At 41.9% G+C, this 55,952-nt stretch overlaps 1 protein-coding gene across 5 annotated transcripts; it reads left to right on the forward strand.

The window, feature by feature from the left end:
* The first annotated feature begins 678 nt into the window (after window positions 1-678).
* On the forward strand, window positions 679-55,299 carry LOC124117411 (fibroblast growth factor receptor 3-like). 5 transcript variants are annotated; one of them, XM_048394333.1, is made up of 9 exons: window positions 679-989; window positions 19,605-19,756; window positions 37,564-37,738; window positions 39,025-39,188; window positions 41,322-41,445; window positions 41,695-41,861; window positions 42,971-43,109; window positions 43,933-44,295; window positions 54,446-55,299. In XM_048394333.1, the coding sequence occupies exons 3-9, from the start codon at window positions 37,624-37,626 to the stop codon at window positions 54,487-54,489; spliced, it is 1,116 nt and encodes a 371-aa protein (XP_048250290.1). In that variant the 5' UTR covers window positions 679-989; window positions 19,605-19,756; window positions 37,564-37,623; the 3' UTR covers window positions 54,490-55,299. The 5 variants fall into 5 exon arrangements, with proteins under 5 accessions (XP_048250290.1, XP_048250291.1, XP_048250289.1 ...); XM_048394334.1 differs by lacking the exon at window positions 19,605-19,756 and having other exon boundaries at window positions 679-973; XM_048394332.1 differs by lacking the exon at window positions 19,605-19,756 and having other exon boundaries at window positions 683-989.
* The last annotated feature ends 653 nt before the right edge of the window (window positions 55,300-55,952 follow it).

Genomic DNA, 55,952 nt, shown 5'->3' on the forward strand with positions numbered 1-55,952 from the left:
GTTGTAGTACACCTGTGTGTGGCAGTGTTATGTTGTATATTGTAGTACACCTGTGTGACACAGTGTTATGTTATATATTGTAGTACACCGGTGTGAAGCAGTGTATTTTAGTATATTGCAGTACGCGTGTGTGATGCAGTGTTATGTTGTATATTGTAGTACACCTGTGTGACGCAGTGTTATGTTGTATATTGTAGTACACCTGTGTGACGCAGTGTTATGTTGTATATTGAAATACACCGGTGTGACACAGTGTTATGTTGTATATTGTAGTCAACCTGTGTGACGCAGTGGTATGTTGTATATTGTAGTACACCGGTGTGACGCAGTGTTAGGTTGTATGTTGTAGTGTGCCCGTGTGACGCAGTGTTGTATATTGTAGTACACCAGTGTGACGCAGTGTTGTGTTTTATATTGCAGTACACGTGTGTGACGCAGTGTTATATTGTATATTGTAGTGCGCCTGTGTGACGCAGGGTTGTATATTGTAGTACACCTGTGTGACGCAGTATAATGTTGTATATTGTAGTACGCCTGTGTGATGCAGTGTTTTGTTGTATATTGTAGTTCACCTGTGTGAAACTGTGTTGTATATATAATTCATCTTGTAATTCGCGTATGGAATAATCTTCATGTGTCTTCTAGAGCCTGTCCACCGAATATCGATACACAAACTTAAAAAGAGAACTGTTAGGCAAGAAAAGAAATGGGATGTGTAACAGCCAGTGTTGGTGAGCCAGGGGAAACTCTTCTAGTCACAACAGATGTTAAAACAGACTATAAGTAGGAAACTCCGACCGGTAGTGAATTTCGCCCGCTTTCACAGCCCCGACGAGTTCGTGCAATGGAACAGTGATTGTCGGAAGTCTCCAATACTTCAAGTACCGTCTTTCACACATTCAAGGCAAGAAATTCAGTTCTGTGATTTCTGGAATATTTTCTGCGCCACCTGAAAAGTCATCCAGTAGATAATGTGAGTCAACATACAGGTAAGTGTTTGTTATATGGATCTCTTCATGCTAAAACCACCTGTGATTGCTCTCTGCTGCCCTGCTATAGTAAACTAGTAGAGATCGTCTCACTGTGTGCCGCCACAGGGGTGTGTTCCAGGTTATCAGCACGGTTTCATACCCCGTCGATAGCTATTGTGGTGTCTGTATCCTTGTGTTAATGTAACAACTCAAAGTTTATAGAACTACATTCTGCGCGTTGAGCTATTGTACGATATAGCTGTCGTGAGTTTGTACACCGCAAACCGTTTATATCCAGTTCTAAAGTTTCTAGTTCTACAACGTAAAACAAATTTAATTGTTATAATTGTTTTTGATTCAGCATGGTGTAGATGGCGGAAACATGTGTTGTAGGGATTGTTCTGGTAGTTAGGTTATCAATTACTTGGTTATAGATTCTTGAAGTATTGAAAAGTGTTGGTTATTTGAAAAGTGCAAACCAAGTAAACGTGTAAAATGTCCTTAGCAGTCACCATCCTAAATTAGGCTGAAGAAAGCTGTGCTGTCACAAATGCATTGTTGTCTCTGAGCCGGCCTGGTAATTCTAGTACATTTGCAGTTAAAAGTGAAACCTCATAATCAAGCTTTCTGTAATATTTTAAACGTTGATTTCCTCTATGCATACAAAAAGATCCAGATTGACCTGGTAGACGTCATATTACACGTAACCTCCCGCAACTCGGTAACCCCCCCCCCCCCCCCCCCCCCCCCACCCACCCCATTCAGTGGGAGGGGGTTCAATCGGGGTTATTTGAGTGCGTAATAGCTGCAGTGATTTTCACTACTGACGATTGTGCTATATGGTATCGTAAAAATCTTTTGTGTATGGCATTCTTTTGAGAGCACTAGATTACCTTCGATAGGTGAGACTCAGGCTGCTGGTTACGGACGTAGTTTACACGCCGTGTTACACGCTTAACAAACATCATATGTCTGCTGGTCTGGTTAACGAGACGTGGCTTGATCAACAAGAGTTATGAGTGAGTAGAGAATAACGCCGCTTCCAACAATATCAAGGCAGGGGACAGCAGGGATCTCGGCTGTGCGTAGGAATATAGCGACAAGGATATTTGCTCGGACAATAGGAGGGGGTAACTACACTTCAGGTCTTGGTATTAATGGGAAGGATTGATTACTAAGATAGTGTAATTGATAACCAGTCATGGTATAGTTAGAAACCGTCACAGGTTAGCAGTATTGAATAAGGACGATAGACACGGTTTTAACACGAGAGACAACCAATAGAAACATTACAGGATGCACAAGGAAGATAGTCACACGTCACACCAAGAAATTCTCAGGAGGGACAGTGACACGTCAGATCATGGGATTCACAAAAAGGATAGCCACATGTCACATCGAGGGAATCTCATGAAGGAACTTCACACGTCAAATTAAGGGATTCACAAGAGAAAAGTCACGCGTCCCATCAAGGATTCACAAGAAGGATAGTCACACGTCACACCAAGGGATTCATAAGAAAAATAGTCACGCGTCACATCAAGGATTCACAGGAGGGATTATCACACATCAGAAGAAGGATAGTCACACAAAAGATTCACAAGAAGGATAGTCACGCGTCACATCAAGGATTCACAGGCGGGAGAGTCACATGTCACATTAAGGGGTTCTCCTGAAGGATAGTCACACGTCACTCCAGGGATTCACAGGATAGACAGTCACACGTCACACCAAGGATTCGCATACAGTCACACGTTTCATCAACGATTTAAATGAAGGATAATCACACGTTACATCAAGGGAATCACAAGATAAATTGTCACGTGTCACGTCAAGGATTCGCTTGAATGATTGTCACACGTCACATCTAGGATTCACAGGAGGGATAGTCACACGTCTAATCAAGAGATCCCAATGATGGATAATCACACGTCACATCTAGGATTCACAGGAGGGATAGTCACACGTCTAATCAAAAGATCCTCATGAAGGATAGTCACACGTCACATCTAGGATTCACAGGAGGGATAGTCACACGTCTAATCAAGAGATCCTCATGAAGGATAGTCACACGTCACATCTAGGATTCACAGGAGGGATAGTCACACATCTAATCAAGAGATCCTCATGAAGGATAGTCACACGTCTAATCAAGAGATCCTCATGAAGGATAGTCACACGTCACATCTAGGATTCACAGGAGGGATCGTCACAAGTCTAATCAAGAGATCCCCATGAAAGATAGTCACACGTCATATCTAGGATTCACAGTTGGGATAGTCACAATTCTAATCAAGAGATCCATATGAAGGATAGTCACACGTCACATCTAGAATTCACAGGAGGGATAGTCACACGTCTAATCAAGAGATCCCAAATGAAGGATAGTCACACTTCACATCTAGAATTCACAGGAGGGATATTCACAATCTAATCAAGAGATCCTCATGAAGGATATACACACGTCACATCAAGTATTCACAAGAAGGATTGTCACACGTCACATCAAGTATTCACAAGGAGAATTGTCACACGTCACATTAACTATTCGCAAGAAGGATTGTCACACGTCACATCAAGTATTCACAAGAAGGATTGTCACACGTCACATCAACTATTCACAAGAAGGATTGTCACACGTCACATCAAGTATTCACAAGAAGGATTGTCACACGTCACATCAAGTTTTCACAAGAAGGATTGTCACACGTCACATCAAGTATTCACAAGAAGAATTGTCACACATCACATCAAGTATTCGCAAGAAGGATTGTCACACGTCAGGTCAAGGATTCACAGGATGAACAGTCACACGTCAGGTCAAGGATTCACAGGATGGACAGTCGAACGTCAGGTCAAGGATTCACAGGATGGACAGTCACACGTCAGGTCAAGGGTTCTCAGGATGGACAATCGAACGTCAGGTCAAGGATTCACAGGATGGACAGTCACACGTCAGGTCAAGGGTTCTCAGGATGGACAATCGAAAGTCAGGTCAAGGATTCACAGGATGGACAGTCACACGTCAGGTCAAGGGTTCTCAGGATGGACAGTCATACGTCAGGTCAAGGATTCTCCGGATGGACAGTCACACGTCAGGTCAAGGGTTCTCAGGATGGACAGTCACACGTCAGGTCAAGGATTCACAGGATGGACAGTCACGCGTCAGGTCAAGGGTTCTCAGGATGGACAGTCACACGTCAGGTCAAGGATTCACAGGATGGACAGTCACACGTCAGATCAAGGGTTCACAGGATGGACAGTCACACGTCAGGTCAAGGATTCACAGGATGGACAGTCACACGTCAGGTCAAGGGTTCTCAGGATGGACAGTCACACGTCAGGTCAAGGATTCACAGGATGGACAGTCACACGACAGGTCAAGGGTTCTCAGGATGGACAGTCACACGTCAGGTCAAGGATTCACAGGATGGACAGTCACACATCAGGTCAAGGGTTCTCCGGATGGACAGTCACACGTCAGGTCAAGGATTCACAGGATGGACAGTCACACGTCAGGTCAAGGTTATACAGGATGGACAGTCACACGTCAGGTCAAGGATTCACAGGATGGACAGTCACGCGTCAGGTCAAGGGTTCTCAGGATGGACAGTCACACGTCAGGTCAAGGATTCACAGGATGGACAGTCGAACGTCAGGTCAAGGATTCACAGGATGGACAGTCACACGTCAGGTCAAGGGTTCTCAGGATGGACAGTCACACGTCAGGTCAAGGGTTCTCAGGATGGACAGTCAAACGTCAGGTCAAGGGTTCTCAGGATGGACACTCGAACGTCAGGTCAAGGATTCACAGGTTGGACAGTCACACGTCAGGTCAAGGGTTCTCAGGATGGACAGTCAAGCGTCGATTATACTAGTCGGCTACATATAAGTATGAAACTGGTGGGGAACATGTCTGGCGAAAATGGACGTTTTTGCTGACATATTTACATCTCAGTGAATTCCTAAGCCATTTCGATATTTCTTGACTGTCCAATATGAATTTGCCTATAAAGCGTCATGTCAGCATCGCTTGTTATTGTATTTACTAAGTTGAAACATGCAACTGTAAGCGGAACGAAGCACGTGTTTATTTCAAATTAATCAACGAACCCATCAGTCGGCAGAAGCACACCGTTACTACGCTTCGTTTCATTCAAACATTTTCTTATATTTTGATATTCATGAATTCAGTTTTTGGACCACACGCAAATAATCTGTAATTAATGCTTTACAAATGCAATATATTTCCGTGTCGTGAATTTCTGCATACTGATAATAGACGGTGAAACATGGTTCCAATAGCAAACACTGTTAGTCACAGATGTCTAGTCTTGCCTAATTCTGTTTGGTCTATTAAAACATGCTCTGTACCGGCTTGCTGGGTTGTGTCCTTTCTCGCCGCACGCGCAACTGTCTCCCTGCTACGTCAGTATGGCAGGGCCAAGGTGAAGGATTTTACTACGCTTCATGTTATTCTTTTCGGATAAAATGCAAAACAGGCTTGGCCAAGTCAATGAAAATCACGTACTGTTAAAAGTACTAGAATCTGTAATTTACAAAGAGAATGTAGTCACAAATATAACATTTGTTATGTAAAACTCACGTAGCTGCGTAGTCGTAGCTTTCTTGCCTTCTGTCTTCACTGTATTCTTTATCTGATAGTTGCATCGGACTATATGAGTCGTTGTTACGAACGGCCATCTGAACACGATCGCTGGTCAACACGCCTATCTATGTTTCAACTGATCTGTTAATGTAAGCATACCATGCTACCATAGTCACTGCAATGTTTATCTATGTCTTGTGTTGTTCAGCACATAACGACACGCACTTCAGCATGAAATTCAGCATGAGGTGAGGTGAAATGCGTGCGTGCGTGCGTGCTTGCTTGCGTGTGCGTGCGTGCGTGCGTGCGTGCGTGCGTGCGTGTCTGGTTGCGCGTATCTGCTTTGTACTAGTCCGGACTTATGCCGAATTTATAGTGCTAGCCCACCGAAATACCATTCCGCAATTTAACATGAATATCCCCCTCAGACATAGTATACTGTCTCCGTTAATGCCGACCGCCAAGCAGGGAAACAACAAGTACCATCTTTTAACTTCTTAAGGCATGATCGGGAACCGAACTCTCGACCTTCCGCTCTTCTGGCGGACGCTCTACCGCTTGATCTCGGAGGCGGGGAAATTCAGTCTAAATGTTGGCTAATTCAACGCTGAAGATATGTCCTGTCGTGCTCCGAAACTGCTAACGTCGTAATTATCTTGACGCACATTTTGCGGCTAGATGTGGCTGAGGCACTTTAATCGTTTAATGTTGATATTGCGGATTGCCATCAGTTGGATACAACCAATCTCCTTCAAGTGAAAGCTGTTCTACATCGGTACATATGTGGCGCCTGTGTTATGGTGTAATGTTAGAATTCCTCATGGTGTATGTCAATGGAAAATAACTGATGCCGTTGGATAATGTGACGTTCATTGAGATGATATATATACCCAATACAGCATATGTATAGTGTACAATGTACAGAGCTGCAAACGACCCACCCTTGTAGACGAGGGCCGGCATTCCTGCTGATGGATAGTTGACTCAATACACATTTTCATTGTTGTTTTAGATGCTCTTTCTAATCTTTAATGAAACATATTTCCCTATTTGTTCCTCAATATTTCACATTTCAAGAACCACCAACATTCTCCTATAGAAACGTCATCTCATCCATTTGCATACCGCGAGCTTCTCATAATGTACATTCCCCTACTTGTGAGGCCCAAACTCATCATACTGCCATTGACACGTTGGTCATATAATCACAGGTGATTCCTATATTGTTACAACAGCAACCTTCGTTACTTATTCAAATATGGCCTAAAACATCGTCAACAGCCTGCTACCAATTGGGATAACCACCTTTAAATATTAGCTATGGATGCTGTCGAAGCGTATGCCCGAGAATGGTCCAATAGAGAAGAAGAACCTGTTCGATGTCTCTCAGAGTGGGTGAAGTCAGTGCGTAATATTGTTATTGGCAAAATGCTCAAACTGAAAAAGGGGAAACAGAATCCTGTTCCACCCAGCTGTCTTCCAAAATATGGCTGCCGTACAGGACACGTGTAGTTTCCACCTACAAGGCCTCAAATAACACGACCATCATATGTAAGCATTACTAAATTCATTGTTTTATCAAAAAACATGGTATAAATGGCAAATCAAATAATGCCACATATAAGGCGAGTATGTTAACTGGGGAAAAAATCTGCCCAAACCACCAATCCATTTCTCTTTTGTACTGGATTCCACAGCTCCATAAACACCCGTACAAAGAGACATATATTGCTGGGTCCAGCAAATGTACCACCAAATCCCTGCCTCAAATATTATAAATCCTTAATATCATCAAGGAAAGACTTTCTTTATATTCACAGAAAGTATTTGTGACAAGAGAAATTTATACGATGTGGCACTGGATTGTGAAAACTTCAAAGGATTTGCTGGAATAATTTAATCTCGGAAAAGAACCAAATTCAGCTGTGTCAATGAATAATTATTTCAAATCTGTACACACGACAAGCTTCATTCCTTGTTCCATATAACTACATCATTTCCTTCAAAGGTTCAGGACAGTTTGTAAGCAAATGAAGGCAAATATCATCTGAAGGTGACTGAGAAAACAATGTGTGAAATGATGGACTTCCCCATAAATAACATCGATGTGGAATTTGGGGATCGGACATTTAGGCAAGAAGAAGGTACACCCATGGGCCCCTCTCATTGCTGGTCTGTTTCTTTATGCATACGAGTGAAATATTTCTGCTCAGATTGGCAAGATCAAAACAAGGGCATTTGGTCAGGAAGTTTCACTTCAGCTTCAGGTATATCTTTCATCTGATATGAACAATAAAGGCCAAATGACCACAAAATAGCCATAAACAAATGGCCAATATGCATAAATAGAGAGACAAAATCTATCCACAAATCTGTATGACAAGAGGGATGACTTCAACTTCCCAGTATGCAATTTTCCCTTCACGTGGATCAATATTCCAAATGTCCCAGCCCTTGGTGTCGACATTTCACACCTTTTGCAGTACAATCGAGTAAGGTCTTAGGGATTTATCTATGCCTGCCCAGAAGCTGATATTCGGCCCCAAGTCTGCAGTAAATGACAGTAAAATATTCTTAATTCGAATTTTAGAAATTCCCAATACCTCAGAATTTACAAAAATCGGAACATTAATATAATCAAATTTTGAACAATATTACAATTTGTTTCCCATTTTGCCTACCCAAAGCGCTTAGTTTGGAATCCTAGATAAATCCCTGCGTCATATGACTCTTGCCCAAAAGTTGTTTGATCAGGGTATTAATATTAATGGCCCTAATAAGGCTTTCAAAATGTTTTATGGTCCATAAGTGACATATCAGTGACAAAAAAAATGTTTTACGCACTTCCCTTTTTTGACTTGTTACTATGTATTCCCGTCTTTTTTCAGATGAACAATTGACATGCCTTTTTGCATTTTGTTGTGACGAGTGCCACCGGTGGGGCAGGATATGCTCACGTTTTCGCGAACACCTTGTATCCTCACTATTTGATAGTGATTCATAAACACCTGCTTATGATGCAGTTGGAATCGTTAACTTGGCTACTTTTAGGAAAGGGTTTTGTCCCTTATATCACTGTACAAAATTCATATACAATATTTAACCATTTTGTAAGTTGCATAAAGATTTAACATAAGACATCCCATCAGGATGTGATTGAGGTTTATGTTCTCACATCATGATATCATGACAGTATGTCTGTTGTTGGTGTTCACGACCTTATAACAATAACGTGTCTGTTGGTGGTGTTCACGACCTTATAACAATAACGTGTATGTCTGTTCGTAGTGTTCACGGCCTTATAACAATAAGGTGTATGTCTGTTGGTGGTGTTCACGACCTTATAACAATAACGTGTATGTCTGTTGGTGGCGTTCACGGCCTTATAACAATAACGTGTATGTCTGTTGGTGGTGTTCACGACCTTATAACAATAACGTGTATGTCTGTTCGTGGTGTTCACGGCCTTATAACAATAACGTGTATGTCTGTTCGTGGTGTTCACGGCCTTATAACAATAACGCGTATGTTTGTTGGTGGTGTTCACGGCCTTATAACAATAACGTGTATGTCTGTTGGTGGTGTTCACGGCCTTATAACAATAACGTGTATGTCTGTTGGTGGTGTTCATGGCCTTATAGCAGCTAGGTGGATATCTGAAGGTGGTGTTCACGGCCTTATAACAATAACGTGTATGTCTGTAGGTGGTGTTCACGGCCTTATAACAAGACCGTGTATGTCTGTTGGTGGTGTTCACGGCCTTATAACAATAACGTGTATGTCTGATGGTGGTGGCCACGGCCTTAAAACAATAACGTGTATGTCTGTTGGTGGTGTTCACGGCCTTATAACAATAACGTGTATGTCTGTTGGTGGTGTTTCCGGCCTTATAACAATAACGTGTATGTCTGATGGTGGTGCTCACGGCCTTAAAACAATAACGTGTATGTCTGTTGGTGGTGTTCACGACCTTATAACAATAACGTGTATGTCTGTTGGTGGTGTTTACGGCCTTATAACAATAACGTGTATGTCTGCTGGTGGTGTTCACGACCTAATAACAATAACGTGTATGTCTGTTGGTGGTGTTTACGGCCTTATAACAAGACCGTGTATGTCTGTTCGTAGTGTTCACGGCCTTATAACAATAACGTGTATGTCTGTTGGTGGTGTTCACGGCCTTATAACAATAACGTGTATGTCTGATGGTGGTGCTCACGGCCTTAAAACAATAACGTGTATGTCTGTTGGTGGTGTTCACGACCTTATAACAAGACCGTGTATGTCTGTTGGTGGTGTTTCCGGCCTTATAACAATAACGTGTATGTCTGATGGTGGTGCTCACGGCCTTAAAACAATAACGTGTATGTCTGTTGGTGGTGTTCACGACCTTATAACAATAACGTGTATGTCTGTTGGTGGTGTTTACGGCCTTATAACAATAACGTGTATGTCTGCTGGTGGTGTTCACGACCTAATAACAATAACGTGTATGTCTGTTGGTGGTGTTTACGGCCTTATAACAAGACCGTGTATGTCTGTTGGTGGTGTTCACGGCCTTATAACAATAACGTGTATGTCTGTTGGTGGTGCTCACGACCTTATAACAATAACGTGTATGTCTGTTGGTGGTGTTCACGGCCTTATAACAATAACGTGTATGTCTGATGGTGGTGCTCACGGCCTTAAAACAATAACGTGTATGTCTGTTGATGGTGTTCACGACCTTATAACAATAACGTGTATGTCTGTTGGTGGTGTTTACGGCCTTATAACAATAACGTGTATGTCTGTTGGTGGTGTTCACGGCCTTATAACAATAACGTGTATGTTTGTTGGTGGTGTTCACGACCTTATAACAATAACGTGTATGTCTGTTGGTGGTGTTCACGACCTTATAACAATAAGGTGTATGTCTGTTGGTGGTGTTTACGGCCTTATAACAATAACGTGTATGTCTGTTGGTGGTGTTCACGACCTTATAACAATAACGTGTATGTCTGTTGGTGGTGTTCACGACCTTATAACAATAACGTGTATGTCTGTTGGTGGTGTTCACGACCTTATAACAATAACGTGTATGTCTGTTGGTGGTGTTTACGGCCTTATAACAATAACGTGTATGTCTGCTGGTGGTGTTCACGGCCTTATAACAATAACGTGTATGTCTGTTGGTGGTGTTCACGACCTTATAACAATAACGTGTATGTCTGTTCGTGGTGTTTACGACCTTATAACAATAACGTGTGTGTCTGTTGGTGGTGTTTACGACCTTATAACAATAACGTGTGTGTCTGTTGGTGGTGTTTACGACCTTATAACAATAACCCCATTGTAAACCCCATGCTACATGACCGGCTCCTCACCCAAAAGATCGAACACTAATGTTGCAGCCCCATGCTACATGACCAGCTCCTCACCCAAAAGATCGACCACTAATGTTGCAACCCCATGCTACATTACCAGCTCCTCAACCAAAAGATCGAACACTAATGTTGCAACCCCATGCTACATGACCAGCTGACCCAAAAGATCAAACTCTACTGTTAAAACCCCATGCTACATGACCGGCTCCTCACCCAAAAGATCGAACTCTATTGTTAAAACCCCATGCTACATGACCAGCTGACCCAAAAGTTCTAAATCTATTATCTATTGTTAAAACCCCATGCTACATGACCGGCTCCTCACCCAAAGGTCGAATTCTACTGTTAAAACCCCATGCTACATGACCGGCTCCTCACCCAAAAAATCGAACTCTATTCTTAGAACCCCATGCTACATGACCGGCTCCTCACCCAAAAGATCGAACTCTATTGTTAAAACCCCATGCTACATGACCGGCTCCTCACCCAAAAGATCGAACACTATTGTTAAAACCCCATGCTACATGATCGGCTCCTCACCCAAAAAATCGAACTCTATTGTTAGAACCCCATGCTACATGATCGGCTCCTCACCCAAAAAATCGAACTCTATTGTTAGAACCCCATGCTACATGACCGGCTCCTCACCCAAAAGATCGAACACTAATGTTGCAACCCTATGCTACATGACCGGCTCCTCACCCAAAAGATCGACCACTAATGTTGCAACCCCATGCTACATGACCAGCTGACCCAAAAGTTCTAAATCTAATGTTAGAACCCCATGCTACATGACCGGCTCCTCACCCAACAAATCGAACTCTATTGTTAGAAACCCATGCTACATGACCGGCTCCTCACCCAAAAGATCGAACTCTATTGTTAAAACCCCATGCTACATGACCAGCTCCTCACCCAAAAGATCGACCACTAATGTTGCAACCCCATGCTACATGACCAGCTGACCCAAAAGTCCTAAATTTAATGTTAAAACCCCATGCTACATGACCGGCTCCTCACCCAAAAGATCGAACTCTATTGTAAGAACCCCATGCTACATGACCGGCTCCTCACCCAAAAAATCGAACTCTATTGTTAGAACCCCATGCTACATGACCGGCTCCTCTCCCAAAAGATCGAACTCTATTGTTAAAACCCCATGCTACATGACTAGTTGACCCCAAAGATTAAAATCTATTGTTAAAACCCCATGCTACATGACCGGCTCCTCACCCAAAAGATCGAACACTATTGTTAAAACCCCATGCTACATGATCGGCATCTCACCCAAAAAATCGAACTCTATTGTTAGAACCCCATGCTACATGACCGGCTCCTCACCGAAAAGATCGAACTCTATTGTTAAAACCCCATGCTACATGACCGGCTCCTCATCCAACAAATCGAACTCTATTGTTAGAACCCCATGCTACATGACCGGCTCCTCACCCAAAAGATCGAACTCTATTGTTAAAACCCCATGCTACATGACCGGCTCCTCACCCAAAAGATCGAACTCTATTGTTGCAACCCCATGCTACATGACCGGCTCCTCACCCAAAAAATCGAACTCTATTGTTAGAACCCTATGCTACATGACCGGCTCCTCACCCAACAAATCGAACTCTATTGTTAAAACCCCATGCTACATGACCGGCTCCTCACTCAAAAGATCGACCACTAATGTTGCAACCCCATGCTACATGACTAGTTGACCCCAAAGATTAAACTCTATTGTTAAAACCCCATGCTACATGACCGGCTCCTCACCCAAAAGATCGAACTCTATTGTTACAATCAGATGCTACATGACCGGCTCCTCACCCAAAAGATCGAACTCTATTGTTAAAACCACATGCTACATGACCGGCTCCTCACCCAAAAGATCGAACTCTATTGTTAAAACCCCATGCTACATAACCGGCTCATCACCAAAAAGATCGAACTCTATTGTTATAACACCTTGCTACATGACCAGCTCCTCACCCAAAAGATCGAACACTAATGTTGCAACCCCATGCTACATGACAAGCTGACCCAAAAGTTCTAAATCTAATGTTAAAACCCCATGCTACATGACCAGCTCCTCACCAAAAAGATCGAACTCTGTTGTTAAAAACCCATGCTACATGACCGGCTCCTCACCCAAAAGATCGAACTCTATTGTTAAAACCCCATGCTACATGACCAGCTCCTCACCCAAAAGATTGAACACTAATGTTGCAACCCCATGCTACATGACCAGCTGACCCAAAAGTTCTAAATCTAATGTTAAAACCCCATGCTACATGACCGGCTCCTCACCAAAAAGATCGAACTCTGTTGTTAAAAACCCATGCTACATGACCGGCTCCTCACCCAAAAGATCGAACTCTATTGTTAAAACCCCATGCTACATGACCAGCTCCTCACCCAAAAGATTGAACACTAATGTTGCAACCCCATGCTACATGACAAGCTGACCCAAAAGTTCTAAATCTAATGTTAAAACCCCATGCTACATGACCGGCTCCTCACCAAAAAGATCGAACTCTGTTGTTAAAAACCCATGCTACATGACCGGCTCCTCACCCAAAAGATCGAACTCTATTGTTAAAACCCCATGCTACATGACCAGCTCCTCACCCAAAAGATTGAACACTAATGTTGCAACCCCATGCTACATGACCAGCTGACCCAAAAGTTCTAAATCTATTGTTATAATCCCATCCGCCCCCAAGAATGATAACTGAGTGATAAGAAATAAAAATATTTATTTTGAAGTCCTTATTATTAATCTGTATACTTATGTTGATGTATTAGTTCGTCTTCAGATATTACCAACTTGTTGTGGGTTTCACGAACTTTGGATACACACCAGGCAAGTGCCTTGTGCTATTCGGGAATTTGTTCTTGTGTTTCCAGGGCAACCTGCCCGATTTAGGTTCAAATAAGGATAGGTTTCGCTTCCGGATCATATCTCCTAAACTTTGTGAACCGATCAATATTAGTAACTTCATGAAACTTGTAAACACGTCAGGCCTGTGCTGAAGATGTGATATTTCGCGTTACCAAGGAAACGAGTTTAAATGGTGATAGAATGGTTGAGTCAAACTCATGAATCTTTCATTATTTCTCCATGAAACTATGCAAATGTATGAAACTAGTTTTGACTGGTGCCTATCTTTTCCGAACAGTTTAAGGACCTGCTTTTCCATCAATGCATTTGGTTCCCACTAGTCATAAACACAAGTGTATCGCTATGATAAGAGAGATGTAATGTATCAAGTTAACAGTATATTTAGTCATGGATCATGGAAACACTGCGTGTAGCATCATTTTGGTAACCATCTTGAAATCTGATTTAGCGCACTTCCTCAAAACGTTTCTTTTATGCAGCTAATATACGTATGTTGTGACAAACCATCGACATGAGGCGCTGGCAGTCTTCTTAACTGGTGAAAGGCACCATATAGTTAAACAGCATTAATGACAACCGCTTGATTGGATTATTAGAGCAAATGTAGGTTTATTGAGTTTGCTAAATGTTTTTATTAGACTTTCTTCTTTGCTGTATTTTCACTTGTACGTCCGTCAAAATATGAGGATTTTCAGGGTGGCTGTAAGATTGTCTTGCCTGTACCGAGAATCGTGTGACCCTGTCTCGTTCAGATAAGGGACGGACCATTTGATATTCTGAGAGGGGGGCAAGGCACATAAAATTCTTTGTTGCAGGGTATTTATATTTTTAAACACTCATGCTCGTTGTTTTAAATACATACTCATCTGGTTTTATAGCTGCAGTTTTCTCTAAACTCTCGCCGTTCTCTCTGTACACACTGGCCGTTCTCTCTATACACACTGGCCGTTCTCTATATACTTCCTGGCCGTTCTCTCTACACTTACTGGCCGTTCTCTCTATACTCACTGGTAGTGTTTCTGTACTCACTGGCCGTTCTCTCTTTGCTTTCTGGCCTTTCTCTCTATGCTCACTAGCGGTGTTTTCTGTATATACTGGCCGTTCTCTCTATACACACTGGTCGTTCTCTCTATACACACTGGCCGTTCTCTCTTTGCTTTCTGGCCGTTCTCTCTATACTCACTGGTGGTTTTTCTGTACTCACTGGCCGTTCTCTCTATACACACTGGCCGTTCTCTCTATACACACTGGCCGTTCTCTCTATACACACTGGCCGTTCTCTCTGTACACACTGGCCGTTCTCTATATACTTCCTGGCCGTTCTCTCTACACTTACTGGCCGTTCTCTCTGTACTCACTGGCCGTTCTCTCTATACGCTTCCTGGCCGTTCTCTCTACACTTACTGGCCGTTCTCTCTATACTCACTTGTGGTGTTTCTGTACTCACTGGCCGTTCTCTCTTTACTTTCTGGCCTTTCTCTCTATGCTCACTAGCGGTGTTTTCTGTATATACTGGCCGCTCTCTCTATACACACTGGTCGTTCTCTCTATACACACTGGCCGTTCTCTCTGTACACACTGGCCGTTCTCTCTATACTCACTGGTGGTGTTTCTGTACTCACTGGCCGTTCTCTCTTTGCTTTCTGGCCTTTCTCTCTATGCTCACTAGCGGTGTTTTCTGTTTATACTGGCCGCTCTCTCTATACACACTGGTCGTTCTCTCTATACACACTGGCCGTTCTCTCTTTGCTTTCTGGCCGTTCTATCTACACTTACTGGTGGTTTTTCTGTACTCACTGGCCGTTCTCTCTATACACACTGGCCTTTCTCTCTATACACACTGGTCTTTCTCTCTATACGCACTGGCCGTTCTCTCTTTGCTTTCTGGCCGTTCTCTCTACACTTACTGGTGGTTTTTCTTTACACACTGGCCGCTCTCTCTATACACACTGGCCGTTCTCTCTATACACACTGGCCGTTCTCTCTATACACACTGGTCTTCCTCTCTATACACACTGGCCGTTCTCTCTATACACACTGGCCGTTCTCTCTGTACACACTGGCCGTTCTCTCTGTACACACTGGCCGTTCTCTATATACTTCCTGGCCGTTCTCTCTACACTTACTGGCCGTTCTCTCTATACTCACTTGTGGTGTTTCTGTACTCACTGGCCGTTCTCTCTTTGCTTTCTGGCCTTTCTCTCTATGCTCACTGGCGGTGTTTTCTGTATATACTGGCCGCTCTCTCTATACACACTGGTCGTTCTCTCTATACACACTGGCCGTTCTCTCTATACACACTGGTCTTCCTCTCTATACACACTGGCCGTTCTCTCTATACACACTGGCCGTTCTCTCTGTACACACTGGCCGTTCTCTCTGTACACACTGGCCGTTCTCTATATACTTCCTGGCCGTTCTCTCTACACTTACTGGCCGTTCTCTCTATACTCACTTGTGGTGTTTCTGTACTCACTGGCCGTTCTCTCTTTGCTTTCTGGCCTTTCTCTCTATGCTCACTGGCGGTGTTTTCTGTATATACTGGCCGCTCTCTCTATACACACTGGTCGTTCTCTCTATACACACTGGCCGTTCTCTCTTTGCTTTCTGGCCGTTCTCTCTATACACACTGGTGTTTTTTCTGTACTCACTGGCCGTTCTCTATACACACTGGCCGTTCTCTCTGTACACACTGGTCGTTCTCTCTGTACACACTGGCCCTTCTCTCTATACACACTGGCCGTTCTCTCTGTACACACTGGCCGTTCTCTATATACTTCCTGGCCGTTCTCTCTACACTTACTGGCCGTTCTCTCTGTACACACTGGCCGTTCTCTCTGTACTTACTGGCCTTTCTCTCTATACACACTGGCCGTTCTCTCTGTACACACTGGCCGCTCTCTCTATACACACTGGCTTTTCTCTCTATACACACTGGCCGCTCTCTCTATACACACTGGCCGTTCTCTCTGTACACACTGGCCGTTCTCTATATACTTCCTGGCCGTTCTCTCTACACTTACTGGCCGTTCTCTCTGTACACACTGGCCGTTCTCTCTGTACACACTGGCCGTTCTCTCTATACACACCGGTCGTTCTCTCTTTACACACGGGCCGCTCTCTCTATACTCTCTCGCCGTTTGCTCTATACTCACTGGTGGCGTTTCTGTATTCACTGGCCGTTCTCTCCATTCTCAATCGCCGTTCTCTCTATTCTCTCTCGCCGTTCTCTACATATTCATTGGCCGTGCTTTCTTTACTCACTGGCCGTTCTTTTTAATCTCTCTCGCCGTTCTCTCTATACTCACTGGCCGTTCTCTCTGTACTCACTGGCCGTTCTGTTTAATCTCTCTCACCGTTCTCTCTATACTCACTGACAAAAGTCTCTCCACTCACTGGCCGTGTTTTCATGTACTGACAATATAGCCCCCTAGGCATTAGCACACGTGCCTGATTACTTAAACGAATCAGGTGTGACACTATAGCCTCCTTGGCAGTGAAACCTGTTCCTGAATTACTCAAACCAATCACGTATTGATACTAAACCAAAGTGGCATTGAAATCAGTGCCTGAAATAGATTAATTAAATACAGGTATACACCTACATAACCGTGAGTGCTGCACAGATACAGGTATATACCTACATAACCATGAGTGTTGCTAGGATACAGGTATATACCTACATAACCGTGAGTGTTGCACAATTACTAGTATAAAACGTATACAACATTAAGTGTTGCACAGATACAGGTATAAACATACATAACATTAAGTGTTGCACAGATACAGGGATATACCTACATAACCGTGGGTGTTGCACAGAAACAGGTGAACGTAACATTGAGTGTTGCACAGATACAGGCATATACCTACATAACCGTGAATGTTGCACAGATACAGGCATATACCTACATAACCGTGAATGTTGCACAGATACAGGTATATAACTACATAACCGTGAATGTTGCACAGATGCATGTATATACCTACATAACCGTGAATGTTGCACAGATACATGTACATACCTACATAACCGTGAGTGTTGCACGGATACATGTATATACCTATACAACATTATGTGTTGCACAGATACATGTATATACCTACATAACCGTGAGTGTTGCACAGATACAGGTATATACCTACATAACCGTGAATGTTGCACAGATACAGGTATATAGCTACATAACCGTGAGTGTTCCACAGATACAGGTGTACATAACATTGAGTGTTGCACAGATACAGGTATATACCTACATAACCGTGAATGTTGCACAGATACATGTATATACCTCCATAACCGTGAGTGTTGCACAGATACAGGTGTATACATGTATCTGTGCAACACTCACGGTTATGTAGGTATATACATGTATCTGTGCAAAACTCACGGTTATGTAAGAAGATACCTGTATCTGTGCAACATTCACGGTTATGTAGATATATACCTGTATCCGTGCAACACTCACGGTTATGTAGGTATATACCTGTATCTTTGCAACATTCACGGTTAAGTAGTTATATACCTGTATCTGTACAACACTCACGGTTATGTGTGTATATACCTGTATCCGTGCAACACTCACGGTTTTGTAGGTATATACCTGTATCCGTGCAACACTCACGGTTATGTAGTATATACCTGTATGTAGGTATAACCGTGAGTGTTGCACAGATACAGGTATTTACTTACATAACCGTGAGTGTTGCACAGATACAGGTATTTACCTACATAACCGTGAGTGTTGCACAGATACAGGTATATACCTACATAACCGTGGGTGTTGCACAGAAACAGGTATATACCTACATAACCGTGAATGTTGCACAGATACAGGTATATACCTACATTACCGTGAGTGTTGCACAGATACAGGTATATACCTACATTAGCATGAGTGTTGCACGGATACAGGTATATACCTACATAACCGTGAATGTTGCAGAGAAACAGGTATATACCTACATAACCGTGAATGCTGCACAGATACAGGTTTATACCTACATAACCATGAGTGTTGCACAGATACAGGTATATACCTACATAACCGTGAATGTTGCACAGATACAGGCATATAACTATACAACATTAAGTGTTGCACAGATACAGGTATTTACCTACATAACCGTGAGTGTTGCACCAATAGCAGTACTTGCTTGTACCCCCTCATATGAATGAATGAATGGAGGTTTTTATATCAGGAAGTACTCCAAGATCGTATTTTAAATTTCTACAACACGCTTAAAACTGAATTCAATGTTTATGCTTTCCATATTACATACCGTAAATCATGAATTCAATGCGTCACCAGGGGCGGTCGGGTAGCCTAGTGGTTAAAACGTTCGATCGTCACGCCGAAGACCCGGGTTCGATTCCCGACATGGGTACAATGTGTGAAGCCCATTTCTGGTGTCCCCCGCCGTGATATTGCTGGAATATTGCTAAACGCGGCGTAAAACCATACTCACTCACTCAATGCGTCACCAAATCAATACGAGTGTCGCCCCCTGGCCTAAAACTGCGCAATAATAGCACTGGGAGTAGCCTTGGCTTGGATCTATTACAACTAATCAGGAAACGATGACACCAAGACTATCGACTTAGATTTACATGATATAGTATGGGATGATAGGGGTTGAATTGAATAATATCGTTTGCTATGTTCACAAACTTAACGTATACTAAATGATATGTAATATAGTTGATGTATGGTCGGACACTAAGCGCGATCCTTTACACGACATTAATCTATTTTCAGAAATACCTTTCTAACTGCGCCACGAAACTGTGGGCAGCAAGCACAGTGACATTTTACTGACGAGCCCCTTACAAGCATTCCAGACGTTAGGAACATAACAGTGTTTGAGAAACGCATATCGTCCAAGATGATTAATCTGAAGAAATCCACCAGTTAAGTTTGATAAGCGATTATTTATTTTCGGAATGCCGGTAGACATAACCAAACGCGACTAGCATTGGCTTAATTATACGAATCGTGGCTCTCTGATGGCAGTAGAGATAAATATTTACTACGTGAATAGATGGACTGTAAGCCGTGCCAGTGAGGGGTAGTGAATGGTGTAACCACGCACCTCTGAGCGAGGCAGACATTTGTACTCCTCACCACCAACAAAAGTTACTTTTTCCCGGCAATGCACTAAGTTCCCTCTCGACGCGTGGGATGGCAAAATACAAACATACGCGAATTGAATAACCGTGACCTTACTAAGGTCACCCATGAAAGGTCATGCTGGGACGTTATAATGTGCATGTCATATCGGCTTCAGCTTTATACACATCTATTACAGATATTATATAATCGAGGTACATCCATTTGCCATGTACCACCGCGATCTCTGGGTCGAAACCGATGAGCGTGGTGCATCCAACCAATTGCGACTTTCAGTTTAATTTAATGTGAAAATGTCTAGCGAAATGAAGCCATTTGAGAATATTTGGAACGACCAATAGATTTACTCAGTGTGTCAATCAAATCATATTTGTGGGCATGGTTTCCGACGTATTTGTGAATTAATTCATGAACTGAACATTCAAGATACACATCGTACGATATCTCACTGAAAGTGTGTCCAATAACATCGACATGTGAAAAATATCATTCTTATTGATTTTAAGTATAAAAGCCGCGTTACAAAAAAGTCTATTTATGGCCATTACTCAGCCATTAATGTTCAAAATGTAATTAATTTTGGGCTATGTGTAGTTAGTAATAGGCTTAACATATGTTTCCGAGTTGTTTTTGGCGATATTTTAAATTCGGACAAGTACTTGACCATGCTCCTAAATTCTACCAAAATGAACTTCGTTATAACACCCGTTCCTGAGGAGTTACTTGCCCAATAAAGCTGAAACTTGAAGCTCTACATGGAGATTTTGTACAAAGCTTCAAACCTTATAGTTGCTAAGTTCGTTTTTGTGTAGAACATATCTCCAGTGTCTCTACGCGCCAATGTGCATTTTACACTTATATATACACTGTAGAGAAATGATGAACTGGTCCCAGATGCAATGTCGTATGCAGCATGATCACCGGCCATGCTGCATGGAACACGACGAGGTTGGCAGCAGCAGACCTTTAGAACTATGCTGTATAGAACAGACGAAAATGGGATGGTTTTCAGTGTAACATCCAATGAATTGTTCTTTGAAAAATATTCGCACAGCATTCTGTGTACATTTGAGTGAGTCTGAAACGCTGATGTTCACCAGTAGTGACCGTGTTCACATTCAGTAGGTGCACTTGAACACATCGAGCTGTCACTGGAATGTGCAAGGTCTTGGCTGACTGCTGCATTTGTACAGATATACTCATTGTGGGTCGTTTAATTCTGTTGAACAGGTAGCGCCATTTTGGTTTCTTACAATAAAGTAGTACGTCATAAGAAGCACAAACCTGAAATATAGTAAACGAACTGAACCGATAACATACTGTCTGTATCCATGTAACCGCTAGTACTTCTATACTGTCTTTGTTAATGTAACCACTTACACTTCCATACTGTCTATATCCATGTAACCGCTAGCACTTCTATACTGTCTTTATCAAGGAACCACTAGCATTTCTATACTGTCTTTATCATGGAACCGCTAGCAGGTATATACTATCTATATTCATGCAACCACTAGCACTTCTATACTGTCTATATCCATGTAACCGGTAGTACTTCTAAATTGTCTTTATCATGGAACCACTAGCACTTCTATACTGTCTTTATCATGTAACCACTAGCACTTCTATACTGTCTTTATCAAGGAACCACTAGCATTTCTACACTGTCTTTATCATGGAACCGCTAGCAGGTATATACTATCTATATTCATGCAACCACTAGCACTTCTATACTGTCTATATCCATGTAACCGGTAGTACTTCTAAATTGTCTTTATCATGGAACCACTAGCACTTCTATACTGTCTTTATCATGTAACCACTAGCACTTCTATACTGCCTTTATCAAGGAACCACTAGCATTTCTACACTGTCTTTATTATGGAACCGCTAGCACTTCTATACTATCTATATTCATGCAACCACTAGCACTTCTATACTGTCTATATCCATGTAACCGGTAGTACTTCTAAATTGTCTTTATCATAGAACCACTAGCACTTCTATACTGTCTTTATCATGTAACCACTAGCACTTCTATACTGTCTATATTCATGTAATCGCTAACACTTCTATACTGCCTTCATCAAGGGATCACTAGCACTTCTATACTGTCTTTATCATGGAACCACTAGCACTTCCATACTGTCTTTATCATGTAACCACTAGCACTTCTATACTGTCTTTATCAAGGAACCGCTGGCAGGTCTATACTGTCTATATTCATGTTATCGCTAGCACTTCTATACTGTCTTCATCAAGTGACCACTAGTACTTCTATACTGTCTATATCCATGTAAACGCTAGCACTTCCATACTGTCTATATCCATGTAACCACTAGCACTTCTATACTGTCTTTATCAAGGAACCGCTGGCAGGTCTATACTGTCTATATTCATGTTATCGCTAGCACTTCTATACTGTCTTCATCAAGTGACCACTAGTACTTCTATACTGTCTTTTTCATGGAACCGCTAGCACTTCTATACTGTCTTTATCAAGGGACCACTAGCACTTCTATACTGTCTATATCCATGTAAACGCTAGCACTTCCATACTGTCTATATCCATGTAACCGCTAGCACTTCTATACTGTCTTTACCAAGGAACCACTAGCACTTCTATACTGTCATTTTCATGGAACCGCTAGCACTTCTATACTGTCTTTATCAAGGGACCACTAGCACTTCTATACTGTCTATATCCATGTAAACGCTAGCACTTCCATACTGTCTATATCCATGTAACCGCTAGCACTTCTATACTGTCTTTACCAAGGAACCACTAGCACTTCTATACTGTCATTTTCATGGAACCGCTAGCACTTCTATACTGTCTTTATCAAGGGACCACTAGCACTTCTATACTGTCTATATCCATGTAAACGCTAGCACTTCCATACTGTCTTTATCCATGTAACCGCTAGCAGGTCTATACTGTCTTTACCAAGGAACCACTAGCACTTCTATACTGTCATTTTCATGGAACCGCTAGCACTTCTATACTGTCTTTATCAAGGGACCACTAGCACTTCTATACTGTCTATATCCATGTAAACGCTAGCACTTCAATACTGTCTTTATCAAGGTAACCGCTAGCAGGTCTATACTGTCTTTACCAAGGAACCACTAGCACTTCTATACTGTCATTTTCATTGAGCCGCTAGCACTTCTATACTGTCTTTATCAAGGGACCACTAGCACTTCTATACTGTCTATATCCATGTTACCGCTAGCACTTCCATACTGTCTATATCCATGTAACCACTAGCACTTCCATACTGTCTATATCCATGTAACCGGTTGTACTTTCATACTGTCTTTATCAAGGGACCACTAGCACTTCTATACTGTCTTTATCAAGGGACCACTAGCACTTCTATACTGTCTATATCCATGTAAACGCTAGCACTTCCATACTGTCTATATCCATGTAACCGCTAGCAGGTCTATACTGTCTTTACCAAGGAACCACTAGCACTTCTATACTGTCATTTTCATTGAGCCGCTAGCACTTCTATACTGTCTTTATCAAGGGACCACTAGCACTTCTATACTGTCTATATCCATGTAACCGCTAGCACTTCCATACTGTCTATATCCATGTAACCACTAGCACTTCCATACTGTCTATATCCATGTAACCGGTTGTACTTTCATACTGTCTTTATCAAGGGACCACTAGCACTTCTATACTGTCTTTATCAAGGGACCACTAGCACTTCTAAACTGTCTATATCCATGTAACCACTAGCACTTCTATACTGTCTTTATCATGTAACCTCTAGCACTTCTATACTGTCTTTATAAAGGACCACTAGCACGTCTATACTGTTTTTTTCATGGAACCACTAGCACGTCCCCATTCTGTCGTTATCATGTAACCACTAGCACTTCTATACTGTTTTCATCAATGGACCACTAGCACTTCTATACTGTCTTTATCAAGGGACAACTAGCATTTCTATACTGTCTTTATCATGTAACCGCTAGCACTTCTATATTGTTTTCATCAAGGGACCACTTGCACTTCTATACTGTCTTTTTCATGGGACCACTAGCACTTTTTTACTGTCTTTTTCATTGAACCGCTAGCACTTCTATACTGCCTTCATCAAGGGACCACTAGCACTTCTATACTGTCTTTATCAAGGGACAACTAGCATTTCTATACTGTCTTTATCATGTAACCGCTAGCACTTCTATATTGTTTTCATCAAGGGACCACTAGCACTTCTATACTGTCTTTTTCATGGGACCACTAGCACTTTTTTACTGTCTTTTTCATGGAACCGCTAGCACTTCTTTACTGCCTTCATCAAGGGACCACTAGCACTTCTATACTGTCTTTTTCATGGAACCACTAGCACTTCTATACTGTCTTCAACAAGGGACCACTAGCACTTCTATATTGTTTTCATCAAGGGACCACTAGCACTTCTATACTGTCATTTTCATGGAACCGCTAGCACTTCTTTACTGTCTTTTTCATGGATCCGCTAGCACTTCTTTACTGCCTTCATCAAGGGACCACTAGCACTTCTATACTGTCTTTTTCATGGAACCGCTAGCACTTCTATACTGCCTTCATCAAGGGACCACTAGCACTTCTATACTGTCTTTATCAAGGGACCACTAGCACTTCTATACTGTCTTTTTCATTGAACCGCTAGCACTTCTATACTGCCTTCATCAAGGGACCACTAGCACTTCTATACTGTCTTTATCAAGGGATAACTAGCATTTCTATACTGTCTTTATCATGTAACCGCTAGCACTTCTATATTATTTCATCAAGGGACCACTAGCACTTCCATACTGTCTTTTTCATGGGACCGCTAGCACTTTTTTACTATCTTTTTCATGGAACCGCTAGCACTTCTTTACTGCCTTCATCAAGGGACCACTAGCACTTCTATACTGTCTTTTTCATGGAACCACTAGCACTTCTATACTGTCATTTTCATGGAACCGCTAGCACTTCTATGCTGTCTTTATCAAGGGACCACTAGCACTTCTATACTGTCTATATCCATGTAAACGCTAGCACTTCCATACTGTCTATATCCATGTAACCGCTAGCAGGTCTATACTGTCTTTACCAAGGAACCACTAGCACTTCTATACTGTCATTTTCATGGAACCGCTAGCACTTCTATACTGTCTTTATCAAGGGACCACTAGCACTTCTATACTGCCTATATCCATGTAAACGCTAGCACTTCCATACTGTCTATATCCATGTAACCGCTAGCAGGTCTATACTGTCTTTACCAAGGAACCACTAGCACTTCTATACTGTCATTTTCATTGAGCCGCTAGCAGGTCTATACTGTCTTTATCAAGGGACCACTAGCACTTCTATACTGTCTATATCCATGTAACCGCTAGCACTTCCATACTGTCTATATCCATGTAACCACTAGCACTTCCATACTGTCTATATCCATGTAACCGGTTGTACTTTCATACTGTCTTTATCAAGGGACCACTAGCACTTCTATACTGTCTTTATCAAGGGACCACTAGCACTTCTAAACTGTCTATATCCATGTAACCACTAGCACTTCTATACTGTCTTTATCATGTAACCTCTAGCACTTCTATACTGTCTTTATAAAGGACCACTAGCACGTCTATACTGTTTTTTTCATGGAACCACTAGCACGTCCCCATTCTGTCGTTATCATGTAACCACTAGCACTTCTATACTGTTTTCATCAATGGACCACTAGCACTTCTATACTGTCTTTTTCATTGAACCGCTAGCACTTCTATACTGCCTTCATCAAGGGACCACTAGCACTTCTATACTGTCTTTATCAAGGGACAACTAGCATTTCTATACTGTCTTTATCATGTAACCGCTAGCACTTCTATATTGTTTTCATCAAGGGACCACTAGCACTTCTATACTGTCTTTTTCATGGGACCGCTAGCACTTTTTTACTATCTTTTTCATGGAACCGCTAGCACTTCTTTACTGCCTTCATCAAGGGACCACTAGCACTTCTATACTGTCTTTTTCATGGAACCACTAGCACTTCTATACTGTCTTCAACAAGGGACCACTAGCACTTCTATATTGTTTTCATCAAGGGACCACTAGCACTTCTATACTGTCTTCATCATGGAACAGCTAGCACTTCTTTACTGTCTTTTTCATGGATCCGCTAAGCACTTCTCTACTGCCTTCATCAAGGGACCACTAGCACTTCTATACTGTCTTTTTCATGGAACCGCTAGCACTTCTATACTGCCTTCATCAAGGGACCACTAGCACTTCTATACTGTCTTTATCAAGGGACAACTAGCATTTCTATACTGTCTTTATCATGTAACCGCTAGCACTTCTATATTGTTTTCATCAAGGGACCACTAGCACTTCTATACTGTCTTTTTCATGGGACCGCTAGCACTTTTTTACTGTCTTTTTCATGGAACCGCTAGCACTTCTTTACTGCCTTCATCAAGGGACCACTAGCACTTCTATACTGTCTTTTTCATGGAACCACTAGCACTTCTATACTGTCTTCAACAAGGGACCACTAGCACTTCTATATTGTTTTCATCAAGGGACCACTAGCACTTCTATACTGTCTTCATCATGGAACAGCTAGCACTTCTTTACTGTCTTTTTCATGGATCCGCTAGCACTTCTTTACTGCCTTCATCAAGGGACCACTAGCACTTCTATACTGTCTTTTTCATGGAACCGCTAGCACTTCTATACTGCCTTCATCAAGGGACCACTAGCACTTCTATACTGTCTTTATCAAGGGACCGCTAGCAGGTCTATACTGTCTATATTCATGTAACCACTAGCACTTCTACACTGTTTTCATCAAGGGACCACTAGCACTTCTATACAGTCTTTTTCATGGGACCGCTAGCACTTCTATACTGTCTTTTTCATGAACCACTAGCACTTCTTTACTGCCTTCATCAAGGGACCACTAGCACTTCTATACTGTCTTTTTCATGGAACCACTAGCACTTCTATACTGTCTTCAACAAGGGACCACTAGCACTTCTATACTGTTTTCATCAAGGGACCACTATCACTTCTATACTGTTTTCATCAAGGGACCACATGCACTTCTATACTGTCTTTTTTATGGAACCGCTAGCACTTCTATACTGTCTTTATCATGTAACCACTAGCACTTCTATATTGTTTTCATCAAGGGACCACTAGCACTTCTATACTGTCTTTTTCATGGGACCGCTAGCACTTTTTTACTGTCTTTTTCATGGAACCGCTAGCACTTCTTTACTGCCTTCATCAAGGGACCACTAGCACTTCTATACTGTCGTTTTCGTGGAACCACTAGCACTTCTATACTGTCTTCAACAAGGGACCACTAGCACTTCTATACTGTCTTCATCAAGGGACCACTAGCACTTCTATACTGTCTTCATCATGGAACAGCTAGCACTTCTTTACTGTCTTTTTCATGGATCCGCTAGCACTTCTTTACTGCCTTCATCAAGGGACCACTAGCACTTCTATACTGTCTTTTTCATGGAACCGCTAGCGCTTCTATACTGCCTTCATCAAGGGACCACAAGCACTTCTATACTGTCTTTTTTATGGAACCGCTAGCACTTCTATACTGTCTATATCCATGTAACCGGTAGCACTTCTATACTGTCTTTTTCATGGAACCGGTAGCACTTCTATACTGTCTTTATCATGTAACCGTTAGCACTTATATACTGTCTTCATCATGTAACCTCTAGCACTTCTATCCTGTCTTTATCATGTACCCTCTAGCACTTCTGTACTGTCTTTATCATGTAACCTCTAGCACTTCTATACTGTCTTTATGAAGGGACCACTAGCACTTCTATACTGTTTTTTTCATGGAACCACTAGCACGTCCCCATTCTGTCGTTATCATGTAACCACTAGCACTTCTATACTGCCTTCATCAAGGGACCACTAGCACTTCTATACTGTCTTTATCATGTAACCACTAGCACTTGTATACTGTCTTTATCAAAGAATCGCTAGCACTTCTATACTGTCTATATCCATGTAACCACTAGCACTTCTATACTGTCTTTATCATGTAACCACTAGCACTTCTATACTGTCTTTATCATGTAACCACTAGCACTTCTATACTGTCTTTATCATGTAACCTCTAGCACTTGTATACTGTCTTTATCAAAGAATCGCTAGCAGGTCTATACTGTCTATATCCATGTAACCGCTAGCACTTCTATACTGTCTTTATCATGTAACCACTAGCACTTCTATACTGTCTTTTTCATGGAACCCCTAGCACTTCTATATTGTCTTTATCATGTAACCACTAGCACTTGTATACTGTCTTTATCAAAGAATCGCTAGCAGGTCTATACTGTCTATATCCATGTAACCGCTAGCACTTCTATACTGTCTTTATCATGTAACCACTAGCACTTCTATACTGTCTTTATGAAGGGACCACTAGCACTTTTATACTGTCTTTTTCATGGAACCACTAGCACGTCCATCCTGTCTTTATCATGTAACCACTAGCACTTCTATACTGTCTCTATCAAGGAACCGCTAGCAGGTCTATACTGTTTATATTCATGTAATCGCTAGCACTTTTATACTGTTTTCATCAAGGGACCACTAGCACTTCTATACTGTCCTTATCAAGGGACCACTAGCACTTTTATACTGTCTATATCCACGTAACCGGTAGCAATTATATACTGCCTATATCCACGTAACCACTAGCACTTCTGTACGAAAAGAAACGGACGTTCATGCCCCTTTCGCAGATTCGATATTGGCGTATGAACACGAGTGTAGCGACCAGAAGTTTGTCAGCGGATATTTGTAAGCGGGACCTATCTGATGTATTAATATCGTTTTGTTAACATGTACACCTAACAGCATTTCAACTCATTTCTTCTCTGCGTCCCGGTGTTTGTGTAGTGAGTGTGGAATATGGCGGAATGTTGGTATGTTTGATACCGAAACATAGCAGTAACATGTTACCAGGCCCGATACCCTCATGATGGTACTGTACATGTGATTCCCCGACATTCCGTTGTCATGAAAGTCGTCCGCTTAGGTGGGTGTGGCTTAATTGTTTTACAATTATTGGGAAATGAATGCAATAACACGTGACCAATTTAGCCAGTCACAATGCTAGAATTACAATGAACGTAACGGATATTGGCTTATGTGGCGTTGTACAGATTGACCCGAAAGTTAGTAATACTGTTTATCCGTGTTACTCTCCTTTTCAATTAAATTCCGGTCAATGAAGTCTCTTGAAGAGAACCGGGCTTGGAGTTTTAACAAGATTATTCATTGTATGTTCCCCATTCTTATTACTAGCAAACGTAATGTTGACACTACCAGAAACATGGATACATTGAGATCACTGACTGTGTTGTCTGCTGGCCATCAGCACGTATGTGATAGAAGTAATATCAAAGGAGGAATCTTAATAGAAGGCTGAAGCACCTTTCCTTTGAGCTAACAAAACATTATCTCCCGAGAGATGAGCACACATATAGATCATGCATGTAGGCGTCCCGAGAGATGAACATACTGACAGATCATGCATGTAGGCGTCCCGAGAGATGAACATACTGACAGATCATGCATATAGGCGTCCCGAGAGATGAACACACATATAGATCATGCATATAGGCGTCCCGAGAGATGAACACACTGACAGATCATGCATGTAGGCGTCCCGAGAGATGAACACACTGACAGATCATGCATGTAGGCGTCCCGAGAGATGAACACACTGACAGATCATGCATGTAGGCGTCCCGAGAGATGAACACACTGACAGATCATGCATGTAGGCGTCCCGAGAGATGAACACACTGACAGATCATGCATGTAGGCGTCCCGAGAGATGAACACACATAAAGATCATGCATATAGGCGTCCCGAGAGATGAACACACTGACAGATCATGCATGTAGGCGTCCCGAGAGATGAACACACAGATAGATCATGCATGTATACGTCCCGAGAGATGAACACACGGACAGATCATGCATATAGGCGTCCCGAGAGATGAACACACAGAAAGATCATGCATGTAGGCGTCCCGAGAGATGAACACACTGACAGATCATGCACGTAGGCGTCCAGAGAGATGAACACACGGGCAGATCATGCATGTAGGCGTCCCGAGAGATGAACACACTGACAGATCATGCATATAGGCGTCCCGAGAGATGAACACACAGATAGATCATGCATGTATACGTCCCGAGAGATGAACACACTGACAGATCATGCATATAGGCGTCCCGAGAGATGAACACACAGGTAGATCATGCATGTATACGTCCCGAGAGATGAACACACTGACAAATCATGCATATAGGCGTCCCGAGAGATGAACACACATGTAGATCATGCATGTAGACGTCCCGAGAGATGAACACACGGACAGATCATGCATGTAGGCGTCCCGAGAGATAAACACATATAGATCATGCATATAGGCGTCCCGAGAGATGAACATACTGACAGATCATGCATATAGGCGTCCCGAGAGATGAACACACATATAGATCATGCATATAGGCGTCCCGAGAGATGAACACACAGACAGATCACGCATGTAGACGTCCCGAGAGATGAACACACTGACAGATCATGCATGTAGGCGTCCCGAGAGATGAACACACTGACAGATCATGCATGTAGGCGTCCCGAGAGATGAACACACTGACAGATCATGCATGTAGGCGTCCCGAGAGATGAACACACTGACAGATCATGCACGTAGGCGTCCCGAGAGATGAACACACTGACAGATCATGCATGTAGGCGTCCCGAGAGATGAACACACTGACAGATCATGCATTTAGGCGTCCCGAGAGATGAACACACTGACAGATCATGCATGTAGGCGTCCCGAGAGATGAACACACTGACAGATCATGCATGTAGGCGTCCCGAGAGATGAACACACTGACAGATCATGCATGTAGGCGTCCCGAGAGATGAACACACTGACAGATCATGCATGTAGGCGTCCCGAGAGATGAACACACTGACAGATCATGCATGTAGGCGTCCCGAGAGATGAACACACATATAGATCATGCATATAGGCGTCCCGAGAGATGAACACACTGACAGATCATGCATATAGGCGTCCCGAGAGATGAACACACAGATAGATCATGCATGTATACGTCCCGAGAGATGAACACACGGACAGATCATGCATGTAGGCGTCCCGAGAGATGAACACACATATAGATCATGCATGTAGACGTCCCGAGAGATGAACACACATATAGATCATGCATGTAGGCGTCCCGAGAGATGAACACACGGACAGATCATGCACGTAGGCGTCCCGAGAGATGAACACACGGGCAGATCATGCATGTAGGCGTCCCGAGAGATGAACACACTGACAGATCATGCATATAGGCGTCCCGAGAGATGAACACACAGATAGATCATGCATGTATACGTCCCGAGAGATGAACACACTGACAGATCATGCATATAGGCGTCCCGAGAGATGAACACACAGATAGATCATGCATGTATACGGCCCGAGAGATGAACACACTGACAAATCATGCATATAGGCGTCCCGAGAGATGAACACACAGACAGATCATGCATGTAGGCGTCCCGAGAGATAAACACATATAGATCATGCATATAGGCGTCCCGAGAGATGTACACACAGATAGATCATGCATGTAGGCGTCCCGAGAGATTAACAGACAGACAGATCATGCATGTAGGCGTCCCGAGAGATGAACACTCGGACAGATCATGCATGTAGGCGTCCCGAGAGATGAACACACAGACAGATTATGCACGTAGGCGTCCCGAGAGATGAAGACACTGACAGATCATGCATGTAGGCGTCCCGAGAGATGAACACACTGACAGATCATGCATGTAGGCGTCCCGAGAAGAACACTCGGACAGATCATGCATGTAGGCGTCCCGAGAGATGAACACACTGACAGGTCATGCATGTAGGCGTCCCGAGAGATGAACACACTGACAGATCATGCATGTAGGCGTCCCGAGAGATGAACACACTGACAGATCATGCATATAGGCGTCCCGAGAGATGAACACACCGACAGATCATGCATGTAGACGTCCCGAGAAATGAACACAACGACAGATCATGCACGTAGGCGTCCCGAGAGATGAACACACAGACAGATCATGCATGTAGGCGTCCCGAGAGATGAACACACTGACAGATCATGCATATAGACGTCCCGAGAAATGAACACACCGACAAATCATGCATGTAGGCGTCCCGAGAGATGAACACACTGACAGATCATGCATATAGGCGTCCCGAGAGATGAACACACAGATAGATCATGCATGTAGACGTCCCGAGAGATGAACACACAGATATATCATGCATGTAGGCGTCCCGAGAGATGAACACACTGACAGATCATGCACGTAGGCGTCCAGAGAGATGAACACACTGACAGATCATGCACGTAGGCGTCCCGAGAGATGAACACACTGACAGATCATGCATGTAGGCGTCCCGAGAGATGAACACACTGACAGATCATGCATGTAGGCGTCCCGAGAGATGAACACACATATAGATCATGCATATAGGCGTCCCGAGAGATGAACACACTGACAGATCATGCATATAGGCGTCCCGAGAGATGAACACAGAGATAGATCATGCATGTATACGTCCCGAGAGATGAACACACTGACAGATCATGCATATACATGTAGGCGTCCCGAGAGATGAACACACAGATAGATCATGCATGTAGACGTCCCGAGAGATGAACACACAGAAAGATCATGCATGTAGGCGTCCCGAGAGATGAACACACTGACAGATCATGCACGTAGGCGTCCAGAGAGATGAACACACCGGCAGATCATGCATGTAGGCGTCCCGAGAGATGAACACACTGACAGATCATGCATATAGGCGTCCCGAGAGATGAACACACAGATAGATCATGCATGTATACGTCCCGAGAGATGAACACACTGACAGATCATGCATATAGGCGTCCCGAGAGATGAACACACAGATAGATCATGCATGTATACGTCCCGAGAGATGAACACACTGACAAATCATGCATATAGGCGTCCCGAGAGATGAACACACAGGTAGATCATGCATGTAGACGTCCCGAGAGATGAACACACGGACAGATCATGCATGTAGGCGTCCCGAGAGATAAACATATATAGATCATGCATATAGGCGTCCCGAGAGATGTACACACAGATAGATCATGCATGTAGGCGTCCCGAGAGATTAACACACAGACAGATCATGCATGTAGGCGTCCCGAGAGATGAACACTCGGACAGATCATGCATGTAGGCGTCCCGAGAGATGAACACACTGACAGATCATGCATGTAGGCGTCCCGAGAGATGAACACACTGACAGATCATGCATGTAGGCGTCCCGAGAGATGAACACACTGACAGATCATGCATATAGGCGTCCCGAGAGATGAACACACAGACAGATCATGCATGTAGACGTCCCGAGAAATGAACACAACGACAGATCATGCATGTAGGCGTCCCGAGAGATGAACACACAGACAGATCATGCATGTAGGCGTCCCGAGAGATGAACACACTGACAGATCATGCATATAGACGTCCCGAGAAATGAACACACCGACATATCATGCATGTAGGCGTCCCGAGAGATGAACACACTGACGGATCATGCATATAGGCGTCCCGAGAGATGAACACACAGATAGATCATGCATGTAGACGTCCCGAGAGATGAACACACAGATATATCATGCATGTAGGCGTCCCGAGAGATGAACACACGGACAGATCATGCATATAGGCGTCCCGAGAGATGAACACATTGACAGATCATGCATATAGGCGTCCCGAGAGATGAACACACAGATAGATCATGCATGTAGACGTCCCGAGAGATGAACACACGGACAGATCATGCATGTAGGCGTCCCGAGAGATGAACACACATATAGATCATGCATATAGGCGTCCCGAGAGATGAACACATTGACAGATCATGCATGTAGGCGTCCCGAGAGATGAACACACGGACAGATCATGCATGTAGGCGTCCCGAGAGATGAACACACTGACAGATCATGCATGTAGGCGTCCCGAGAAATGAACACACCGACAGATCATGCACGTAGGCGTCCCGAGAGATTAGCACACTGACAGATCATGCACGTAGGCGTCCCGAGGGATGAACACACCGACATATCATGCATGTAGGCGTCCCGAGAGATGAACACACTGACAGATCATGCATGTAGGCGTCCCGAGAGATGAACACACTGACAGATCATGCATATATGCGTCCCGAGAGATGAACACACAGATAGATCATGCATGTAGGCGTCCCGAGAGATGAACATACTGACAGATCATGCATATAGGCGTCCCGAGAGATGTACACACTGACAGATCATGCATGTAGGCGTCCCGAGAGATGAACACACAGATAGATCATGTATGTATACGTCCCGAGAGATGAACACACTGACAGATCATGTATGTATACGTCCCGAGAGATGAACACACTGACAGATCATGCATGTAGGCGTCCCGAGAGATGAACACACGGGCAGATCATGCATGTAGGCGTCCCGAGAGATGAACACATTGACAGATCATGCATATAGGCGTCCCGAGAGATGAACACACAGATAGATCATGTATGTATACGTCCCGAGAGATGAACACACTGACAGATCATGCATATAGGCGTCCCGAGAGATGAACACACAGATAGATCATGCATGTAGACGTCCCGAGAGATGAACAGACGAACAGATCATGCATGTAGGCGCCTCGAGAGATGAACACACAGATAGATCATGCATATAGGCGTCCCGAGAGATGAACACACAGATAGATCATGCATGTATACGTCCCGAGAGATGAACACACTGACAGATCATGCATATAGGCGTCCCGAGAGATGAACCTACAGATAGATTATGCATGTAGAGGTCCCGAGAGATGAACACACAGATAGATCATGCATGTAGGCGTCCCGAGAGATGAACACACTGACAGATCATGCACGTAGGCGTCCCGAGAGATGAACACACTGACAGATCATGCACGTAGGCGTCCCGAGAGATGAAGACACTGACAGATCATGCATGTAGGCGTCCCGAGAGATGAACACACTGACAGATCATGCATGTAGAGGTCCCGAGAGATGAACACACTGACAGATCATGCATGTAGGCGTTACTAGATATGTGCAACCGACAGATCATGCATGTAGGCGTCCCGACAGATGAACTCGCCAACAGATCATGCACGTGGGCGTCCCGGGAACACACCGACAGATCATGCACGTTGGCGTTCCGAGAGATGAACACACCGACAGATCATGCACGTGGGTGTCCCGAGAGATAAACACACCGACGTATCATGCACGTTTGCGTTCCGACAGATTTGAGTAGGTATCACGAGAGATGTACATCTGGTAGATCATTTATTCATGTAGGCTCAGATAGATCAATATTTAAATAGCCTCTACATATAAGGTGGGTTGCTTAATGTCACGAATGTGGTTGCCGCCCCCGCTATTGTTTTTCTTAACTTAATACCTGATATACCGCCCACTTTGTACCCAAGGTAATGTTATAACATTTGATCCGGTGATCTTGAAGGTCATGGTCATTTAATATGAACTGGGCGTCAAAAAACTTAAGCATGAGAAAACTTGAGTAATTCTATATGGGATTAGTAGAAACTTAGAATAACATGGCGTCTCACTCCTGAGGCGGGGTCTCGATCGTATCATCGTTTGAGTGACCTCGGTGTAACCCCAAGTTCGCTAGTGGTAAAATTATTAAACAGGGTTAAGACTTAAGATTAATTCGTGATAAATCTAAGCATTTTCCAATTACTTTTGATTGACTCTCAATAATTAACTCAATGCCTATCATACCTCACGATTACTTCAAAGTCCGCTTCATTCACTCATAAAATGACTTGTAAATAGTTTCATTCAGGATGTATTGTTAGTATGGTGTGTGATTTCTTAATTGACCTTGAAGATCATAACTTTGTTACTGAAGTAGCTAGAAGCATGGGACGTTTTATTTCAAAGTTGTACTGCACGTGTTACTGATGGGAAAGTTTTGTAACATCTAGGAAATGGTGGGGTTGTGGCTGTTCTGTTACAACATACAATGCAAACCATGTTTGTAGTTGATATACATGACAACCATAAAAAAAAATGTGATAGCAGCAAAAGCCTAAAACTGGAAAATCTAGCATTGACAGGAAAGTCATTGACGTCTACAGCATCTGATCGACATGCATTCGTGATAGATACACACTTTGAGGGGAAGATCCACTATGTATCACACGAAGAGCGAATGTGTCGCATATCATCGTGTAGGGTAAAAGTAATATCACCAACTAAAAAACAATAGTGTTTGGCGAGTATATGTTTGTGTTTGTGAGTTTCTGTGTTTGGCACAGTGAACATAAAATCACCTCGATGGATGAGAAATAAGACTTGAATGTGCAATCGCGTTTGAAGTTAGGTTATTTGTGTCTTTTCTAAATTGCTATACGTCGGAATACGGCCGTTTACGATTAATAGGATGGCTGAATCCTTTCACCCCTTTCCAAACAGCAACCCTCTTCTCGTGCTTTACCTCTTTTGCTTTCCGCTTAAACATTAATGATGCTCTTGAATAGGAGACCATATTTACATGAAGGTTTTTATGGGAATTCCAGTTGCAAAGTAATAGAGTACTTATTTATATCAAATTGAAAGGAACGTTCCTTTCGAAATAGGTTGCGATTTCTTATGTTTTTTAAGTGTTGCGAATGAGATTCCTGCGAAGATATTATGACCCGCACGCTGGCCGGAAATACACATTCAGATCGATCATTGTTAGAAACACTTTCCCAGTATTTACTCGTCTTTGGTCGGGGTGGTGGTTGGGGTGGTGGTTGGGGTGGTGGTCGAGGTGGTGGTTGGGGATGGATGGGGGTGGTATGTCCATGTCGGTCTGTCCGTTTTCTGTTTCTTGAGCTCCTCATCCGCTGAATATTTCTTGTTGAATCATGTTATACACATCGGTCAAATGGTGAACTCGTGCCTGTATTGATGATTTGGGTGTTGTTTTTTTAAATTCATTCTTTGTGTTTTCATGACAAGTTGGAATTTACTGAAGATGAGGATGGTGCTCGTTTCCGGAGCAGAACTCAAAAGCCGTTGAATAATTTTAAATGAAACGTGCCATACAGATCAGTCTAGTTGTGAACTGGTGCCTTTTGATGATTTAAAAAAACCGCTGAACTGAACTGAAGGCATTCAATTGGAATGAGTCAAACATTGGGGATAAGCAGCCCAACTCCATTTCCGAATTTTACCCGATCGGGGGATATGTCATCTCCTGATCACACGTATATAATTTTGTACTGATTGTTTCGACTGCACTAATAATGTTACTTGGGAGTAATAGATACAAATTCGCATTTATTGGTGAGTTTAATTCTGTACACTGCTACATCGAATGCCAGTGTTCATGTCACAGATATAACATGTGTGTGCTATTGTGTTCTCAGTTGCGCGTTCATCGTGGCGAGCCTAATGTCAAAGGTTAAAGGACGACCCGAAGTGTGAGCATGCGCCTTAGGGTCGCACTGCTGGTGTGCTGCCTGCTGGTGATGCTTGTTGCAAGGGCCGACGGGAAATGTAGGAAAAAAAAGGGAGGGAAGAAATGTGAAAAGGCATCAGTTGGTAAGACAACAGAAATATTTTAATAATATACTAAATCTGTTTGTATGTCCAACGAATTGTTATCAATGTTAGTCAGTACTAACGAAATCACCCAAAGTGGATACCGGTATATTCTTGATAATGTGTTCATAACATACCATGTTACATACTCCCAAAGAAGGATTTTATCATTTTTTTAAATCAATTGTAGCATGTATGTACAGTGTGTTATTTCCAATCAAGGTGTTTGAAGGAAACACCACACAAAACACAGCAGTTTGAGGATAAATGTCTGGTACTGAGGGGAGACATGCGTCAGCCGCATACACACCCGGAACACGAGGCAGAAAACGCTCTTACTGCTTTATCACCAGAAGCCACGCGAAAGAAGAGACTAGGTTTACTTGTCGCCAGTAGACTAATAGGTGACCCTGGCGGTATCGTTGATCGAGATGTCATTGCTAACGAATCGTACTTGTCTAATACAACTCCCACATAGTACGATACTGACGCACATTTGAATGTCATGGGAGCTATCGTATTCAGGAGAACCTCAAAGCCTGAAACAGACGGTTAGATTAGAACCTTTAAAAAGCATAACAACGGTGAATTCACTTCACCTGAATTAAAGATTTCATGTTTTTATATTTTTTTATCAACGTCTTGTCATACTAACGTAATGAAAAGATCCCCGAAATGATTCGTTTGTTTATTTGTTTGTTGTTTAACTCCGCACATAGCAGACATTCCAGTATTATTAGCAACGATGCATTCCGTCGGGGTACGTTGACACGCAATCCACAAAGTCATCGGGTCTGAACACCCGATCCATTAAGTCCCTGCTTACAACCAGCATAGGTTGCTGGGACCTATTCTAACCCGAAATCCCCACGGGGTTATCAATAACAGCTATCAGCTGAGTATGGCCATTTTTTATGTAGAAAATCGTTACACAATCTAGTCAGCTTTAAAAAAAAATCCATAAGTGTACCTGTGACTGTCAATGTCACAACTGTTATTAACAACGTATGGTAAACTCGACAGAAATAATGTTTTTTATTATCAAAATTTTTTATTTTATGCTAAAAATATGTGCATCAAGGAAAACATGAGTGAGCTTTGAACATGATTTCTGTTGCACCATGACACGTTAGCCGGGAGGAAATGGCCTTGACATCCATATTTGTAATTCGTGAGAAAGAATGACCATTAGTGTAAAAACACAGTTTAAACTGTTCGCAGTTTACATTACAATCAAACCAAACGTACATAGGCTATAATGTTCCCTGTTTATTTGCTACATCTTGGCGACCCAGGGCCCCCCCGCTGGCGACGACGCATGAAGGAGACAGTACTTGTGGAGCGGGAGCAGTCCACGGTGGTGTTAAAGTGTCAGGCCCGAGCTAATCCCAGACCTCGCTACAGGTGGTACAGAAGCGGCAATCTTCTTAATACCAAAAAATCCAAAAAGGTAGGTCACTATATGTATATGTTGTCGCTTGCAGGCTCCACTGACTTCATCACAGATGGCTCGCAAGACTAATAAGGGCCGTGTGGATATTACATCCACATCATTTACGATTTACGCGTTGGTAATCGCCCTTTTGTACATGTGGGTTATGGCCCTTCTGCCAAGTAGAGACGGTGTACATCTTGGTCATCTCCCTTCTGCCAAGTAGAGACGGTGTACATGTGGGATATCTCCCTTCTGCCAAGTAGAGACGGAGAACATGTGGGTTATGGCCCTTCTGCCAAGTAGAGACGGTGTACATGTGGGTTATGGCCCTTCTGCCAAGTAGAGACGGTGTACATGTGGGTTATGGCCCTTCTGCCAAATAGAGACGGTGTACATGTGGGTTATGGCCCTTCTGCCAATTAGAGACGGTGAACATGTGGGATATCTCCCTTTTGCCAAGTAGAGACTGTGTACATCTGCGTCATCTCCCTTCTGCCAAGTAGAGACGGTGTACATGTGGGTCATCTCCCTTCTGCCAAGTAGAGACGGTGTACATGTGGGTCATCTTCCTCCTGCCAAATAGAGACGGTGTACATGTGGGTTATCTCCCTTCTGCTGAGCACATATGGTGTACATGGGGGTTATATCCCTTCTGCCAAGTAGAGACGGTGTACATGTGGGTCATCTCCCATCTGCCAAAATCGATACGATGTACATGTTGGTCATCTCCCTTCTGCCAAGTAGAGACGGTGATAATGTGGGTTGTCTCCCTTCTGCCAAATAGAGGCGGTGTACATGTGGGTTGTCTCCCTTCAGCCAAATAGAGACGGTGTACATCTGGGTCATCTCCCTTCTGCCAAGTAGAGACGGTGTACATGTGGGTTATGGCCCTTCTGCTAAGTAGAGACGGTGTATATGTGGGTCATCTCCCTTCTGCCAAGTGAAGACGGTGTACATGTGGGTTGTCTCCCTTCTGCCAAGTATAGACGGTGAACATATGGGTTGTCTCCCTTCTGTCAAGTAGAGACGGTGTACATGTGGGTTATGGCCTTTCTGCCAAGTAGAGACGGTGTACATATTGGTTATCTCCCTTCTGCCAAGTAGAGACGGTGTACATCTGGGTCATCTCCCTTCTGCGAAGTAGAGACGGTGTACATGTGGGTTGTCTCCCTTCTGCCAAGAAGAGACGGTGTACTTTCTGGGTCATCTCCCTTCTGTCAAGTAGAGACGGTGTACATAAGGGTTTTCTCCCTTCTGTCAAATAGAGACGGTGCACATGTGGGTTATGGCCCTTATGCCAAGAAGATACGATGTACATGTGGGTCGTCTCCCTTCTGCCAAATAGAGACGGTGTACATGTGGGTTGTCTCCCTTCTGCCAAATAGAGACGGTGTACTTGTGGGTTATGGCCTTTCTGCCAAGTAGAGACGGTGTATATGTGGGTCATCTCCCTTCTGCCCAGTAGAGACGGTGAACATGTGGGATATCTCCCTCCTGCCAAGTAGAGACTGTGTACATGTGGGTTATGGCCCTTCTGCCAAATAGAGACGGTGTACCTGTGGGTTACCTCCCTTCTGCTGAGAACAGATGGTGTACATGTGGGTTATTCCCCTTCTGCCAAGTACAGGCGTAGTACATGTGGGTTATCTCCCTTCTGCTACGTACAGACGGTGTACATGTGGGTCATCCCCCTTCGCTCAAGTACAAACGGTGTACATGTGGGTTTTCGCTCTGCTGCTGCGTACAGATAGTGTTCATTAGGTTTATCTCCCTTCTTCTGCATACAGACGGTGTACATGTACATGTTGGTTATCGCCCTTTTGCTGCGTACAGTTTGTGTGGGTTTTCGCCCTTTTGCTGCGTACAGATTGTGTGGGTTTTCGCCCTTCTGCTGCGTACAGATTGTGTGGGTTTTCGCGCTTCTGCTGCGTACAGATGGGTTATCGTCCTTCTGTATCTCGCTATAAAACTCCTCAAAAACATACCTACTAATCAACACATACATACATACATACATACATACATACATACATACATACATACATACATACATACATACATACATACATACATACATACATACATACGTCACTACATTCGTAAACTGTATTTGTCATTAATTAAGCCCTTACACTGCGTATGTTACAGTACCGGCGCAGGTCGTACCGTCTGACCATCAACTCGCTTCAGATGGCGGACTCCGGACAATACACATGCACCGTCTACAACACACTCGGATCTCTCAACAGGACGTTCACGCTGAGGGTATTAGGTGAACACTTATTGTTAATCATTACCAAGAGATCCATCACAAGGTATCTCTTCCAATCTAGTTATGTAAGACTGTTGGTGGGTACTCGGCAAACCCTTTAACTCTTTCTCATCTATTACAACTTTATCGGATTAAGAACATCATCTCTGCAATAGTTCTGCATTTGGATTCCTTGTGCCATATCGCTCCCTTACCTGTTTAACATATATACAATGTAACCTGAATACGTGGCACGGGTGTGTGTTGCAGGATCTACTCACGATATGTCCGAGATCACAGTCAAGGAAAGACCGAGAAACCAGACCGCTAAGATAGGAGACACCGTAGTGTTCGGCTGCAGCACCGACAGCTTCCCCAGGCCAACTATTGAGTGGTCGCGGAAGAAGGGGAACAGTCCACGTGTGGACATCCTGCAGGTACCCTTCACTATGCAGACAATACGCTACAGTGTCGATATAGAAACAAACAACAGTACCGATTTATTAACAAGCAACAGTGGCGATATATAAACAAACAACAGTACCGATTTTTTAATAAGCAACAGTGGCGATATATAAACAAACAACTGTACCGATTTATTAACAAGCAACAGTGGCGATATATAAACAAACAACTGTACCGATTTATTAATAAGCAACAGTGGCGATATATAAACAAACAACAGTACCGATTTATTAATAAGCAACAGTGGCGATATATAAACAAACAACTGTACCGATTTATTAACAAGCAACAGTGGCGATATATAAACAAACAACGGTACCGATTTATTAACAAGCAACAGTGGCGATATATAAACAAACAACGGTACCGATTTATTAACAAGCAACAGTGGCGATATATAAACAAACAACTGTACCGATTTATTAATAAGCAACAGTGGCGATATATAAACAAACAACAGTACCGATTTATTAACAAGCAACAGTGGCGATATATAAACAAACAACTGTACCGATTTATTAATGAGCCACCGTGGCGATATATAAACAAACAGCTGTACCGATTTATTAATAAGCAACAGTGGCGATATATAAACAAACAACTGTTCCGATTTATTATTTAGCAGCAGCAACAGTGGCGATATATAAACAAACAACTGTACCGACTTATTAACAAGCAACAGTGGCGATATATAAACAAACAACAGTACCGATTTATTAATAAGCAACAGTGGCGATATATAAACAAACAACAGTACCGATTTATTAACAAGCAACAGTGGCGATATATAAACAAACAACTGTACCGATTTATTAATAAGTAACAGTGGCGATATATAAACAAACAGCTGTACCGATTTATTAATAAGCAACAGTGGCGATTTATAAACGTGCCAGTGTTCTTGGCTTTTGACTACAAATGGTGAATAGAAGACTGTTTTCCGAAGTCTTGAGTGTACTTGAGGATATCTCAATATTAATGTTAGTAATTATACCTAAATAATTTTCTAAAATGAACGTTAGAATAATGTGTTATTGGTGTGACGTTGTTGTAATCAGGGCTTTAATGTGTTCTGTTTCAGAAACCCAGTACCAGTAGACGGGCCGAGATGTTTGTGCTGGACAGAGTTACTAAGGATGACGTTGGTTTATACACGTGCACTATCAAAAACAAGATGTCTAGTCGCCAGCTCACAGCTAAGCTAGCTGTTATACGGGAAGGTGCGTTACACAGACATACACACGCTTGAATACACATATACACTGAAGCAGGTTTGATCATAATTGCGTTGTGTTATTGATGCTGCATTGTTAAATGAAACCTTTAGTATATGTTCATATCCTGAGGGCAAACATAGCGCCTGCTGCTCAAAAGGCCGTCTCTTTTCCTGATGTTACAAGGTGGTTGTTGCTACAAGGCTATTCCAGGATCCCCTAGGGAGACGCTGTGTATATTGGTGTCTTATATAGGCTCTTTGAATAGACATTTATTCGAAGATTGATATGCATTCATTGATTCCAGAGATTAAGTTGTATTTTACACTGATTTAAACTGTATTTCAGTAATTACAAGTCAGCCTAATGTTTCAACTTGACACCGACGAGCACAAGTCTGGTGCTGACAAACCAAGGATCATAACTCTGGCAAATCTGGGATTCGAACCCATGATCAATGCATCCTAGATCGCCTAAGGGACGCAACTATGTATAACGAATTACGACGCATTACAGTGCTTGGCCGACCACGTTCCTTATACATTCAAGTGAGAAAGTGTGGTTTGACGCCGCTTTTAACAGTATTTCAGTTACACCGCGACGCGTCATCTTGAAAAAGAAGAAGTTTATATTGGTGATCGAAGAAAACACTGATCACCAAAACCATAAACCCGGTGTAACCCGGATGATGATGATGATGATGATGATGATGATGATAATGATTGTCTTCTTAACCAGCACTGTCTTAAATCCAGGCAGAATTCTTTATCCAGAAAGTCAATGGTGTAAATACGTCTGTGTTACGCAACGTTTCCACTTACTCTTCTAGGCGAGGAGTTACCGTTTGAACCCAAGTGCGCGTTGCACATTCGCAAGGAGTACCTGTATGACAGTGTGTACGGTTGCAAGACGTCACAGCCGGTCAAGATTACTTACTGCATGGGATCATGTGGGCGCAGCGAGTTTACCCCCCTCCTCGTCCTGGCGGCTACCAACATGTCATCATCCACAGCCTCTACCCCCACACCCCACATCAACCAGACGTGCAATTGTTGTGTAGGACAGGTGCAAAGCCTACGCGTGGTGTCACTGGACTGTCCCTCGGGGGGCACAATGAACGGTTTCTTCACCACGCTCGGAGGGTGTGTGTGCCGCAGCTGTAAAGTTGAAGGTGGGTGGGGATGGGCTCCATGTAAGTATGTAACACCTCGGATGTAGTAGCGGTATTCACGGCACTGCTTTATAGCATATAACGGTTCTGCTACAACTTGATATGGTCACAGACTGACAGTGCTACAGACTGATAGTACACAAGCTGTTTGGGTTACAAGCTGAATGTGTTTCAGAGAGAGCTACAAGCTGAACGTTTTACAGACTGATAGTGTTACAAGCTGAATGTTTAACAGACTGATAGTGCTACAAGACTCATAGTGCTACACGTTTTACAGATTGATAGTGGTACAAGCTGAATGTTTTACAGATGGATAGTGTAACAAGCTGAATGTTTTACAGACTGATAGTGTAACAAGCTGAATGTTTTACAGACTGATAGTGTAACAAGCTGAATGTTTTACAGACTGATAGTGTAACAAGCTGAATGTTTTACAGACTGATAGTGTAACAAGCTGAATGTTTAACTGACTGATAGTGTTACAAGCTGAATGTTTTACAGACTGATAGTGTAACAAGCTGAATGTTTAACAGACTGATAGTGTAACAAGTTGAATGTTTAACGAACTGATAGTGTAACAAGCTGAATGTTTTACAGACTGATAGTGTAACAAGCTGAATGTTTTACAGACTGATAGTGTAACAAGCTGAATGTTTAACTGACTGATAGTGTTACAAGCTGAATGTTTTACAGACTGATAGTGTAACAAGCTGAATGTTTAACAGACTGATAGTGTAACAAGTTGAATGTTTAACGGACTGATAGTGTAACTAGCTGAATGTTTAACAGACTGCTAGTGGTAAAAGCTGAATGTTTTACAGACTGATAGTGTAACAAGCTGAATGTTGAACAGACTGATAGTGTAACAAGCTGAATGTTTAACAGACCGATAGTGTAACAAGCTGAATGTTTTACAGACTGATAGTGTAACAAGCTGAATGTTTAACTGACTGATAGTGTAACAAGCTGAATGTTTTACAGACTGATAGTGTAACAAGCTGAATGTTTTACAGATTCATAGTGTAACAATCTGAATGTTTTACAGACTGATAGTGTAACAAGCTGAATGTTTAACTGACTGATAGTGTAACAACCTGAATGTTTTACTGACTGATAGTGTAACAAGTTGAATGTTTTACAGACTGATAGTGTAACAAGCTGAATGTTTTACAGACTGATAGTGGTACAAGCTGAATGTTTCACTGACTGATAGTGTTACTAGCTGAATGTTTTACAGACTGATAGTGTAACAAGCTGAATGTTTTACAGACTGAAAGTGTAACAAGCTGAATGTTGTACAGACTGATAGTGTAACAAGCTGAATGTTTAACAGACTGATAGTGTAACAAGTTGAATGTTTAACGGACTGATAGTGTAACAAGCTGAATGTTTTACAGACTGATAGTGAAACAAGCTGAATGTTTTACAGACTGATAGTGTTACTAGCTGAATGTTTTACAGACTGATAGTGTTACAAGCTGAACGTTTTACAGACTGATAGTGTTTCAAGCTGAATGTTTTGCAGATTGATAGTGTAACAAGCTGAACGTTTTACAGACTGATAGTGGTACAAGTGTGAATGTTTTACAGACCGACAGTGCTACGGACTGATAGTACACAAGCTGTTGGGGTTACAAGCTGAATGTGTTTCAGACAGAGCTACAAGCTGAACGTTTTACAGACTGATAGTGTTACAAGCTGAATCTTTTGAAGATTGATAGTGTAACAAGCTGAACGTTTTACAGACTGATGGTGGCACAAGTGTAAATGTTTTACAGCCCGACAGTGCTACGGACTGATAGTACACAAGCTGTTAGGGTTACAAGCTGAATGTGTTTCAGACAGAGCTACAAGCTGAACGTTTTACAGACTGATAGTGGTACAAGTGTGAATGTTTTACAGACCGACAGTGCTACGGACTGATAGTACACAAGCTGTTGGGGTTACAAGCTGAATGTGTTTCAGACAGAGCTACAAGCTGAACGTTTTACAGACTGATAGTGTTACAAGCTGAATCTTTTGAAGATTGATAGTGTAACAAGCTGAACGTTTTACAGACTGATGGTGGCACAAGTGTGAATGTTTTACAGCCCGACAGTGCTACGGACTGATAGTTCACAAGCTGTTGGGGTTACAAGCTGAATGTGTTTCAGACAGAGCTACAAGCTGAACGTTTTACAGACTGATAGTGGTACAAGTGTGAATGTTTTACAGACCGACAGTGCTACAGACTGATAGTAAACAAGCTGTTGAGGTTACAAGCTGAATGTTTAACAGACTGATAGTGTAACAAGCTGAATGTTTTACAGACTGATAGTGGTACAAGTGTGAATGTTTTACAGATTTGATAGTGCTACAATGTGAATATTTGGAGACTGATAGTGCTATAAGCTGAATGTTTTTCAGACTGAAAGTGTTACAAGCTGAATGTTTTATAGACTAATGCTGCTACAAGCTGAATGTTTTACAGACTGAACGTGCTATAAGCTGAATCTTTCACAGACTGATAGTGTTACAAGCTGAATGTTTTACAGAGTGATGGTGTTACAAGCTGAATGTTTTACAGACTGATAGTGTAACAAGCTGAACGTTTTACAGACTGCTAGTGTTACAAGCTGAATGTTTAACAGACTGATAGTGTAACAAGCTGAATGTTTTACAGACTGATAGTGTAACAAGCTGAATGTTTTACAGACTGATAGTGTAACAAGCGGAATGTTTTACAGACTGATAGTGTAACAAGCTGAATGTTTTACAGGCTGATAGTGTAACAAGCTGAATGTTTAACTGACTGATAGTGTTAGAAGCTGAATGTTTTACAGACTGATAGTGTAACAAGCTGAATGTTTTACAGACTGATAGTGTAACAAGCTGAATGTTTTACAGACTGATAGTGTAACAAGCTGAATGTTTTACAGACTGATAGTGTAACAAGCGGAATGTTTTACAGACTGATAGTGTAACAACCTGAATGTTTTACAGGCTGATAGTGTAACAAGCTGAATGTTTAACTGACTGATAGTGTTAGAAGCTGAATGTTTTACAGACTGATAGTGTAACAAGCTGAATGTTTTACAGACTGATAGTGTAACAAGCTGAATGTTTAACTGACTGATAGTGTTACAAGCTGAATGTTTTACAGACTGATAGTGTAACAAGCTGAATGTTTAACAGACTGATAGTGGTACAAGTGTGAATGTTTTACAGACTGAAAGTGCTACAAGCGTGAATGTTTTACAGACTGATAGTGTAACAAGCTGAATGTTTTACAGCCTGATAGTGTAACATGTTGAATGTTTTACAGACTGATAGTGTAACAAGCTGAATGTTTAACAGACTTATAGTGGTACAAGTGTGAATGTTTTACAGACTGAAAGTGGTACAAGCGTGAATGTTTTACAGACTGATAGTGTAACAAGCTGAATGTTTTACAGCCTGATAGTGTAACAAGTTGAATGTTTTACAGACTGATAGTGTAACAAGCTGAATGTTTAACAGACTGATAGTGGTAAAAGTGTGAATGTTTTACAGACTGAAAGTGGTACAAGCGTGAATGTTTTACAGACTGATAGTGTAACAAGCTGAATGTTTTACAGACTTAAAGTGTAACAAGCTGAATGTTTAACTGACTGCTAGTGGTACAAGCTGAATGTTTTACAGACTGATAGTGTAACAAGCTGAATGTTTTACAGACTGATAGTGTAACAACCTGAATGTTTAACAGACTGATAGTGTAACAAGCTGAATGTTTAACAGACTGATAGTTTAACAAGCTGATTGTTAAACAGACTTATAGTGTAACAAGCTAAATGTTTTACAGACTGATAGTGTAACAAGCTGAATGTTTTACAGACTGATAGTGTAACAAGCTGAATGTTTTACAGACTGAAAGTGTTAGAAGCTGAATGTTTTACAGACTGATAGTGGTACAAGTGTGGATGTTTTACAGACTGATAGTGGTACAAGTGTGAATGTTTTACAGACTGATAGTGTAACAAGCTGAATGTTTTACAGACTTATAGTGTAAGAAGCTGAATGTTTTACAGACTGATAGTGTAACAAGCTGAATGTTTTACAGACTGATAGTGTAACAAGCTGTATGTTTTACAGACTCATAGTGTAACAGGCTGAATGTTTAACTGACTGCTAGTCGTACAAGCTGAATGTTTTACAGACTGATAGTGTAACAAGCTGAATGTTTAACAGACTGATAGTGTAACAATCTGAATGTTTTACAGACTGATAGTGTAACAAGCTAAATGTTTTACAGACTCATAGTGTAACAAGCTGAATGTTTTACAGACTGAGAGTGTAACAAGCTGAATGTTTTACAGAGTGATAGTGTTAGAAGCTGAATGTTTTACAGACTGATAGTGTAACAAGCTGAATGTTTAACTGACTGCTAGTGTTACAAGCTGAATGTTTTACAGAATGATAGTGTAACAAGCTGAATGTTTTACAGACTGAAAGTGGTACAAGTGTGAATGTTTAACAGACTGATAGTGTAACAAGCTGAATGTTTTACAGACTGATAGTGTAACAAGCTGACTGTTTTACAGACTAAAAGTGTAACAAGCTGAATGTTTTACAGACTGATAGTGTAACAAGCTGAACGTTTTACAGACTCATAGTGTAACAAGCTGAATGTTTTATAGACTCATAGTGTAACAAGCTGAATGTTTTACAGACTCATAGTGTAACAAGCTGAATGTTTAACTGACTGCTAGTGTTACAAGCTGAATGTTTTACAGAATGATAGTGTAACAAGCTGAATGTTTTACAGACTGATAGTGGTACAAGTGTGAATGTTTTACAGACTGATAGTGTAACAAGCTGAATGTTTTACAGACTGATAGTGTAACAAGCTGACTGTTTTACAGACTAATAGTGTAAGAAGCTGAATGTTTTACAGACTGATAGTGGTAAAAGTGTGAATGTTTTACAGACTGATAGTGGTACAAGTGTGAATGTTTTACAAAGTGAAAGTGTAACAAGCTGAATGTTTTACAGACTGATAGTGTAACAAGCTGAATGTTTAACAGATTGATAGTGCTACAAGCTGAATGTTCTTCAGACTGATAGTGCTATAAGCTGAATGTTTTTCAGGCTGAAAGTGTTACAAGCTGAATGTTTTATAGACTGATGCTGCTACAAGATGAATGTTTTACAGACTGATAGTGCTATAAGCTGAATGTTTCACAGACTGATAGTGTTACAAGCTAAATGTTTTACATAGTGATGGTGTTAGAAGCTGAATGTTTTACAGACTGAAAGTGTAACAACCTGAACGTTTCACAGACTGCTTGTGTTACAAGCTGAATGTTTAACAGACTGATAGTGTAACAAGCTGAATGTTTTACAGACTGATAGTGTAACAAGCTGAATGTTTTACAGACTGATAGTGTAACAAGCTGAATATTTTACAGACTGATAGTGTAACAAGCTGAATGTTTAACAGACTGATAGTGTAACAAGCTGAATGTTTTACAGACTGATAGTGTAACAAGCTGAACGTTTTACAGACTCATAGTGTAACAAGCTGAATGTTTTATAGACTCATAGTGTAACAAGCTGAATGTTTTACAGACTCATAGTGTAACAAGCTGAATGTTTTACAGACTGATAGTGTAACAAGCTGAATGTTTTACAGACTCTTAGTGTAACAAACTGAACGTTTTACAGACCCATAATGTAACAAGCTGAATGTTTTACAGACTGATAGTGTAACAAGCTGAATATTTTACAGACTGATAGTGTAACAAGGTGAATGTTTAACAGACTGATAGTGTAACAAGCTGAACGTTTTACAGACTCATAGTGTAACAAGCTGAATGTTTAACTGACTGATAGTGTAACAAGCTGAATGTTTTACAGACTGATAGTGTAACAAGCTGAATGTTTAACAGACTGATAGTGTAACAAGCTGAATATTTTACAGACTGATAGTGTAACAAGCTGAATGTTTAACAGACTGATAGTGTAACAAGCTGAACGTTTTACAGACTCATAGTGTAACAAGCTGAATGTTTTACAGACCCATAGTGTAACAAGCTGAATGTTTTACAGACATAGTGTTACAAGCTGAACGTTTAACAGACTGATAGTGTAACAAGCTGAATATTTTACAGACTGCTAGTGTTACAACCTGAATGTTTTACAGACTGATAGTGTAACAAGCTGAATGTTTTTACAGACTGATAGTGTCACAAGCTGATTGTTTTACAGACTGAAAGGGTAAGAAGTTGAATGTTTTACAGACTGCTAGTGTTACAAGCTGAATGTTTTACAGACTGATAGTGCAACAAGGTGAATGTTTTACAGACTGATAGTTGCACAAGCTTAATGTTTAACTGACTGGTAGTGTAAACAACCTGAATGTTTTACAGACTGATAGTGTAACAAGCTGAATGTTTTACAGACTGATAGTGTAACAAGCTGAACGTTTTACAGACTGATAGTGTAACAAGCTGAATGTTTTATAGACTCATAGTGTAACAAGCTGAATGTTTTACAGACTCATAGTGTAACAAGCTGAATGTTTTACAGACTGATAGTGTAACAAGCTGAATGTTTTACAGACTCTTAGTGTAACAAACTGAACGTTTTACAGACCCATAATGTAACAAGCTGAATGTTTTACAGACTGATAGTGTAACAAGCTGAATATTTTACAGACTGATAGTGTAACAAGGTGAATGTTTAACAGACTGATAGTGTAACAAGCTGAACGTTTTACAGACTCATAGTGTAACAAGCTGAATGTTTAACTGACTGATAGTGTAACAAGCTGAATGTTTTACAGACTGATAGTGTAACAAGCTGAATATTTTACAGACTGATAGTGTAACAAGCTGAATGTTTAACAGACTGATAGTGTAACAAGCTGAATGTTTTACAGACTGATAGTGTAACAAGCTGAATGTTTAACAGACTGATAGTGTAACAAGCTGAACGTTTTACAGACTCATAGTGTAACAAGCTGAATGTTTTACAGACCCATAGTGTAACAAGCTGAATGTTTTACAGACATAGTGTTACAAGCTGAACGTTTAACAGACTGATAGTGTAACAAGCTGAATATTTTACAGACTGCTAGTGTTACAACCTGAATGTTTTACAGACTGATAGTGTAACAAGCTGAATGTTTTTACAGACTGATAGTGTCACAAGCTGATTGTTTTACAGACTGAAAGGGTAAGAAGCTGAATGTTTTACAGACTGCTAGTGTTACAAGCTGAATGTTTTACAGACTGATAGTGCAACAAGGTGAATGTTTTACAGACTGATAGTTGCACAAGCTTAATGTTTAACTGACTGGTAGTGTAAACAACCTGAATGTTTTACAGACTGATAGTATAACAAGTTGAATGTTTTACAGACTGCTAGTGTTACAAGCTGAATGTTTTACAGACTGATAGTGCAACAAGGTGAATGTTTTACAGACTGATAGTTGCACAAGCTTAATGTTTAACTGACTGATAGTGTTACAAGCTGAATGTTTACAGACTGATAGTGTAACAAGCTGAATGTTTTACAGACTGGTAGTGTAACAAGCTGAATGTTTTACAGATTCATAGTGTAACAATCTGAATGTTTTACAGACTGATAGTGTAACAAGCTGAATGTTTAACTGACTGATAGTGTTACAAGCTGAATGTTTTACAGACTGATAGTGTAACAAGCTAAATGTTTTACAGACTGATAGTGTAACAAGCTGAATATTTTACAGACTGATAGTGTAACAAGCTGAATGTTTAACAGACTGATAGTGTAACAAGCCGAATGTTTTACAGACTGATAGTGTTACAAACTGAATGGTTTACATACGGATGGTGCAACAAGCTGAATGTTTGACATACTGAATGTTTTATTACAGACTGATAGTGCTAGCAGCTGAATGTTTTACATACTGATAGTGTTGCAAGCTGAATGTTTTGCAGACTTACAGTTCTACAATCTGATAGTGTTAGACTGAGGGTGTTACAAGGTGATAGTGTTACACGCTGATTGTGTTACCGACTGCTAATATTACAGACTGAGGGTGTTACAAGGTGATAGTGTCACAGGCTTATTGTGTTACCGACTGCTAATATTACAGACTGGGGATGTTACAAGGTGGTAGTGTTACACGCTGATTGTGTTACCGACTGCTTATATTATAGACTGAGGGTGTTACAAGGTGATAGTGTCACAGGCTTATTGTGGTACGGACTGCTAATATTACAGACTGAGGGTGTTACAAGGTGAAAGTGTCACACGCTGATTGTGTTACCGACTGCTAATATTACAGACTGAGGGTGTTACAAGGTGATGGTGTCATACGCTGATTGTGTTACCGACTGCTAATATTACAGACTGAGGGTGTTACAAGGTGATAGTGTCATACGCTGATTGTGTTACCGACTGCTAATATTACAGACTGAGGGTGTTACAAGGTGGTAGTGTTATACGCTGATTGTGTTACCGACTGCTAATATTACAGACTGAGGGTGTTACAAGGTGATAATGTCATACGCTGATTGTGTTACCGACTGCTAATATTACAGACTGAGGGTGTTACAAGGTGGTAGTGTTACACGCTGAATGTGTTACCGACTGCTAATATTACAGACTGAGGGTGTTACAAGGTGATAGTGTCATACGCTTATTGTGTTACCGACTGCTAATATTACAGACTGAGGGTGTTACAAGGTGATAGTGTCACACGCTGATTGTGATACCGACTGCTAATATTACAGACTGAGCGTGTTACAAGGTGATAGTGTCATACGCTGATTGTGTTACCGACTGCTAATATTACAGACTGAGGGTGTTACAAGGTGATAGTGTCATACGCTGATTGTGTTACCGACTGCTAATATTACAGACTGAGGGTGTTACAAGGTGATAGTGTTACACGCTGATTGTGTTACCGACTGCTAATATTACAGACTGAGGGTGTTACAAGGTGATAGTGTCACAGGCTTATTGTGTTACCGACTGCTAATATTACAGACTGGGGATGTTACAAGGTGGTAGTGTTACACGCTGATTGTGTTTTTGACTGCTAATATTATAGACTGAGGGTGTTACAAGGTGATAGTGTCACAGGCTTATTGTGGTACGGACTGCTAATATTACAGACTGAGGGTGTTACAAGGTGATAGTGTCACACGCTGATTGTGTTACCGACTGCTAATATTACAGACTGAGGGTGTTACAAGGTGGTAGTGTTATACGTTGATTGTGTTACCGACTGCTAATATTACAGACTGAGGGTGTTACAAGGTGATAGTGTCATACGCTGATTGTGTTACCGACTGCTAATATTACAGACTGAGGGTGTTACAAGGTGATAGTGTCACACGCTGATTGTGATACCGACTGCTAATATTACAGACTGAGCGTGTTACAAGGTGATAGTGTCATACGCTGATTGTGTTACCGACTGCTAATATTACAGACTGAGGGTGTTACAAGGTGATAGTGTCATACGCTGATTGTGTTACCGACTGCTAATATTACAGACTGAGGGTGTTACAAGGTGATAGTGTGATACGCTGATTGTGTTACCGACTGCTAATATTACAGACTGAGGGTGTTACAAGGTGATAGTGTCATGCGCTGATTGTGTTACCGACTGCTAATATTACAGACTGAGGGTGTTACAAGGTGATAGTGTCATACGCTGATTGTGTTACCGACTGCTAATATTACAGACTGAGGATGTTACAAGGTGATAGTGTCACACGCTGATTGTGTTACCGACTGCTAATATTACAGACTGAGGGTGTTACAAGGTGATAGTGTCACACGCTGATTGTGTTACCGACTGCTAATATTACAGACTGAGGATGTTACAAGGTGATATTGTCATACGCTGATTGTGTTACCGACTGCTAATATTACAGACTGAGGCTGTTACAAGGTGATAGTGTCACACGCTGATTGTGTTACCGACTGCTAATATTACAGACTGAGGATGTTACAAGGTGATAGTTTCACAGGCTAATTGTGCTGCAACACGTTTTTTAATCTAATCCAGTCTGATATTTTACGTGACATATCTGATGTATACATACATCTTCATAATGAGATGTACTGTGTAGAAGTAGGACATGTCAGTCATTTTTCGACAACTCATTACATGTACAAGTTTCCCGAAACTATTGTGCTATTTCTCTCGTTGTAGCCGAAATGGGCATAACAAATGAACCAACTCCCAGAACACCCTGACGCAGTGGCGACGTTGGGCAAATGGTGCAGTGTCATAGCTGCTGCTGACAGTGCCTAGAACCTCACGTCTTTGTAGACGTGCTCCCGTTGCCTATGCTCCAGTCAACGCAAAGAATGGCAGAGTAACTCCAACTTGACCCGACTGATCACTTGTTCTGCACTACATGCCCGGTCTGTGAAGCAAGTACTTGATCATGTGGTTCTGCTTGTGGATCGCGGCATGACGGCACGTGATTTACCTGGGGATGGAGTGTCGCTTTCGGGACTCCACGCCCGACATGTAAGGCGCTGTACCCCTCAGGTGTCTGCAGATGTTTACATGTAATGCTGCATTGTAGTCACTTTTTTTCCTGATACGGAATTTTTATTATTAATTATGATTTCGGACAGCGCTTCTATTCACTTCATAATGGTAATAACGGACTCGGGACACATGCCTGTGTTTTGTGGGTCAACACTGATGACTACCATACCTGACCCAGGTTGGGACGTCCTTGGGCACACGGACGGTAAATTTATCAATACAGTCTTATTTAATAAGCTTGTCATTGTCATTATATTCTTATAACCGCTTACTGCGAAAAGAGTTTTCAAACTAGAAACGTTTATGATAGGTTGTTTCCCGTACACTTTGGTGTATTGACACAACCCAACACAGATCTATGTATGTCACAACAAGCTGCCAAAGATACCTACACATTTTTAAGCCACTTTTCCGTTTCTCAAGATACATTTAGATCTAGCAATAAATTTCACAAAGTCGACACTTGTAGAGTTCACACTGTATAATAAAGACGTGTTCTACTTGAACCTTTAGACTTGTCATTTGAATTATATTTTTGTTCACACAATCGGCAGAAGCAGAGGTGTATCCCAGACAGACAGACAGACAGATAATTTATTAAAGTCTCACCTCGTTTGCTACAAATACTAAAATATTTACAAGGTATAACAATATGAAGGTGTAGCACGAGCCACTCTAAGCAGAGTTATGAGAGACTTCTAAGGCTACATGACGGCGGGCTGTAAATACAGGAATCAAGACCAGTGAAATGTAATGGTGGATGACGCCAGAAAAATAGTGAGTGGGTATCCTCCCATAACGCAGAACTCCCAAAACGCAGAACCGCTAAAACAACAATTATTACGATTGATTGAACCACCTTTCTTAAACCTAATCCTTCAGTCATAGCAATGGCATATTCCAGTTTTAGTGAAAAGGACAACAAACAAGTACTTAGGTTTGAGTTTTTATACGTATAATTTTATAACAATATTTCATTCGACATTTGACAATTTTATAACAATAACAATTTATGACACTTCATAAATGAAAGCACCAATGCTAGCATGTATTTATGTTTAACATAGAAGGCTTTCACAAAAATCTTAATCTCAAAGTTCTCAGTTCATATGTTCTCAGTTTTCATTTCTTGAGTATCAAGCGGCGTAACGGACTGAAG

Source organism: Haliotis rufescens, unplaced genomic scaffold, assembly GCF_023055435.1.
Source record: "Haliotis rufescens isolate VD_foot unplaced genomic scaffold, xgHalRufe1.0.p SCAF_13, whole genome shotgun sequence".
Taxonomy (NCBI): domain Eukaryota; kingdom Metazoa; phylum Mollusca; class Gastropoda; order Lepetellida; family Haliotidae; genus Haliotis; species Haliotis rufescens.

Coding starts and splice junctions, on each gene's coding strand:
- LOC124117411 (XM_048394333.1), top strand. CDS start 37,624: ATGCGCCTTAGGGTCGCACTGCTGGTGTGCTGCCTGCTGGTGATGCTT. Junction 41,862..42,970: donor CACGTGTGGACATCCTGCAG/GTACCCTTCACT, acceptor GTTCTGTTTCAG/AAACCCAGTACCAGTAGACG. Junction 44,296..54,445: donor TGGGTGGGGATGGGCTCCAT/GTAAGTATGTAA, acceptor CTCTCGTTGTAG/CCGAAATGGGCATAACAAAT.